Source organism: Nerophis lumbriciformis, linkage group LG03 (genome assembly GCF_033978685.3).
Source record: "Nerophis lumbriciformis linkage group LG03, RoL_Nlum_v2.1, whole genome shotgun sequence".
NCBI lineage: Eukaryota > Metazoa > Chordata > Actinopteri > Syngnathiformes > Syngnathidae > Nerophis > Nerophis lumbriciformis.
In genome coordinates this window covers 70,187,909-70,258,252 of record NC_084550.2, presented here as the reverse complement: position 1 = coordinate 70,258,252, position 70,344 = coordinate 70,187,909, and the positions used below count along the sequence as shown (strand labels likewise).

Below are 70,344 nucleotides of genomic sequence, written 5' to 3'. Positions count from 1 at the left end.
CTATTTTTGTCCAAGCCAAGTAAGTTTTTGTTCCATGTTTATAGTCTTTTTGGTTTCATAGTTTGTTCTCCACCATTGTGCGTGTTTTTTCGTTTGTACTTTTTTGCTATAGTCTTTTGGTTTCATAGTTTATTCTCCGCCACTGTGCGCGCTTTTCGTTTGCACTTTTTTTTGATATATTAAATAAATCATGTACCTTCATTCCCGTCTCGCCCGTGCCAACTTTCCGTTGCATCCCGGAAAAGCAAACACCCCGGACCAAGTCATGACAAGATGTTTCATGTTCACACTGAGAAACTTCTTTTTTTTTTGCAAATAATCATGAACTTAGAATTTAACGGCAGCAACACATTGCAAAAAAGGCATTTTTACCAGTGTGTTACATGGCCTTTCCTTTTAACAACACTCAGTAAAGGTTTGGGAACTGAGGAGGAAGGCCAGTCTAGTATCCGCACTCTTTTACTACGAAGCCACGCTGTTGTAACACGTGCAGAATGTGGCTTGGCATTGTCTTGCTGAAATAAGCAGGGGCGTCCATGAAAAAGACATATGTTGTTTTTCAGCATTAATGGTGCCTTCACAGATGTGTAAGTTACCCATGCCTTGCCACTAATTAAAGTTAAAGTACCAATGATTGTCACACACACACTAGGTGTGGTGAAATTCTCCTCTGCATTTGACCCATCACCCTTGATCACCCCCTGGGAGGTGAGGGGAGCAGTGAGCAGCAGCGGTGGCCGCGCCCGGGAAAGTAATACACCCCCATACCATCACAGATGCTGCCTTTTGAAAAAAAAAATCACGTTTCTCAGTGTGAACATTAAAAATCTTGTCTTTGCGGTCTATTCAATTGAATATAAGTTGAAAAGGATTTGCAAATTATTGTATTCTTGTCATGTCTGTGTAATCATGTTTTGTTTTAAGTCATGTTTTGTTTAGTTATAGGACTCTTTAGTTTCTGTCTTTTCACTCCCTTGTCTTGTTTCCATGATTACCCCTTTAGTTTCACCTGTTCCACGTTTGGACTCATTGTGCACTCTTGATTGTCACCATAGCAACCCATTAGTTTTCACCTCTCACGTCACGCACCTGTTTCACGTCTTGAGTCACGCACCTGTTTTCGTTAATCATGTCTGTAGTATTTAAGTTCAGTGTTTTTCAGTTTGTCTTCCTGACGACCTCACCACATTTATGCTCTGTCCATTCTTTCCATGTCCATTCCTCAAGCAACTATTTTTGTCCAAGCCAAGTAAGTTTTTGTTCCATGTTTATAGTCTTTTTGGTTTCATAGTTTGTTCTCCGCCATTGTGCGTGTTTTTTCGTTTGTACTTTTTTGCTATAGTCTTTTGGTTTCATAGTTTATTCTCCGCCACTGTGCCAACTTTCCGTTGCATCCCGGAAAAGCAAACACCCAAGATCAAGTCATGACAATTCTCTTTTTATTTACAAATTACACAACGTGCCAACTTCACTGCTTTTGGGTTTTGTATCATACCTGCTTCTGAGTTATACCCTGCACATTGAGACTGGCGCATGCGTGATACGAAGGGTCCCCTCCGGCGTGTGCACCCACTCGAGAGATCTGGTTTTCAGCCGCATAATCCCGATGTGTAAGTCCAACTTTACAAATATCGGAGACGATCGGATGAAGGTGCTTGCATGGGTTGTAGGAGGCTTATTCAGAGTCAAACCATTTGAGAAATTGGACCAATTTAGTGCACGGACATGTACTGACTGTATCACGCATTATAACCTACACTCCACACTTTTTTTGCATTGAAAGGGGCCCATACAGGAGTGTACTCAAGTGAGAAAACAGTGGAACCCCTTTGCATGAACTGAAAATGGGCATTCACATGGTCAACCCCCTAGGAAGCAGAAAGGAGGTGTGTGTTGTGCAAAAATTCCTGCTCCCAGGCCCCTTTATGAAGCGGCCCTGCCAGTATTGGTTGCAGAGCCAGGCGGGGATTGTGTATTGCTGACTTGTCAGCTAACAAAGGAAAGAGAATGCAGGCAGTCGGCGCTAATTATTGTTTGTATGCCACCCCTGCGTTTGGTTGGGTCACTGTTAGGGACAAATTGTTTTCATTCCATGCAAGGAGAATTAGGGACCTCTGCCATGAAGGTGGTTGTTTGGGCTATTGTACTCCAGAATTCAAGCCAAAGTCAAAGCACTTCTACAAACCTCGTTTCTATATGAGTTGGGAAATTGTGTTAGATGTAAATATAAACGGAATACAATGATTTGCCAATCCTTTTCAACCCATATTCAGTTGAATATGCTACAAAGACAACATATTTGATGTTTTTTTTGCAAATAATAATTAAATTAGAATTTCATGGCTGCAACAAGTGACAAAGTAGTTGGGAAAGGGCATGTTCACCACTGTGTTACATCACCTTTCCTTTTAACAACACTCAGTAAACGTTTGGGAACTGAGGAAACACATTTTTGAAGTTTCTCAGGTGGAATTCTTTCCCATTCTTGCTTGATGTACAGCTTAAGTTGTTCAACAGTCCGGGGGTCTCCGTTGTGCTATTTTAGGCTTCAAAATGCGCCACACATTTTCAATGGGAGACAGGTCTGGACTACAGGCAGGCCAGTCTAGTACCCGCACTCTTTTACTATGAAGCCACGTTGATGTAACACGTGGCTTGGCATTGTCTTGCTGAAATAAGCAGGGGCGTCCATGGTAACGTTGCTTGGATGGCAACATATGTTGCTCCAAAACCTGTATGTACCCTTCAGCATTAATGGCGCCTTCACAGATGTGTAACTTACCCATGTCTTGGGCATTAATACACCCCCAAACCATCACACATGCTGCCTTTTACACTTTGCTCCTAGAACAATCCAGGTGGTTCGGTCCGGAGGACACGACGTCCACAGTTTCCAAAAACAATTTGAAATGTGGACTCGTCAGACCACAGAACACTTTTTCCACTTTGTATCAGTCCATCTTAGATGAGCTCAGGCCCAGCGAAGCCGACAGCTTTTCTGGGTGTTGTTGATAAACGTTTTTTGCCTTGCATAGGAGAGTTTTAACTTGCACTTACAGATGTAGCGACCAACTGTAGTTACTGACAGTGGGTTTCTGAAGTGTTCCTGAGCCCATGTGGTGATATCCTTTACAAACTGATGTCGCTTGTTGATGCAGTACAGCCTGAGGGATGGAAGGTCACAGGCTTAGCTGCTTACGTGCAGTGATTTCTCCAGATTCTCTGAACCCTTTGATGATATTACGGAGCGTGGATGGTGAAATCCCTAAATTCCTTGCAATAGCTGGTTGAGAAAGGTTTTTCTTAAACTGTTCAACAATTTGCTCACGCATTTGTTGACAAAGTGGTGACCCTCGCCCCATCCTTGTTTGTGAATGACTGAGCATTTCATGGAATCTACTTTTATACCCAATCATGGCACCCACCTGTTCCCAATTAGCCTGCACACCTGTGGGATGTTCCAAATAAGTGTTTGATGAGCATTCCTCATTTTTATCAGTATTTATTGCCACCTTTCCCAACTTCTTTGTCACGTGTTGCTGGCATCAAATTCTAAAGTTAATGATTATTTGCAAAAAAAAAAAAGTTTATGAGTTTGAACATCAAATATGTTGTCTTTGTAGCATATTCAACTGAATATGGGTTGAAAAGGATTTGCAAATCATTGTATTCCGTTTATATTTACATCTAATACAATTTCCCCACTCATATGGAAACGGGGTTTGTATATAAATTAGGACATGTCGGCCTTGGCAGAGGAACTGATTCCAATTCTAGTTCCTCAGCAGTGCCTTAGGAAACCTTCGTCAGTGTGCAGCAGGACAAATGCAAAAGTCATAAGTTCTGTGCGTTATTACTTGAAAAACCGCCTCCATCAAGTCCAGCAAAAAGCCCCCTTTGTTTTTATCTCCCATGATGTCTAATCAGCCCGACCTCTACACCCCCCCCCCCCCCCCCCCCCCCTCAGCCCTGCACCCGGTTGCCATAGCAATCATTGCCAACTGTATTCAACAGAGCTCAGAAAGAGGGGCTGCCCTGCTCAGCAAAGCCAAATTAGGCAAATCCAAAAGTGAGGATATACAAATCCACACCATGAGGGTGTCTATCAGTAATGTGGCATGTAGTTTAAATGAACTAACTTAATGCTACTCTATCTGTAATGTTTTCAGTGCAGGTGTCTTGGAAAAGTGTGCAAATGAACAAAAGAGCACATTCATTATGAGGAATGGCCTTTTTGACTGTTAAAGCAATCGAGGAAGGAGGCATTTCTCTAAATCACCATAGTGACAGACCAAAGCCTTGGAAGGAATCCAAAATAATCACTTTATAACAACTGCGCTCTCATTCTCTCAATGAATGTGTGTGTGGTGGGGACTGGGGGTTTAGTGGTTGAAGGAGCCACCGCCTGACTACACCACACTTTTCCCCCTGGAGGAGTAAGTTCCCAGTAGTAGCATTAGCAATAAGTAGGGATGATGTTCCAAACCGGTTCTCCCGGTTGTTCCATAAGAAAAGAACCGATTCCATGGACTCGAATCCCTTTTTGAGAACCGGGTCCCGTTATCGAGGCCACTATAGTAAAGAAAAAGAGTTGGTTCTTTATTCAAATCCCTGGGAACAAATCCATTTTTTTTTACTAGGAAATGCCCTGTGGCACGTCCCAGGAAATAACGTAGCTCAGTCATTAGGCGGCAGATACAGAAAGCAGCAACAACAATGGACCGGGAAAAACGCCTCATTTTATAAATACAGTCCGTAAGCACACATGATTGTATTTTTTTATTACAAAAAAATATATATACCATACCATGGGTAACAACAGTCTGATTGATTGATTGATTGAGACTTTTATTAGTAGGTTGCACAGTGAAGTACATATTCCGTACAATTGACCACTAAATGGTAACACCCCAATAAGTTTTTACACTTGTTTAAGTCGGGGTCCACTTAAATTGATTCATGATACAGATATATACTCCATCCATCCATCCATTTTCTACCGCTTATTCCCTTTTTGGGGTCGCGGGGGGCGCTGGAGCCTATCTCAGCTACAATCGGACGGAAGGCGGGGTACACCCTGGACAAGTCGCCACCTCATCGCAGGGCCAACACAGATAGACAGACAACATTCACACTCACATCCACACACTAGGGCCAATTTAGTGTTGCCAATCAACCTATCCCCAGGTGCATGTCTTTGGAGGTGGGAGGAAGCCGGAGTACCCGGAGGGAACCCACGCAGTCACGGGGAGAACATGCAAACTCCACACAGAAAGATCCCGAGCCCGGGATTGAACCCAAGACTACTCAGGACCTTCGTATTGTGAGGCAGATGCACTAACCCCTCTGCCACCGTGAAGCCCCCAGATATATACTATCATATATATATACTATCATCATAATACAGTCATCACACAAGATAATCACATTGAATTATGTACATTATTTACAATCCGGGGTGTGGACGGGGGGTGATTAGGTTTGGTTGTTATCATCAGTCATCAACAATTGAGAACAGAGAAATGGATATTGGAACAGATATTGGAACAGTGTAGGTCTGACTTGGTAGGATATGGACAGCAAGTAGTGGGCAGAGAGAGAGAGAGAGAGAGAGAGAGAGAGAGAGAGAGAGAGAGAGAGAGAGAGAGAGAGAGAGAGAGAGAGAGAGAGAGAGAGAGAGAGAGAGAGAGAGAGAGAGAGAGAGAGATCAGAAGGCATAAGAAAAAGTATCTACATTTGATTGTTTACATTTGATTATTAACAATCCAGGGAGGGTGTTAGTTTAGGGTTGTAGCTGCTTGGAGGTGTACTTTTATTGCAGTTTTGAAGGAGGCTAGAGATGCACTTTCTTTTACGCCTGTTGGGAGCGCATTCCATATTGATGTGGCATAGAAAGAGAATGAGTTAAGACCTTTGTTAGATGGGAATCTGGGTTGAACGTGGTTAGTGGAGCTCCCCCTGGTGTTGTAGTTATGGCGGTCATTTACGTTACGGAAGTAGTTTGACATGTACTTTGGTATCAGGGAGGTGTAGCGGATTTTATAGACCAGGCTCAGTGCAAGTTGTTTTACTCTGTCCTCCACCCTGAGCCAGCCCACTTTGGAGAAGTGGGTAGGAGTGAGGTGTGATCTGGGGTGGAGGTCTAGAAGTAATCTGACTAGCTTGTTCTGGGATGTTTGGAGTTTAGATTTGAGGGTTTTGGAGGTGCTAGGGTACCAGGAGGTGCATGCGTAATCGAAAAAGGGTTGAACGAGAGTTCCCGCTAGAATCCTCGTGGTGCTTTTGTTGACCAGAGAGGAGATTCTGTAGAGAAATCTTGTTCGTTGATTGACCTTTTTGATGACCTTGGTTGCCATTTTATCACAGAAAATTAGCCTCTAGAATGGAACCTAGGTAGGTGACCTCATCTTTCCTGGTGATAACAATGTCACCCACTTTTATAGTGAAGTCACTGACTTTCTTAAGGTTGATGTGGGACCCAAACAGGATGGATTCCGTTTTACCCAAGTGTATGGATAGCTTGTTGTCAGCGAGCCAGGTGCAAATTCTACAGAGTTCAGCACTGAGGATTTTCTCCACCTGTTACTTGTCCTTGTCTGATACCAGCAGGGCCGAGTCATCCGCAAACAAGAACAATTCACAGTCGCATGCTGATGACAAGTCGTTTATGTATATTAGGAACAGTAAATGCCCTAATATACTGCCTTGGGGGACTCCACAGCTTACTGAGAGGGGGGGGGGACACGGTGCCGTTCACCTCTACCACCTGTTCCCTCCCCTCCAAGTAAGATTGCATCCAGCTCGATGAGGTTTTGTTAAATACGATTGCTCTGAGCTTATCCAACAGTATAGCGTGGTTAACGGTGTCAAAGGCCTTCTGAAGGTCCAGCATGACCATGCCGCAGTCCACCTCATGTTTGATGTGGTCGGTCAGCTAGAGAAAGCATGTGTCAGTGGAGTGGTTAGTTCTGAAGTCAGATTGGAATTTGTACATGAGTTTATTAGTGGCAAGGTAACTATCGACCTGTTCATAAACTATTTTTTCCATTACTTTCGAAATGGGGCAGCACGGAGGCAGAAGGGTTAGTGCGTCTGCCTCACAATACGAAGGTGCTGAGTAGTCTGTGGTTCAATCCCAGGCTCGGGATCTTTCTGTGTGGAGTTTGCATGTTCTCCCCGTGACTGCGTGGGTTCCCTCCGGGTACTCCGGCTTCCTCCCACCTCCAAAAGACATGCACCTGGGGATAGGTTGATTAGCAACACTAAATTGGCCCTAGTGTGTGAATGTTGTCTGTCTATCTGTGTTGGCCCTGCGATGAGGTGGCGACTTGTCCAGGGTGTACCCCGCCTTCCGCCCGATTGTAGCTGAGATAGGCTCCAGCGCCCCCCGCGACCCCGAAGGGAATAAGCGGTAGAAAATGGATGGATGGATGGACTTTCGAAATGGAACTGAGAATAGAAACAGGTCGGTAGTTGCCAGGTTCCAATTTGCTTCCTTTTTTAAAGAGGGGAGTTACTCTTGCTATCTTAAAATCTTTTGGTACTTGGCCTTGTGTAATTGAGAGGTTTTTTATGTGTGTGATGATCGGGGAAATGCTGGATCGGTTCGCAGCCGAGTGTGAAGCGACTGGGATGAGAATCAGCATCTCCAAGTCCGAGTCCATGGTTCTCGCCCGGAAAAGGGTGGAGTGCCATCTCCGGGTTGGGGAGGAGACCCTGCCCCAAGTGGAGGAGTTCAAGTACCTCAGAGTCTTGTTCACGAGTGAGGGAAGAGTGGATCGTGAGATCGACAGGCGGATCGGTGCGGCGTCTTCAGTAATGCGGACGCTGTATCGATCCGTTGTGGTGAAGAAGGAGCTGAGCCGGAAGGCAAAGCTCTCAATTTACCGGTCGATCTACGTTCCCATCCTCACCTATGGTCATGAGCTTTGGGTAACGACCGAAAGGACAAGATCACGGGTACAAGCGGCCGAAATGAGTTTCCTCCGCCGGGTGGCAGGGCTCTCCCTTAGAGATAGGGTGAGAAGCTCTGTCATCCGGGGGGAGCTCAAAGTAAAGCCGCTGCTCCTCCACATCGAGAGGAGCCAGATGAGGTGGTTCGAGCATCTGGTCAGGATGCCACCCGATCACCTCCCCCGGGAGGTGTTTAGGGCACGTCCGACCGGTAGGAGGCCACGGGGAAGACCCAGGACACGTTGGGAAGACTATGTCTCCCGGCTGGCCTGGGAACGCCTCGGGATCCCCCGGGAAGAGCTGGACGAAGTGGCTGGGGAGAGGGAAGTCTGGGCTTCCCTGCTTAGGCTGCTGCCCCCGCGACCCGACCTCGGATAAGCGGAAGAAGATGGATGGATGATCGGGGCAATGGTGGTGGCAGAGTCCCTGAGGAATCTGGAGGGAATATTATCAAGGCCGGTGGCCTTGTTTGGGTGGAGCGCGCTCAATTTTTTAAGCACCTCATCAGCTGTGACCATTTCTAATTTGAAATCATTGTTGGATACTCCTAGCTTTCTGTAGAAGGCTTTAATGTGTTCGACACCAAAGCGACCAGAGTGGTGGGCACAGCTTGTTGACAAGAGTTGCGGCTATGCTGGTGAAAAAGGCGTTAAGTCTGCTTGCTACCTCCATTTTGTCTGTAATGAGGGAGTCACCCTCCTTGATGCTGATGTTGGTGAGTCAATATTTATTTCCATCCATCCATCCATCTTCTTCCGCTTATCCGAGGTCGGGTCGCGGGGGCAGCAGCCTAAGCAGGGAAGCCCAGACTTCCCTCTCCCCAGCCACTTCGTCCAGCTCTTCCCGTGGAACCCCGAGGCGTTCCCAGGCCAGCCGGGAGACATAGTCTTCCCAACATGTCCTGGGTCTTCCCCGCGGCCTCCTACCGGTCGGACGTGCCCTAAACACCTCCCTAGGGAGGCGCTCGGGTGGCATCCTGACCAGATGCCCGAACCACCTCATCTGGCTCCTCTCCATGTGGAGGAGCAGCGGCTTTACTTTGAGCTCCCCCCGGATGGCAGAGCTTCTCACCCTATCTCTAAGGGAGATCCCTTCCACCCGGCGGAGGAAACTCATTTCGGCCGCCTGTACCCGTGATCTTGTCCTTTCGGTCATAACCCAAAGCTCATGACCATAGGTGAGGATGGGAACGTAGATCGACCGGTAAATTGAGAGCTTTGCCTTCCGGCTCAGCTCCTTCTTCACCACAACGGATCGATACAGCGTCCGCATTACTGAAGACGCCGCACCGATCCGCCTGTCGATCTCACGATCCACTCTTCCCTCACTCGTGAACAAGACTCCGAAGTACTTGAACTCCTCCACTTGGGGCAAGATCTCCTCCCCAACCCGGAGATGGCATTCCACCCTTTTCCGGGCGAGAACCATGGACTTGGACTTGGAGGTGCTGATTCTCATCCCAGTCGCTTCACACTCGGCTGCGAATATTTAAATATTATATTATTTATTTTATATATATATTATATAAATATTATAATGATATAATTATATATATAATATATAATAATATAATATAATATATATATAATTATATAAATATTATATTAAATATTATAAATATAAATATTTTTTTTTTTTATTTTTTTTTTTTAGGGGGGTAACAACAGTCAATATTTATTGTTATTTTATTTTATTTTATTATAAAATAAAAGTGAGCTTTTGTTAAACCAAATATTGTGTTTTTTCCCATATACAACAACCTATCTGGATTCCATAAGAGAATCGATAAGGAATAATTTCAATAAGAGGATTCGATAATGGGCTTGAACTCGATAATTTCTAATCAAACATCATCCCTAGCAATAAGTCAGTAAAAAAAACAGGTTAATTTCGCGATTTAGTAAAAAAGCCAGCTTGTCACTTAGCATCACATCAAGTGTCAATTGCATATGGCTGGTAGCTTCCGGGAGCATCACCCTAACTCAATGACAGCTGCAGCTGACGCCCTCCTCCGTGTACCCTCTCCGCTACAGAAACTATCAAGTAGGAAGACAGTAAATAACATTTACATAATTGACTTTACTTCTCCATAACGCATTGACAATAGAGTCCATTTACCGATAGCCTACGGGAATCAAGACCATGTTGTCTGCATGTTTAGCAGTCACATGCTCTGCTGTTGCCAACCTTATGAAAGTCCTCAAAGTAGTAGTTGGTCCAAACACTAATAATGTTATCCATGCATGGTATGTAAAGGGTACATAGAAATGGCACTTGTATGAATAGAGCAATATTTTATTGACTCATTTACATATTTATACAATATAACATCACATTTTGCCACTTATCAGTCCTTAGCTATAAACCTTCATTATTAGTTGATATTTTATACTGTATAGTATCAAAGAAACATTAAAAAAACAAGGCGGTGTAATGGAATAAACATGACCATAAAGCCTGGTTAATATTTTGGCAGAATTGTGTATCACAAGGAAATGTATCACAAACATTTCTCCAAAAATGTTGTTAAATAATCAAGGGTAAGACTAGTTCTAGTCATAGAATGAGGCAGTACTGCCCACATCTCACATGCCATGATGCATCTAAAGAGTCTTGTGACTGCAGTACTGCCCTTCTACCACCAGATGTTCCTCTTGCTACTTCCCCAGTTAAGGAGGACTCCCCTACCTCAGGGTGCACTTTTCTGTCTGGCACTCTAAACTCCACTGAAACAAATGAAGAAAGGCTTCCGTTCTTATTTGCCCAGGTTTTGGAGGTGTCGATAGTTGGCGACACCCTGAAGCTTTGCTCTTCCAAGCTGCTCGTATCGTTGCTCCTGCTTGTGTCACTGGCGTCCTCTGGGAAAGGGTCTGAATCACTCCCATGGGGCATGGTGAAGTAGCTGCACCTTGGAGGTTGAGGCTTGGCCATTTCTTCCAGCTCTGATGAGGATATAACTGTGAGGGGGGTGTGCTGACTTGCAAGGTGAGTCGAAGAGTCCTCACTTGAGTTCTCTTGAGCTGAGCTGCTGTCCAAATCCTGATACATGCCTTGAGAAACTGGAGGCGAATTCCTTATGAGGTGATTTTCCTTGAGCAGCCATCGACCTTCGTCAATCAAGACGCCGTCATTGAGGTCTTGGTGCTGTTCTGACTCAGTCACTGGGTCACTATCCAATGTTGATGTGTTTACTTTGCTACAATAAGACAGAACCTCTCTGGAGGCTTCAGTGAAGGAGTCACAAGAAGATATACTTCCTCCGCTTTGTACACCTTTTGAATTATTTGCCATGGACACTTTGGAGTTTTTCCCCAGATATGCTCCCTCAGAAGCTTCTTCACTACTCTCCGAAACTATGTCTATAGAGTCCTGACTTTGATATCCACCACTGTCCAAACTTTCTGGTCTGTAGTCAGACAAATCAGAGGTTATTGGGCTCGGAAGGCATGTTGAACCATACAAACAATCCCTTTGGTTCTCAGGAATAAGAGTTTGCTTTGTTTCAGCGATTTGAGCACGATCCGGCTCTATCCTAATGTTGCCACGATCGTCATAGGTAAATATGAGCGAGGAAGACTGCAACGCAGAGTTAACAAAGTCCAGGAGTTCTTGTGATATTTCGACTGGGTGGCTTAGGCTGTTGCTTCTACCTTGATGATGCAGCTGTGCGTGGTTAAAAGAGTCAATTGCATTAGCTGCATCCTCCTCACAGTGCTCATCAGACGAATACTTCAGATATGATTCCTTGCTATTTTCAACTTCCATGTTTGCCTCCATGCTTCCATTCTCGTCTGTCTCACTGGATTGTGGACTTTTTCTAAAGGTTTCATCAGATACACTTCCTGTATTGTCCAACTCTTCATTTGGTTCTTTTCCAAATCCCTCATTTAAATATTCAACATCATCTTCACCATCTGTCCTCTCCACTTGAGTTTGCGTCTGATTAGACATTTCCACTTCCTCGACAGTTATGTTCTTTTCTGCAAATTCGTCCTCTGCCTCCTTATCTTCAACTTGCTTTTCTATCTGTTCTAATACAACAGGATGAATTTCTTCTTCATCTGGTAAAGGTTCATGGGTGTGACTATTATCATGGCTGACCTCCCTAATGAGTTTAGTTTCTACCTCTTCTGTGTTTTCTTTTTGCACATTTTCGTTGTCCACTTTTTCAATCATCTCGACAAGATCTCCCACACGTTCTGTGATGTCTTCAACCTGCTTTTCTACTTCGTATATCTCATATGTGTCTTCTCTGCATTCCTCTTTACTCCCCTCATCATCCTGTGCCACCACATTGTTCCCCTTGTCTTCTTTTTCAGCTTCACACTCATCTGTCTCAACACCACCCTTTCCTGCTTCCTGATGTTCCTTATCTGTTGTTCCATCCTCTGAATCAGCTACATCTGCTTTTTGCTCCTCTTCTTCCTCATCTGATTGTTCTTCTTGTCTTGTGTTTGCTTCACTTTCTTTACTCACTACTTCCTCTTCTGCGTCCCCTTCACTTTGTTTTAGTTTAGTCTCTCTTGTATCATGATCTTTCTCTCCTTGAACCACTGCCTTCTCATTCTCCATCATGTGGTCTTCTTCTCCCTTTACCAGTGCCACATTTTTCTTGTCTACTGAGGATTCATCTGTCTCTATTTGCAATACTTCGGATTCTTCTGCATGTCGCTCTTCTTCAGCCTGAACCATCATCCCCCCAGTGGTATCTTTACCAGTTGGGTTTTCATTATAGCGAGCATTATCAAAACATTGTTTTGATTCAGTGTGACAGTCTAGCACAACCGACTCCACACCTGGGTGGTTTGTTTCATTACACTGTTGTTTCAAAGGTAAAATGGTTCCTTGGCGAATTGCTGAAGAAATATCTGCTCTGAGTTCATATGGCATACTCAGCTCCTTCATTAGCTCATCAAGCCCCAAACCCCAGACTTCAAACGCATCTCTCTCACAAACTGCATCTTTGGCTTCTAGAACTTTGGCAACAAGAGATTCGGTCTCCATATTTTCAGTTAAAGTCTGGTAATCTGTCCAGCACTTAATTAGCTCCGAAGACGCTCCACTGTGCAAATCAGTCAGTCTTGCAAGTTGCTCATTCTGGTCCTCGATGGCAGAGATGTCTTGCAGGGATTTCACAATAAACAAGGCCTCAGGGACGACATTGTCCGCTAAAATGTCTCTCACAGCACTCACTAACAAGAATGACAAGAAGGCATTGAATGAAGAGCCAAACAATGAAGCCACATTTGATGAAAAATCAAGTGGACTGACCAATTTGTGGGTGGACTGAATTGACAAACAAAGTTGCTTCAGGACAGTTGTTATATCTTTATTTGGCCATTTGGGTGACTCATTGTCCGTTGAATGGGTTGTTTTAAAACATTGATTTGACCCTATGCAATTTGTTTGGTGGACGGATTCGAATGTGTCACTTAGTACCGAATCACCTCTCAGCTTCTGTTCATTTGGCCTCTGTGTAATTGTTTGCCCTCTAAGCGAAACCGATAGACAAGGAGACAACTTTGTCAAATCATTACAATGTGACTTATAGTAGTCTTGCGGGTCGTTCTGGGTTTGGTTGTTTTCCTCCATTTCTGAATCACAACCTATCTGAAATAATACCTTTGTTTGTGAGTCAGTCTCAACTGTGGTTGCCTTCTCAATGTACGCCACTGGGTCTGGAGTAACATCCTCTAACCAGTTCTCAACATATTGGTGTATTTCAGAGGGGGTTGGATTAAAAGAAGCCTTTGAAACATTCTGGCTCAACTCTAAGGATGACATCCTTTTGCCATTCGTGGATTTGGTCTTTTTTCTTGAACCAAGTGACTTTTGGAGCTTTAAAAGATCTGAAACGTTCTTTTTCATCACAGGCCTTACCGACGGGGTATTGACATTGTGGCCGTTATCCTTAGCAGCTTTATTGTTGTTGTGTTCCTCGGTTGAAGCTCTAAATGATGATTCGGATTCCTTTTCATGTCTATTTGTCCGGTCTACTTTGCGGTTTAGACCACTTTTAGCCCTTTCTGATGAACTGTTTTTCGCTCCACCAGCATGGCTACTGATCTTGTCAGTTGATAGATTTGTGCCTTGCTTTGTCAGTCTGCCAGAACTGTGATACTTTTTACCAGCTAAACCTGACTGTGAGGCCTTTTTGGTATCTGTATTTTTCTGGAGCTTATTCGGTGGGACATTTTCAGTTTTGTTTTCATTCTTAGACGTAGAAGAAATACTGTTTGCCAGTGGCTCTGACGACAATGATAGCATCTCCTCTTTCTGTCTTTGGAGTGAATCAGCAGTCTGTTGCTGCCTGCTAAAGTCAATTTCATTGCTGGAAGTTGGCCCAGAGGCAGTGGACGGATTGCTTTGTGGTCCTACTGATGAACAATGCCAAGGTTCATCTTCTGCACCAGACCCCTCATTTACAAGGTAATTATTGTAGGAGCCTTGACTCTCATAAATATGCATCACAGTCTCTCTAACATCCAAGCCGGTATTTTCAATCTTAAGAACCTCTGCAACTCCTGTGGACTTGTGGAAAGAGGTGTTGTTGAATGAATGTTTTAGAACAGACTTTGGAACAGTTTGGGTGTTGCTGCCCTGTCTTACTATGCAGTATCCCTCAGCTGTGTGTCCTTCAGCAGTCCTCTTTGTACAGGAATAATGGCCAAATGTGCTCTCTTGCACCCCAGTGTCAGTCACACTCTCAACAGATGCCTGCTTCTGCACACGACAAGGACCTGGAGTAGGAGTTCGTCTATAACATTTTCTTACAACTTTTGATTCCTCGCTGTCATTAAAACTAACATCTTCATTTGTGGAAGGCTGATTTTCCTTTTTTCCCCCATCTTTACATATATTTGAGGGTTCTTTTGCAACATAGATGTTTGAGTCAGGTGAAATGTTGCCTGACTCTGTTACTAAGGTACGAACTGTCCTCCTGGGGCGGCTGATCGTGGTGGTCCAGTGGAGCATTTCCTCCTCCTTGATGGTCAGGCGCACTTTCATCTCCACTGTCATGCTGCCGTCTTGATTCACTCGGAAAGATTTCTCGATGTCGTCGTCCAGAGGTAAAATGCAGGCGTGGTGCTCGTTATCCGCCCTTGTGGTCCCGCACGCCTCCAGGCACGTACTGCTAAATCTAGATCCAGCGCAAAGATTCCGACTGTCCGTACTTCCATTTCGAGATTTGTTTATCTGGTTGATGATATATTGCTCAGATGATAAGGAAAAGTTTCTGGAGCGTCTTCCACCGGAAAGTAATTTGTTGTTGTCTTTATTGGGCAATTGGGTAGTGAAAGATGGGAAAGAAGAAAGGATAGATGGTTATCACTCTGCTGGTAATATCATTATGTTGTAATTAGTTAACATTAGCATAAAGCTGTTAAAGGTTTTAATTTTGCCTATCCTTCACAATCATTATGAGAGACAAAACGACTGATGTATTTTTTTAATGGATTCTAACTTGTAAACAAATGTAAATAAAAGTCCGCCTGCAATGGAGCCGATAGGAGTTCTCTATTCTGCCCCCCCCAAAATTGCTCTTAAAACCATCCAAAAAATGCCGACAATACTCCATTTACATTTCGTGATTTGAATATTAACCAAGTATTAGTGATTGTTATGTTTGTTGTCTTCTCCCTGCCTTCTCTATTGGTTGTTCAGTTTCTTCCCCAGTCTTTTGTCCCCAACGAGGCACACCTGCTGCTAATCACTTCCTGGTAGCATTTAAGCGCGTCTCCACCAGCTGGTCCCTGCCGGTTATTGTTCCTGAACTCCGCTCTGACATGTGCTAACTTGATTCTGCTTCCCTGGTATGTTGCCTTCGCATATTTCTGTAATATTGACCTCGTTGTGTTTTTGTTTTCCTAGCCACCTTGTTTTGAGAGGACTAGTTTTTGCCACGCTGTGTGCGTCCTGACCTTTGCTCCGCCAACCTCTGAAAGAGACTACTTTTGTTATATTTCCCATGGTGTGCACTAGTGATGGGTTGATGAGGCGTCATGAAGCGTTTCGACACATTGCAAAACTGTATTGATACTGTGTCGATACTGTGTCACTAAATACTGACATCTGCTGGACATTAAAAATCCCTACAGGCAACCTATGGACTGACTCAACTGACACTGATTTGATGCCCTAGTACAGGGGTCACCAACCTTTTTGAAACCAAAAACTACTTCTTGGGTACTGATTAATGCGAAGGGCTACCAGTTTGATACACACTTTAATAAATAAATATATTGTCATTTGTAAGTTACACGTAAGTGTGATTTAAACAAGAATAGCTAAATAAATAAATTTATATATATATAAAAAAATGGGTATTTGGGTCATGTCATTCCGTCGTACATTTTTTTTTCCTTTGACGGAAGGTTTTTTGTAGAGAATAAATTATGAAAAAAACACTTAATTGAATGGTTTAAAAGAGGAGAAAACACGAAAAAAATAAAAATTAAATTTTGAAACATAGTTTATCTTCAATTTCGACTCTTTAAAATTCAAAATTCAACCGACAAAAAGAAGAGAAAAACTAGCTAATTTGAATCTTTTTGAAAAAATAAAAAAAATAATTTATGGAACATCATTAGTAATTTTTCCTGGTTACATTTTAGAATTTTGATGACATGTTTTAAATTGGTTAAAATCCAATCTGCACTTTGTTAGAATATTTAACAAATTGGACCAAGCTATATTTCTAACAAAGACAAATCAGTATTTCTTCTAGATTTTCCAGAAGAAAAATTTTAAAAGAAATTCAAAATACTTTGAAATAAGATTTAAATTTGATTCTACAGATTTTCTAGATTTGCCAGAATAATTGTTTTGAATTTTAATCATAGTAAATTTGAAGAAATATTTCACAAATATTCTTCGTCCAAAAAAACAGAAGCTAAAATATTTATTATTCTTTACAATAAAGAAGCAAAGTAAAAAAATAAATGAATTTATTTAAACAAGTGAAGACCCATCCATCCATCCATTTTCTACCGCTTATTCCAAGTGAAGACCAAGTCTTTAAAATATTTTCTTGGATTTTCACATTCTATTTGAGTTTTGTCTCTTTTAGAATTAAAAATGTCGAGCAAAGCGAGACCAGCTTGCTAGTAAATAAATACAATTTAAAAAATAGAGGCAGCTCACTGGTAAGTGCTGCTCTTTGAGCTATTTTTAGAACAGGCCAGCGGGCGACTGATCTGGTCCTTACGGGCTACCTGGTGACCGCGGGCACCGCGTTGGTGACCCCTGCCCTAGTATATACAATAATATAAACCAAGTCATTGTATTTCATTTAGGATTATTTCATATCTTCATTTAAATAAAAATATATTTTTATCTTTTTTAGATACAGTCAATAAATAATGTGAACATGTATCATAACATGGAAATCTAAGAGAACGTGTTGTGGATGATTGTGGACTGGGAATTTTTTTAATTTTATTTTTTTACACATTTTTATAAAAATAAAAATAAAACGTTTTTCCGACGTATTACATTTTAGACGATTTCTCTTCTTAGTTATTATTTCTCCGGCTGTAGAAAAGAGCCGCTCACAGGGCACAGAGGAGGCGTCAGTGCGACACAGTTCGCGTATCGGTCACGTGACCAAAACAGCTCATGATCGGTCACGTGACTTTCTAAAAGCGGTACGCGCACCGACACAGGGTTTTGCTCTATGAGCTCGACGCATGCGCCGATGCATCGGTGTTGCCGGACCCATCACTAGTGTGCACTTTTGCCCCATCACCCTTAGTTACCATTTTGGACTTATTAAATATTTTCATTTTTTATCGCATACCTTGTCTCCATTCTCTGCATCCCGGGGTCCACCCTTGAACTCAATCCTAACAAGTGATGTTGTTTTTATAAGCGCTAACACTGACAGACTATTTTTAGCGGCGACGTGATCAGAGGGAGCTAACCGCTTGTGCTGCTATGTTGACATCATCGGCTGGTGAGCTGCTTTCTCGCCTCGCAGCTGGTGAAAGTTTATTTTAGATCATAAATAATGCCACTCACCCGGATAGTAGAAGGATGACGGCAAAATCTGCCGAGTCGGTCAACTTTGGCATCAAATTTAGACCCAGGAATGGCGAGAAAGACACAAAAAGACGCTCAGTTCCACCCCCCTTTTTTCATCACGAGGATTATGAGTCCTTCTTCATCTAAATGGGAAGTTTATTCTAGATCATAAATCATGCATCTCACCTGGACGGAAGACGTCTGAGTAGGTATTCCGACAAAAAAAATTATTTGTGAGGATTATGAGTCATTTTTTCTGTCTTGACTCTTGGTGAGGGCGGTCGCATTTTTCTCCGCTCCCTCCTTCCCTGCTTGCTTTCTTCGTGTCCTTGTCCTGTCTAAACTTTTTTGAAGCCTCTTTCTTTGCGCTGTCCTCAAATCTAAACATCAAACATGGATATGATCAGCAGGACTCTCGACGCAATTGACAAAGTCTTTTCGACAAGGAAAAGAGTTTCGGGGGGGCCTGGCTGCCCTGATGGAACCATTGCTGCGGGGTACGTGAGAGACTTTCCATCGAGGACATGGAAGACATCTACCTATTTGGGCACCTGCTGATTGGGCTGGGCATTGCTCTGGTGTATTGTGAAATTCGGAAGACGATGGCAGCCACTCAAGGAGCCCAACGGCTGTTCATCGCAATGGAAGGATTGGGTCGGGCTGTGGGAACACAGACTGTGGCGATTTCTGATTTGAATCGCAAAATGGATCTCATCATGGAGAAGCTTGCTGAGAAGGAAGAATTAAATTGAATTTGAGAGAACAGCACGGACACAGAGCAGGAATGTCATTGTTTTGACTGCTCGAAGAAAACAACATCTTAATCTACGATTTGACTCCCTCGAATGGCCTTGACGCTATCAGGAACAGGCTGTTCTGAAAAACTCCCCGAGGACTCCTCAACGATGGAGGCTTTTCACCTTCCTTTTTTTCAATAACACCTGGTGTCGAACTTTGAGATCGGCCCCAGTCTACAAAAACATTTCAACATCTCACCCAAGTTAATTGGACATACCTGCACGCACCCGCCCCTCCCCCAATCGACGCCTTCACCATTGCTTAATTCCTCTTCGGGGTTGTGGACGGCTGAGTAGCGCTTTATAGCGGCAGCCGGCCTCCAGGGCCCTAAACCCCCCCTCTGTTGCGAGTTGTTGTGATTACATGTATCATGTTTATGTGTGCTATGCTATGTGAGGTTTTTTCCTTGGACTCAGTCTGGACCCCTTCCCGTGGGTCCAGCTCTAGACTGATACTTTTTTTTACTCTTCCCCCTTTCCCAATGTCACCTTTTTCCCACCTTTTTTAAGGAGCACTGTAAGTGGCTGATCCATTGGCGGTCCCGTCTTGTCCCCCTTGTAACGTATGTCTGCTCTTAGTGGGACTGTGCCCAAAATGAAATTTCAGTTCTTATGTGTCTTGTACATGTTAAAGAATGGACAATAATAAAGCATCTTGAATTCTTCATCTAAATGGGAATACATGAATATCCTAGCAGTCGGCATCCTAATGACAGCACACATTGTAAAGTAAGTGATGTTTTATTACGTTTGTTGGCTCCCATAAAGTCTGCAGTGAATAGTAATCATTGATGTTGTTGAAAACCGAACGCCGTGATGGATTTTTTAAATGAATGCGCCGCTAAATGCTTAAAATGATCAAAATACGTAAATATTACATGTTATTATGAATTGTGCCTGTTACTACATTAAGTATATACTTATAGTGTGTATATAAAACTTTGATAGAGGTTTTTGGACGTTTATTAGAGCGTTTTCAATCAATCAATCAATCAATGTTTGCTTATATAGCCCTAAATCACAAGTGTCTCAAAGGGCTGCACAAGCCACAACGACATCCTCAGCTCAGACTAGTTTTATAGGCAGAATAGAGCGACTCCGCTAGGCTCCATTGTAAGCGGACTTTTGATCGCATTTATTTACTAGTTAGAACGCATTAAAAAAAAGAAAAACATTTGTGTGCTTGTCTTACATAAGGATTGTGAATGATAGGGAACATTCCAAAAAGAAGAATGGTGGCAATGTCTCCAAAAATAAACTTTCATGGTCTTTTCAAACAGTATTCTTGTTCTCGGACTTTTAGTTTTTTTTTAGTAACTATAATATTTACAAACCCCGTTTCTATATGAGTTGGGAAATTGTGTTGGATGTAAAAATAAACGGAATACAATGATTTGCAAATCCTTTTCAACCCATATTCAGTTGAATATGCTACAAAGACAACATATTTGATGTTCAAACTCATAAACTTTTTTTTTTTTTTGCAAATAATAATTAACTTAGAATTTCATGGCTGCAACACGTGCCAAAGTAGTTGGGAAAGGGCATGTTCACCTCTGTGTTACATGGCCTTTCCTTTTAACAACGTTTGGGAACTGAGGAGACACATTTTTGAAGCTTCTCAGGTGGAATTCTTTCCCATTCTTGCTTGATGTACAGCTTAAGTTGTTCAACAGTCCGGGGGTCTCCGTTGTGCTATTTTAGGCTTCATAATGCGCCACACATTTTCAATGGTCTGGACTACAGGCAGGCCAGTCTAGTACCCGCACTCTTTTACTATGAAGCCACGTTGATGTAACACGTGGCTTGGCTTTGTCATGCTGAAATAAGCAGGGGCGTCCATGGTAACGTTGCTTGGATGGCAACATATGTTGCTCCAAAACCTGTATGTACCTTTCAGCATTAATGGCGCCTTCACAGATGTGTAAGTTACCCATGTCTTGGGCACTAATACACCCCCATACCATCACACATGCTGCCTTTTACACTTTGCGCCTATAACAATCCGGATGGTTCTTTTCCTCTTTGGTCCGTAGGACATGACGTCCACAGTTTCCAAAAACAATTTGAAATGTGGCCTCGTCAGACCACAGAACACTTTTCCACTTTGTATCAGTCCATCTTAGATGAGCTCAGGTCCAGCGAAGCCGACAGCTTTTCTGGGTGTTGTTGATAAACGGTTTTCCGCCTTGCTTAGGAGAGTTTTAACTTGCACTTACAGATGTAGCGACCAACTGTAGTTACTGACAGTGGGTTTCTGAAGTGTTCCTGAGCCCATGTGGTGATATCCTTTACACACTGATGTCGCTTGTTGATGCAGTACTGCCTGAGGGATGGAAGGTCACGGGCTTAGCTGCTTACGTGCAGTGATTTCTCCAGATTCTCCGAACCCTTTGATGATATTACGGAGCGTAGATGGTGAAATCCTTAAATTCCTTGCAATAGCTGCTTGAGAAAGGTTTTTCTTAAACTGTTCAACAATTTGCTCACGCATTTGTTGACAAAGTGGTGACCCTCGCCCCATCCTTGTTTGTGAATGACTGAGCATTTCATGGAATCTACTTTTATACCCAATCATGGCACCCACCTGTTCCCAATTAGCCTGTTCACATGTGGGATGTTCCAAATAAGTGTTTGATGAGCATTCCTCAACTTTATCAGTATTTATTGCCACCTTTCCCAACTTCTTTGTCACGTGTTGCTGGCATCAAATTCTAAAGTTAATGATTATTTGCAAAAAAAAAAAAAATGTTTATGAGTTTGAACATCAAATATGTTGTCTTTGTAGCATATTCAACTGAATATGGGTTGAAAATTATTTGCAAATCATTGTATTGCGTTTATATTTACATCTGACACAATTTCTTGGGGTTTGTACATCATCCAAGCATAATAATGTTGGATATGTTTACGACCCACATGACTGTGACTCGATACTTACGAGCTTGAGGCTGTTGCGTAGATGCTTGCACTGCTCCCATAAACATCGCCTGAACCGTCTGGCTTGTCCCATGAAAGTTGTGATTGCCTATCATGAATGGCTCATTGCCTGCTGCCACGATGAATCCAGAGCACAAGATTAGGGCTGCCAGACCGCCAATCTGGAAGAAAAAAAAAGACAAAATACCTCCTGGGAGTCATCACTGAAGGCTACCTGAGAAATGAAGTGAAATGTCATGAAGATACGCACTCTTCTACCGTCAACAGAGTAGAGTTTCAGCACCGGAAACTGCAAAATCTGGGAGAGGTAGTCCAGCAGAGCGTCAAAGGTCGGCGCCGTGCGTTTCTGCAGCACAATGGTGCGTCTAAGCGTAGGATCCTTGTTCCTGATGACCACCAGCCTCTTTGGAGTTCTCACGGCCACACGTCGTGCCACTTTTGCCGGCCTGTTGCCTGTTCCGTCCCCCTGGGGCCTCCACCGCCCCGCAATGAAGGCTCTCGGGGTGTTCCAGGGTACCTGCCGTCGGCTCACCTCCTCCAGGTTAAGAGGCTTGACCCGCCTCTGGTCGGAACAAAGATAGCAGCCCCCGTCCTGTAAATCATCCAGTCCCTTTACAAAGTGTGTCCCTCGGGGAGTGGTGATGGTCCGCACCCCGAAGGGCAGAGGCACTTTTTTTGATAGGGTGTCAAGGAGGGCGTCGAATGTCTTGAAGGTGCGGCCGTTTATAACCATGCGGTGCCCGCTGAATTTATGATCGCCACTTTTGTAAAAGCATAGCCGCTTAGGGACTGAGGGGTCCGACGTGGGCTGTGCTGATCGGGAGGGTAATGTGTGCCCGCTGGCCGAGGAAACCCTCTGCAGGGACTTGTCCTGTGTGGGCGTGTTGTTCATGTTGAGTGACTGTGGAGACCACACACATTTCTCACATGAATATTGCACTCAGAAATATTGTGTTCAGTACTGTCAACATGAGGTACGTCTGCACAATCCATACTTGCCAACCTTGAGACCTCCGATTTCGGGGGGTGGGTGCATGGTCGGGGGTGGGGCGGGGGTCGTGGTTGGGGGCGTGGTTAAGATTTATATATATATATATATAAGAAATACTTGACTTTCAGTAAATTCTAGCTATATATATATATATATATATATATATATATATATATATATATAAATAAAAGAAATACTTGAATTTCAGTGTTCATTTATTTACACATATACACACACATAACACTCATCTACTCATTGTTGAGTTAAGGGTTGAATTGTCCATCCTTGTTCTATTCTCTGTCACTATTTCAGAACACACACATTATACAAATATACATTATAAAATCAATAAGAAAACGGGAGCTCTAATTTGGGAGTCTGAATTAGGATCAGAAGTTCCTATATACCGTATTTTCCACTCCACCAAGCCGCCCCGTGTTGTAAGCCGCATCTAACTGCGCTAAAGGGAATGTCAAAAAAACAGTCAGATAGGTCAGTCAAACTTTAATAATATATTAAAAACCAGCGTGATGTGGGCGCGCATGGAGTCGTATATCAACATGGACGGAGCTGCGTGAAAAAAGCCACCCGGCCTCTTCGCGTAAACTTACCTTAACCACTCGCTCATCTTTTCCATTAGCATGGCAAGCTAGAACCACAGTGAAGGACGACTTCTCATTCCCTGTGGTGCGAATATTCACCGTACGTGCTCCCGTTGTATCCACAGTGCGGTTCACAGGAATATCAAAAGTCAGTGGAACCTCGTCCATGTTGATAATGTTCTCTGGCCGGATCTTTTTTTCAGCTATCTTGTTTTTACAATATGCACGGAAAGTAGCCAGCTTTTCTTGAAAGTCTTTAGGCAGTTGCTGTGAAATAGTAGTCCGTGTGCGGATGGAGAGATTGCGTCTTTTCATGAACCGGAAACCTGTCGCTTAGTAGGAGCCATTTTGTGGTCTTTACAGATGTAAACACACAAAGGAAATGAAACGTAATATCCGCGCGCTTCTTCTTCTTCTACGGGGGCGGGTGGTTGCTTACAGTAGAAGAAGAAGCGCTTCCTCTTCTATGGGGGCGGGTGCTTACTTTGGCGGTTGCTTGCGTAGAAGAAGAAGCACTTCCTCTTCTACGGGGAAAAAAGATGGCGGCTGTTTACCGTAGTTGCGAGACCGAAACTTTATGAAAATGAATCTTAATATTAATCCATATATAAAGCGCACCGGGTTATAAGCAGCACTGTCAGCTTTTGAGTAAATTTGTGGTTTTTAGGTGCGGCTAATAGTGCGGAAAATACGGTAAACATTGCGCACTCACGTCGCCTTTTTGTATTGATTACTGCAGCTGTGCACTGGATTCATTCACAAATACAAACTACAACTCACAAACACTTTAGAGTTAGGCTCCACCATCAGAATGTGTACTTAAACTTATAAAGATCACATGGATATTATTCAGTGAGTTGATTCACCAAAACTAACCTGTTATACAGGAGGAAAAAGCACACAGGACGTTTCAATTGTTCACAGACTGGTCGCGCTCATCAGAATGACAAGACACTTCCGGTCTGCAGGTGATAGCATTCTATTGGGAAGAAACGCCCTACTGCCCCCTACTGACCAATGTGAATACTGATAAATGTGTAATGACAGCTCCAAAAACGAATTCAAACCACAAAATAAAATAAATAAATCAACACAAAAATGTGACACATTATGGGTGGGTCACATATGCATGTACAGTAGATGGCAGTATTGTCCTGTTTAAAAGTGTCACAACATTGCTGTTTACGGCAGACAAACTGCTTTACGGTAGACGCTGTTGTTGTGTGTTGTCAACACGTCACTCAGGTCCGCATGGAGCTGGAGGGGGCGTGGCCTCCAGCTCCGCCTGAATTTCGGGAGTTTTTCGGGAGGAAATTTGTCCCGGGAGGTTTTCGGGAGAGGCGCTGAATTTCGGGAGTCTCCCGGAAAATCCGGGAGGGTTGGCAAGTATGGCACAATCTAATACAAGAACTCTTTTAAAAAGTGTCTTCACGGCGATAATCATCTTCACTTGATTGACAGAGATGACACTTATATGGGTTAGCAGCACTGATGGCATTGTGGACAAGTGTGATGATAACAATTAGTGTTGTCCCGGTACCAATATGTACCGGTACCAAAATACATTTTGATACTTTTCCATACTTTTCTAAATAAAGGGGGCCACAAAAAATGGCATTATTGGCTTTATTTGATCAAAAAATCTTAGCGTACATGAAACATATGTTCATTATTGCAAGTTTGTCCTGAAATAAAATAGTGAACATACTAGAGTGCCATACTTGCCAACCCTCCCGGATTTTCCGGGAGACTCCCGAAATTCAGCGCCTCTCCCGAAAACCTCCCGGGACAAATTTTCTCCCGAAAATCTCCCGAAATTCAGGCGGACTCAGGTCCTCCACAATATAAAAAACCGTACCTGCCCAATCACGTTATAACTATAGAATGATGGAGGGCGAGTTCTTGGTTTCTTATGTGTGTTTATTGTTAGGCAGTTTCATTAACGTCCTCCCAGCGTGGCAACAACACACAACAACAGCAGTGACTTTTTTGTATACAGTAAAGCAGTTTGTCTGCCGTAAACAGCAATGTTGTGACACTCTTAAACAGGACAATACTGCCATCTAGTGCATTTGATGAAAGCACTTTTGTGCGTGCCACACAGCAATGCATCATCAGAGAGGGTGTTCAGCATGGTTAGAAAAATAGTGACAGAGAATAGAACAAGGATGGACAATTCAACCCTTAACTCAACAATGAGTAGATGAGTGTTATGTGTGTGTACATGTGTAAATAAATGAACACTGAAATTCAAGTATTTATTTTATATATATATATATATATATATATATAATAAAATATATATATATATATATATATAAATAATAAAAGAAATATATATATATATATATATATATATATATATATAGCTAGAATTCACTGAACGTCAAGTATTTCTTGACGTATCAAAATGTATTTCTTCTATATATATATATATATATATATATATATATATATATATATATATGAAATACTTGACTTGGTGAATTGTAGCTGTAAATATACTCCTCCCCTTTTAGCCACGCCCCCAACCACGCCCCCGTCCCACCCCGACCACGCCCACCCCCACCCCCTCTCCCCACCTCCCGAAATCGGAGATCTCAAGGTTGGCAAGTATGTACTAGACAACTTGTCTTTTAGTAGTAAGTAAACAAACAAAGACTCCTAATTAGTCTGCAGTAACATTGTGTCATTTATACACCTATTATTTTCTACACATTATTAAGGACAAGTGGTAGAAAATGAATTATTAACTTACTTGTTCATTTACTGTTAATATCTGCTTACTTTCTCTTTTAACATGTTCTATCTACACTTCTGCTAAAATGTAATAATCACTTATTCTTCTCTTCTTTGATACTTAACATTAGTTTTGGATGATACCACACATTTAGTTATGGATCCGATACCAAGTAGTTAGAGGATCATACATTGGTCATATTCAAAGTCCTCATGTGTCCAGGGACATATTTACTGACTTTATAAACATAATAGACATTTAAAAAAACTAAAAAAGTGATGCAAAAAAATATCGATGTAATTATAGAAGTATCGACTAGATACACTCCTGTACTTGGTATCATTACAGTGGATGTCAGGTGTATATCCACCAATGGCGTTTGTTTACATTGTGACGCCGGTGAGCTACGGTGTGTAGTGAAGCATGTTTAGATTCGTGGTCCTGCAGTGATAATGATACTTGTAAGAAACTTACTTTATTTGTCGCCATGGAGGCGAGAATTAGCTGCTAGCTAGCTAGCCATGTCTTACGGCACCTCTTCCTGAGGGCATTTCAGTGTCATAACTTCACCTTTATCGTTAGTTTTCAAGCCAAAATGCGTCCGTTCTCCCATTTCTGTCTACACACTGTGTCTGCTTGTAAGTACTCTGTTATTGTGCGCTGCCGAACATGCTCGTCTGCTCGTAAAACCAACAATGACACGACGTGACGACGGCAGGGGGGTGGGGGACCGGTGCTTTTTAGAGGCGGTATAGTACCGAATATGATTCATTAGTATCGCGGTACTATACCGTACAACCCTAAAAACCATAAAACCGCAAATATTTTTTATTGCAACCAAGTCTGGCTATTCAGTCTAGTATAAGCAACACAATGAAACATAATTTAACATTGTTTTGATTTGGAAGTCAACCAATTATTTATATGTTTAACTTTGTAGATTCCACTTACCGTATTTTTCGGACTATAAGTCGCAGTTTTTTCCATAGTTTGGCCGGGGGTGCAACTTATACTCAGGAGCGACTTATGTGTGAAATGATGAACACATTATAATATTATTGATCTCATTCACGTAAGAGACTAGACGTATAAGATTTCATGGGATTTAGCGATTAGGAGTGACAGATTGTTTGGTAAACGTATAGCATGTTCTATATGTTATAGTTATTTGAATGACTCTTACCATAATATGTTACGTTAACATACCAGTTGGTTATTTATGCCTCATATAACGTACACTTATTCAGCCTGTTGTTCACTATTCTTCATTTATTTTAAATTGCCTTTCAAATGTCTATTCTTGCTGTTGGCTTTTAAAAAATACATTTCCCCCAAAAATGCGACTTATACTCCAGTCATACTTGCCAACCCTCCCGAATTTTCCGGGACACTCCCGAAATTCAGCGCCTCTCCCGAAAACCTCCCGGGACAAATATTCTCCCGAAAATCTCCCGATTTTCAGCCGGAGCTGGAAGCCACGCCCCCTCCAGCTCCATGCAGACCTGAGTGAGGACAGCCTTTTTTCATGACGGGAGGACAACAGGGTGACAAGAACTAAATCATCCAGACTAGAGATAAATTGTATTATTATGTTTATCTTACCTAAAAATAAATATATTTATTAATTAAAAAAAACAAATAACTAAATACATTTTTACTATATTTTGCTAAAAACATCAAAATTTATTGTATTTCTATATATATTTTTTCGTGACTCCTTATTACAGCCAGCCATAGAATTATACATTAAAATAAACATATTTGAAATAATTGATTTTAAATTATCATAATAATTCACTTAAAATGACCATATTTAATTATTAAAATAATTGCTTGTTTATCAACAACTTTAGCATTTTATTCATTACATTTTGAAACTCTCAGAAGCCAAGTTATGTTATATTCCTTAATATTTATTTATGCAAGTTTGAAGTATCAATTATCTAAACACAGTTTTGTTTGCATATTTTCAGGATGTAGATATATATATATATATATATGTATGAAATACTTGACTTGGTGAATTCTAGCTGTCAATATACTCCTCCCCTCTTAACCACGCCCCCAACCACGCCCCGCCCCACCCCCGACCACGCCCCCACCCCCCACCTCCCGAAATTGGAGGTCTCAAGGTTGGCAAGTATGACTCCAGTGCGACTTATATGTGTTTTTTTCCTTCTTTATTATGCATTCGGCAGGTGCGACTTATACTCCGGTGCGACTTATACTCCAAAAAATGCGGTATTTGCGTTCTTTACAAACACTGTGGTTAAAGACAGCAATCATGTTATATTAACAAATCAGTGGAATTGTTTTCACTATAGCGCTTCTATTCAACCACAAGTAGAATACAAACATTTGAAAATAAGCTCTAATTAATAAAATATCTAGACAAAATGGTGATTGCCTTCCTTGCCTAGAGCAAAACATAAAGCCTCAATATCAACTGGTACAAAGCAAGACATAACCATGGCAATTGAAGCAACTGAATGAAAGCAGACTTCAGGGCGTGTAGGCAATTGGCAAACATAGTATTCTACGTCTCATCTTACCTTATTTCTCACATTGCAGCAAATTGAGAGAAAACACCAAGGTAGTATCCGTCATTGTCCAAGTTGAGGTCAAAGCCTCTCAGCCGTGTCCCAGGGCTATTTTAGGCCGTGTAGCACGGTGGCCAATTTGCTTAATCTTTGTCCGGCATTCCAAAGTAAGGCCAGCATTCAAAAAAACAGCGAAAACATCAACACACTGAATGTGCTGTTTCAGAAATAGATTTGCGTGGAAGAACGGGATTACAACTCTGGTAGACATCACTAACTCATTAGCCACCCGGTTTCCATTTCAAAGAAAAAGCGGAGCTGACTTTTAGGCTTCGAAAGTGGTGCAATGAGGATGGAAGTTAATGGTATCCTCAGTTCAGACGATAACAGGAAGGAATCCTCTCTCCTGCACAGTTGACTTGAACTGCTAGCATCTGCAAGTAGGCTGCATAATCAGATTGGGGATGTCTTGGCCTAATAGGGATTAGTTGGAAGAGTGTGTCAGACTGTGGTAGTGCACAGACCCAAAGGAGACGAGGGAAGCTCGCCATACCATGTAGAACATGAAGTAGTACCAACGTTTTAGCAGACTATGCTCAATGTCGTTAACAGTGGATCACTTCATGGAGTTTAATTCACTTATATGCAGTTGGTCAAAAAAAAGTGCGTTTTGTATCTGTGTACCTTTACCTGGAGCAGAGGTCGGCAACCCAAAACGTTGAAAGAGCCATATTGGATCGAAAATACAAAAAAAAACTAATCTGTTTGGAGCCACAAAAAATGAAAAGCCGTAAATAAGTGTTATAAAGAAGACAACACATGATGTAAGTGTCTATATTAGCTATATTAGCCTACTATCAAAATGACTTTAAAAGTCTTATATAAGTGTTATAATGAAGGCAACACATGATGTAAGTGTCTATATTAGCTATATTAGCCTACTATCAAAATGACTTTAAAAGTCTGGTATAAGTGTTATAATGAAGACAACACATGATGTGAGTATCTATAATAGCCTACTATCAAAATGACTTTAAAAGTCTTATATAAGTGTTATAATGAAGGCAACATATGATGTAAGTGTCTATATTAGCTATAATAGCCTACTATCAAAATGACTTTAAAAGTCTTATATAAGTGTTATAATGAAGACAACACATGATGTAAGTGTCTATATTAGCTATAATAGCCTACTATCAAAATGACTTTAAAAGTCTTATATAAGTGTTATAATGAAGACAACACATGATGTAAGTGTCTATATTAGCTATATTAGCCTACTATCAAAATGACTTTAAAAGTCTTATATAAGTGTTATAATGAAGGCAAAACATGATGTAAGTGTCTATATTAGCCTACTCTCAAAATGACTTTAAAAGTCTTATATAAGTGTTATAATGAAGACAACACATGATGTAAGTGTCTATATTAGCTATAATAGCCTACTATCAAAATGACTTTAAAAGTCTTATATAAGTGTTATAATGAAGACAACACATGATGTAAGTGTCTATATTAGCTATATTAGCCTACTATCAAAATTACTTTAAAAGTCTTATATAAGTGTTATAATGAAGGCAAAACATGATGTAAGTGTCTATATTAGCCTACTATCAAAATGACTTTAAAAGTCTTATATAAGTGTTATAATGAAGGCAACACATGATGTAAGTGTCTATATTAGCTATATAGCCTACTATCAAAATGACTTTAAAAGTCTTATATAAGTGTTATAATGAAGGCAAAACATGATGTAAGTGTCTATATTAGCCTACTATCAAAATGACTTTAAAAGTCTTATATAAGTGTTATAATGAAGACAACACGTGATGTAAGTGTCTATATTAGCTATAATAGCCTACTATCAAAATGACTTTAAAAGTCTTATATAAGTGTTATAATGAAGACAACACATGATGTAAGTGTCTATATTAGCTATATTAGCCTACTATCAAAATGACTTTAAAAGTCTTGTATAAGTGTTATAATGAAGGCAACACATGATGTAAGAGTCTATATTAGCCTACTATCAAAATGACTTTAAAAGTCTTATATAAGTGTTATAATGAAGACAACACATGATGTAAGTGTCTATATTAGCTATATTAGCCTACTATCAAAATGACTTTAAAAGTCTTATATAAGTGTTATAATGAAGGCAAAACATGATGTAAGTGTCTATATTAGCCTACTATCAAAATGACTTTAAAAGTCTTATATAAGTGTTATAATGAAGACAACACATGATGTAAGTGTCTATATTAGCTATAATAGCCTACTATCAAAATGACTTTAAAAGTCTTATATAAGTGTTATAATGAAGACAACACATGATGTAAGTGTCTATATTAGCTATATAGCCTACTATCAAAATGACTTTAAAAGTCTTATATAAGTGTTATAATGAAGGCAAAACATGATGTAAGTGTCTATATTAGCCTACTATCAAAATGACTTTAAAAGTCTTATATAAGTGTTATAATGAAGACAACACATGATGTAAGTGTCTATATTAGCTATATTAGCCTACTATCAAAATGACTTTAAAGTCTTGTATAAGTGTTATAATGAAGGCAACACATGATGTAAGAGTCTATATTAGCCTACTATCAAAATGACTTTAAAAGTCTTATATAAGTGTTGTAATGAAGACAACACATGATGTAAGTGTCTATATTAGTTATATTAGCCTACTATCAAAATGACTTTAAAAGTCTTATATAAGTGTTATAATGAAGGCAAAACATGATGTAAGTGTCTATATTAGCCTACTATCAAAATGACTTTAAAAGTCTTATATAAGTGTTATAATGAAGACAACACATGATGTAAGTGTCTATATTAGCTATAATAGCCTACTATCAAAATGACTTTAAAAGTCTTATATAAGTGTTATAATGAAGACAACACATGATGTAAGTGTCTATATTAGCTATATTAGCCTACTATCAAAATGACTTTAAAAGTCTTATATAAGTGTTATAATGAAGGCAAAACATGATGTAAGTGTCTATATTAGCCTACTATCAAAATGACTTTAAAAGTCTTATATAAGTGTTATAATGAAGACAACACATGATGTAAGTGTCTATATTAGCTATAATAGCCTACTATCAAAATGACTTTAAAAGTCTTATATAAGTGTTATAATGAAGACAACACATGATGTAAGTGTCTATATTAGCTATATTAGCCTACTATCAAAATGACTTTAAAAGTGTTGTATAAGTGTTATAATGAAGGCAACACATGATGTAAGAGTCTATATTAGCCTACTATCAAAATGACTTTAAAAGTCTTATATAAGTGTTATAATGAAGACAACACATGATGTAAGTGTCTATATTAGTTATATTAGCCTACTATCAAAATGACTTTAAAAGTCTTATATAAGTGTTATAATGAAGGCAACACATGATGTAAGTGTCTATATTAGCTATATTAGCCTACTATCAAAATGACTTTAAAAGTCTTATATAAGTGTTATAATGAAGGCAAAACATGATGTAAGTGTCTATATTAGCCTACTATCAAAATGACTTTAAAAGTCTTATATAAGTGTTATAATGAAGACAACACATGATGTAAGTGTCTATATTAGCTATATAGCCTACTATCAAAATGACTTTAAAAGTCTTATATACGTGTTATAATGAAGGCAAAACATGATGTAAGTGTTTATATTAGCCTACTATCAAAATGACTTTAAAAGTCTTATATAAGTGTTATAATGAAGACAACACATGATGTAAGTGTCTATATTAGCTATATTAGCCTACTATCAAAATGACTTTAAAAGTCTTGTATAAGTGTTATAATGAAGGCAACACATGATGTAAGAGTCTATATTAGCCTACTATCAAAATGACTTTAAAAGTCTTATATAAGTGTTGTAATGAAGACAACACATGATGTAAGTGTCTATATTAGTTATATTAGCCTACTATCAAAATGACTTTAAAAGTCTTATATAAGTGTTATAATGAAGGCAAAACATGATGTAAGTGTCTATATTAGCCTACTATCAAAATGACTTTAAAAGTCTTATATAAGTGTTATAATGAAGACAACACATGATGTAAGTGTCTATATTAGCTATATTAGCCTACTATCAGAATGACTTTAAAAGTCTTGTATAAGTGTTATAATGAAGGCAACACATGATGTAAGAGTCTATATTAGCCTACTATCAAAATGACTTTAAAAGTCTTATATAAGTGTTGTAATGAAGACAACACATGATGTAAGTGTCTATATTAGTTATATTAGCCTACTATCAAAATGACTTTAAAAGTCTTATATAAGTGTTATAATGAAGGCAAAACATGATGTAAGTGTCTATATTAGCCTACTATCAAAATGACTTTAAAAGTCTTATATAAGTGTTATAATGAAGGCAACATATGATGTAAGTGTCTATATTAGCTATAATAGCCTACTATCAAAATGACTTTAAAAGTCTTATATAAGTGTTATAATGAAGACAACACATAATGTAAGTGTCTATATTAGCTATATTAGCCTACTATCAAAATGACTTTAAAAGTCTTGTATAAGTGTTATAATGAAGGCAACACATGATGTAAGAGTCTATATTAGCCTACTATCAAAATGACTTTAAAAGTCTTATATAAGTGTTATAATGAAGACAACACATGATGTAAGTGTCTGTATTAGTTATATTAGCCTACTATCAAAATGACTTTAAAAGTCTTGTATAAGTGTTATAATGAAGGCAACACATGATGTAAGAGTCTATATTAGCCTACTATCAAAATGACTTTAAAAGTCTTATATAAGTGTTATAATGAAGACAACACATGATGTACGGTAAGTGTCTGTATTAGCTATATTAGCCTACTATCAAAATGACTTTAAAAGTCTTATATAAGTGTTATAATGAAGGCAACACATGATGTAAGTGTCTATATTAGCTATATAGCCTACTATCAAAATGACTTTAAAAGTCTTATATACGTGTTATAATGAAGGCAAAACATGATGTAAGTGTCTATATTAGCCTACTATCAAAATGACTTTAAAAGTCTTATATAAGTGTTATAATGAAGACAACACATGATGTAAGTGTCTATATTAGCTATATTAGCCTACTATCAAAATGACTTTAAAAGTCTGGTATAAGTGTTATAATGAAGACAACACATGATGTGAGTATCTATAATAGCCTACTATCAAAATGACTTTAAAAGTCTTATATAAGTGTTATAATGAAGGCAACACATGATGTAAGTGTCTATATTAGCTATAATAGCCTACTATCAAAATGACTTTAAAAGTCTTATATAAGTGTTATAATGAAGACAACACATGATGTAAGTGTCTATATTAGCTATATTAGCCTACTATCAAAATGACTTTAAAAGTCTTGTATAAGTGTTATAATGAAGGCAACACATGATGTAAGAGTCTATATTAGCCTACTATCAAAATGACTTTAAAAGTCTTATATAAGTGTTATAATGAAGACAACACATGATGTAAGTGTCTATATTAGCTATAATAGCCTACTATCAAAATGACTTTAAAAGTCTTATATAAGTGTTATAATGAAGACAACACATGATGTAAGTGTCTATATTAGCTATATTAGCCTACTATCAAAATGACTTTAAAAGTCTTATATAAGTGTTATAATGAAGGCAAAACATGATGTAAGTGTCTATATTAGCCTACTATCAAAATGACTTTAAAAGTCTTATATAAGTGTTATAATGAAGACAACACATGATGTAAGTGTCTATATTAGCTATATTAGCCTACTATCAAAATGACTTTAAAAGTCTTGTATAAGTGTTATAATGAAGGCAACACATGATGTAAGAGTCTATATTAGCCTACTATCAAAATGACTTTAAAAGTCTTATATAAGTGTTATAATGAAGACAACACATGATGTAAGTGTCTATATTAGCTATATTAGCCCACTATCAAAATGACTTTAAAAGTCTTATATAAGTGTTATAATGAAGGCAAAACATGATGTAAGTGTCTATATTAGCCTACTATCAAAATGACTTTAAAAGTCTTATATAAGTGTTATAATGAAGACAACACATGATGTAAGTGTCTATATTAGCTATAATAGCCTACTATCAAAATGACTTTAAAAGTCTTATATAAGTGTTATAATGAAGACAACACATGATGTAAGTGTCTATATTAGCTATATTAGCCTACTATCAAAATGACTTTAAAAGTCTTGTATAAGTGTTATAATGAAGGCAAAACATGATGTAAGTGTCTATATTAGCCTACTATCAAAATGACTTTAAAAGTCTTATATAAGTGTTATAATGAAGACAACACATGATGTAAGTGTCTATATTAGCTATATTAGCCTACTATCAAAATGACTTTAAAAGTCTTATATAAGTGTTATAATGAAGGCAAAACATGATGTAAGTGTCTATATTAGCCTACTATCAAAATGACTTTAAAAGTCTTATATAAGTGTTATAATGAAGACAACACATGATGTAAGTGTCTATATTAGCTATATAGCCTACTATCAAAATGACTTTAAAAGTTTTATATACGTGTTATAATGAAGGCAAAACATGATGTAAGTGTTTATATTAGCCTACTATCAAAATGACTTTAAAAGTCTTATATAAGTGTTATAATGAAGACAACACATGATGTAAGTGTCTATATTAGCTATATTAGCCTACTATCAAAATGACTTTAAAAGTCTTGTATAAGTGTTATAATGAAGGCAACACATGATGTAAGAGTCTATATTAGCCTACTATCAAAATGACTTTAAAAGTCTTATATAAGTGTTGTAATGAAGACAACACATGATGTAAGTGTCTATATTAGTTATATTAGCCTACTATCAAAATGACTTTAAAAGTCTTATATAAGTGTTATAATGAAGGCAAAACATGATGTAAGTGTCTATATTAGCCTACTATCAAAATGACTTTAAAAGTCTTATATAAGTGTTATAATGAAGACAACACATGATGTAAGTGTCTATATTAGCTATATTAGCCTACTATCAAAATGACTTTAAAAGTCTTGTATAAGTGTTATAATGAAGGCAACACATGATGTAAGAGTCTATATTAGCCTACTATCAAAATGACTTTAAAAGTCTTATATAAGTGTTGTAATGAAGACAACACATGATGTAAGTGTCTATATTAGTTATATTAGCCTACTATCAAAATGACTTTAAAAGTCTTATATAAGTGTTATAATGAAGGCAAAACATGATGTAAGTGTCTATATTAGCCTACTATCAAAATGACTTTAAAAGTCTTATATAAGTGTTATAATGAAGGCAACATATGATGTAAGTGTCTATATTAGCTATAATAGCCTACTATCAAAATGACTTTAAAAGTCTTATATAAGTGTTATAATGAAGACAACACATAATGTAAGTGTCTATATTAGCTATATTAGCCTACTATCAAAATGACTTTAAAAGTCTTGTATAAGTGTTATAATGAAGGCAACACATGATGTAAGAGTCTATATTAGCCTACTATCAAAATGACTTTAAAAGTCTTATATAAGTGTTGTAATGAAGACAACACATGATGTAAGTGTCTATATTAGTTATATTAGCCTACTATCAAAATGACTTTAAAAGTCTTATATAAGTGTTATAATGAAGGCAAAACATGATGTAAGTGTCTATATTAGCCTACTATCAAAATGACTTTAAAAGTCTTATATAAGTGTTATAATGAAGGCAACATATGATGTAAGTGTCTATATTAGCTATAATAGCCTACTATCAAAATGACTTTAAAAGTCTTATATAAGTGTTATAATGAAGACAACACATAATGTAAGTGTCTATATTAGCTATATTAGCCTACTATCAAAATGACTTTAAAAGTCTTGTATAAGTGTTATAATGAAGGCAACACATGATGTAAGAGTCTATATTAGCCTACTATCAAAATGACTTTAAAAGTCTTATATAAGTGTTATAATGAAGACAACACATGATGTAAGTGTCTGTATTAGTTATATTAGCCTACTATCAAAATGACTTTAAAAGTCTTGTATAAGTGTTATAATGAAGGCAACACATGATGTAAGAGTCTATATTAGCCTACTATCAAAATGACTTTAAAAGTCTTATATAAGTGTTATAATGAAGACAACACATGATGTACGGTAAGTGTCTGTATTAGCTATATTAGCCTACTATCAAAATGACTTTAAAAGTCTTATATAAGTGTTATAATGAAGGCAACACATGATGTAAGTGTCTATATTAGCTATATAGCCTACTATCAAAATGACTTTAAAAGTCTTATATACGTGTTATAATGAAGGCAAAACATGATGTAAGTGTCTATATTAGCCTACTATCAAAATGACTTTAAAAGTCTTATATAAGTGTTATAATGAAGACAACACATGATGTACGGTAAGTGTCTGTATTAGCTATATTAGCCTACTATCAAAATGACTTTAAAAGTCTTATATAAGTGTTATAATGAAGGCAACACATGATGTAAGTGTCTATATTAGCTATATAGCCTACTATCAAAATGACTTTAAAAGTCTTATATACGTGTTAAAATGAAGACAACACATGATGTAAGTGTCTATATTAGCTATATTAGCCTACTATCAAAATGACTTTAAAAGTCTGGTATAAGTGTTATAATGAAGACAACACATGATGTGAGTATCTATAATAGCCTACTATCAAAATGACTTTAAAAGTCTTATATAAGTGTTATAATGAAGGCAACACATGATGTAAGTGTCTATATTAGCTATAATAGCCTACTATCAAAATGACTTTAAAAGTCTTATATAAGTGTTATAATGAAGACAACACATGATGTAAGTGTCTATATTAGCTATATTAGCCTACTATCAAAATGACTTTAAAAGTCTTGTATAAGTGTTATAATGAAGGCAACACATGATGTAAGAGTCTATATTAGCCTACTATCAAAATGACTTTAAAAGTCTTATATAAGTGTTATAATGAAGACAACACATGATGTAAGTGTCTATATTAGCTATAATAGCCTACTATCAAAATGACTTTAAAAGTCTTATATAAGTGTTATAATGAAGACAACACATGATGTAAGTGTCTATATTAGCTATATTAGCCTACTATCAAAATGACTTTAAAAGTCTTATATAAGTGTTATAATGAAGGCAAAACATGATGTAAGTGTCTATATTAGCCTACTATCAAACAGACTTTAAAAGTCTTATATAAGTGTTATAATGAAGACAACACATGATGTAAGTGTCTATTTTAGCTATATTAGCCTACTATCAAAATGACTTTAAAAGTCTTGTATAAGTGTTATAATGAAGGCAACACATGATGTAAGAGTCTATATTAGCCTACTATCAAAATGACTTTAAAAGTCTTATATAAGTGTTATAATGAAGACAACACATGATGTAAGTGTCTATATTAGCTATATTAGCCCACTATCAAAATGACTTTAAAAGTCTTATATAAGTGTTATAATGAAGGCAAAACATGATGTAAGTGTCTATATTAGCCTACTATCAAAATGACTTTAAAAGTCTTATATAAGTGTTATAATGAAGACAACACATGATGTAAGTGTCTATATTAGCTATAATAGCCTACTATCAAAATGACTTTAAAAGTCTTATATAAGTGTTATAATGAAGACAACACATGATGTAAGTGTCTATATTAGCTATATTAGCCTACTATCAAAATGACTTTAAAAGTCTTATATAAGTGTTATAATGAAGGCAAAACATGATGTAAGTGTCTATATTAGCCTACTATCAAAATGACTTTAAAAGTCTTATATAAGTGTTATAATGAAGACAACACATGATGTAAGTGTCTATATTAGCTATATTAGCCTACTATCAAAATGACTTTAAAAGTCTTGTATAAGTGTTATAATGAAGGCAACACATGATGTAAGAGTCTATATTAGCCTACTATCAAAATGACTTTAAAAGTCTTATATAAGTGTTGTAATGAAGACAACACATGATGTAAGTGTCTATATTAGTTATATTAGCCTACTATCAAAATGACTTTAAAAGTCTTATATAAGTGTTATAATGAAGGCAAAACATGATGTAAGTGTCTATATTAGCCTACTATCAAAATGACTTTAAAAGTCTTATATAAGTGTTATAATGAAGGCAACATATGATGTAAGTGTCTATATTAGCTATAATAGCCTACTATCAAAATGACTTTAAAAGTCTTATATAAGTGTTATAATGAAGACAACACATAATGTAAGTGTCTATATTAGCTATATTAGCCTACTATCAAAATGACTTTAAAAGTCTTGTATAAGTGTTATAATGAAGGCAACACATGATGTAAGAGTCTATATTAGCCTACTATCAAAATGACTTTAAAAGTCTTATATAAGTGTTATAATGAAGACAACACATGATGTAAGTGTCTGTATTAGTTATATTAGCCTACTATCAAAATGACTTTAAAAGTCTTATATAAGTGTTATAATGAAGGCAACACATGATGTAAGTGTCTATATTAGCTATATTAGCCTACTATCAAAATGACTTTAAAAGTCTTGTATAAGTGTTATAATGAAGGCAACACATGATGTAAGAGTCTATATTAGCCTACTATCAAAATGACTTTAAAAGTCTTATATAAGTGTTATAATGAAGACAACACATGATGTAAGTGTCTGTATTAGTTATATTAGCCTACTATCAAAATGACTTTAAAAGTCTTATATAAGTGTTATAATGAAGGCAACACATGATGTAAGTGTCTATATTAGCTATATAGCCTACTATCAAAATGACTTTAAAAGTCTGGTGTAAGTGTTATAATGAAGACAACTCATGATGTAAGTGTCTATATTAGTTATATTAGCCTACTATCAAAATGACTTTAAAAGTCTTATATAAGTGTTATAATGAAGGCAACACATGATGTAAGTGTCTATATTAGCTATATAGCCTACTATCAAAATGACTTTAAAAGTCTTATATACGTGTTATAATGAAGGCAAAACATGATGTAAGTGTCTATATTAGCCTACTATCAAAATGACTTTAAAAGTCTTATATAAGTGTTATAATGAAGACAACACATGATGTAAGTGTCTATATTAGCTATATTAGCCTACTATCAAAATGACTTTAAAAGTCTGGTATAAGTGTTATAATGAAGACAACACATGATGTGAGTATCTATAATAGCCTACTATCAAAATGACTTTAAAAGTCTTATATAAGTGTTATAATGAAGACAACACATGATATAAGTGTCTATATTAGCTATAATAGCCTACTATCAAAATGACTTTAAAAGTCTTATATAAGTGTTATAATGAAGACAACACATGATGTAAGTGTCTATATTAGCTATATTAGCCTACTATCAAAATGACTTTAAAAGTGTTGTATAAGTGTTATAATGAAGGCAACACATGATGTAAGAGTCTATATTAGCCTACTATCAAAATGACTTTAAAAGTCTTATATAAGTGTTATAATGAAGACAACACATGATGTAAGTGTCTATATTAGTTATATTAGCCTACTATCAAAATGACTTTAAAAGTCTTATATAAGTGTTATAATGAAGGCAACACATGATGTATGTGTCTATATTAGCTATATTAGCCTACTATCAAAATGACTTTAAAAGTCTTATATAAGTGTTATAATGAAGGCAAAACATGATGTAAGTGTCTATATTAGCCTACTATCAAAATGACTTTAAAAGTCTTATATAAGTGTTATAATGAAGACAACACATGATGTAAGTGTCTATATTAGCTATATAGCCTACTATCAAAATGACTTTAAAAGTCTTATATACGTGTTATAATGAAGGCAAAACATGATGTAAGTGTTTATATTAGCCTACTATCAAAATGACTTTAAAAGTCTTATATAAGTGTTATAATGAAGACAACACATGATGTAAGTGTCTATATTAGCTATATTAGCCTACTATCAAAATGACTTTAAAAGTCTTGTATAAGTGTTATAATGAAGGCAACACATGATGTAAGAGTCTATATTAGCCTACTATCAAAATGACTTTAAAAGTCTTATATAAGTGTTGTAATGAAGACAACACATGATGTAAGTGTCTATATTAGTTATATTAGCCTACTATCAAAATGACTTTAAAAGTCTTATATAAGTGTTATAATGAAGGCAAAACATGATGTAAGTGTCTATATTAGCCTACTATCAAAATGACTTTAAAAGTCTTATATAAGTGTTATAATGAAGGCAAAACATGATGTAAGTGTCTATATTAGCCTACTATCAAAATGACTTTAAAAGTCTTATATAAGTGTTATAATGAAGACAACACATGATGTAAGTGTCTATATTAGCTATATTAGCCTACTATCAAAATGACTTTAAAAGTCTTGTATGAGTGTTATAATGAAGGCAACACATGATGTAAGAGTCTATATTAGCCTACTATCAAAATGACTTTAAAAGTCTTATATAAGTGTTGTAATGAAGACAACACATGATGTAAGTGTCTATATTAGTTATATTAGCCTACTATCAAAATGACTTTAAAAGTCTTATATAAGTGTTATAATGAAGGCAAAACATGATGTAAGTGTCTATATTAGCCTACTATCAAAATGACTTTAAAAGTCTTATATAAGTGTTATAATGAAGGCAAAACATGATGTAAGTGTCTATATTAGCCTACTATCAAAATGACTTTAAAAGTCTTATATAAGTGTTATAATGAAGACAACACATGATGTAAGTGTCTATATTAGCTATATTAGCCTACTATCAAAATGACTTTAAAAGTCTTGTATGAGTGTTATAATGAAGGCAACACATGATGTAAGAGTCTATATTAGCCTACTATCAAAATGACTTTAAAAGTCTTATATAAGTGTTGTAATGAAGACAACACATGATGTAAGTGTCTATATTAGTTATATTAGCCTACTATCAAAATGACTTTAAAAGTCTTATATAAGTGTTATAATGAAGGCAAAACATGATGTAAGTGTCTATATTAGCCTACTATCAAAATGACTTTAAAAGTCTTATATAAGTGTTATAATGAAGGCAACATATGATGTAAGAGTCTATATTAGCCTACTATCAAAATGACTTTAAAAGTCTTATATAAGTGTTATAATGAAGACAACACATGATGTAAGTGTCTGTATTAGTTATATTAGCCTACTATCAAAATGACTTTAAAAGTCTTATATAAGTGTTATAATGAAGGCAACACATGATGTAAGTGTCTATATTAGCTATATAGCCTACTATCAAAATGACTTTAAAAGTCTGGTGTAAGTGTTATAATGAAGACAACTCATGATGTAAGTGTCTATATTAGTTATATTAGCCTACTATCAAAATGACTTTAAAAGTCTTATATAAAACACGATTGCTGCACTGAAAACATGTTTTGAGTGCAGCAATCGTGTTTTCCGTATGGATTAGCTCCCCCTGCAGCCATCTTGCATCGACTAGTCAGGTCTGCTCCAGAGCGGAGGGGTCAGTCGGGATCCGCAGAGCTTTTTCCTCAGACTGGCTCGCTTTCATTTTCTGGATATTTCCCCCCCTTCTCGTCCCTCTAACGCCTCATTGTTGGACTCCCAAGGTCTAGTCGGTCATCATGGGCAAGAACGAGGAAGAGGAGATCATTCGAATCGCTAAGAAAATGGACAAAATGGCGCAGAAGAAAAACGGGGTAATGTGATGATGAGAATGAATGCTCGCGGTCAGTGAGTAAAGTGGCCATTAGCCGGACACCGTCCTCAATATGCTCGTCTGTCGTGATGTTTTATTCTGTTTCAGAGCATTTCCCTCCATGTGTAGTGCTGCTGCTGTCTTTTAACAAGGTCCTCCGGGGGCTAACCTACCTGTTGTTCTGGCCACCCGGCTAGCTAGCAAACACTTAGCTCGCGCGGGCTAGCTGTTAGCCGCTAGCAATAACATGATCTCTAAAACATTGTTTTTCAAGCGCCGGATACAGTCTAGTGTGCCGTGGGAGATGATCTAATTTCACCTATTTGAGTTAAAAATATTTTTTTGCAAACCAGCAATTATAGTCTGAAAATGATGTGTTGTTGTTGAGTGTCGGTGCTGTCTAGAGTGTAATACTCTTCCATATCAGTAGGTGGCAGCAGGTAGCTAATTGCTTTGTAGATGTCGGGAACAGCGGGAGGCAGTGCGCAGGTAAAAAGGTGTCTAATGCTTAAACCAAAAATAAACAAAAGGTGAGTGTCCCTAAGAAAAGGCATTGAAGCTTAGGGAAGGCTATGCAGAACTAAACTACAACTGAACTGGCCACAAAGTAAACAACAGTGTTGGGTTAGTTACTGAAAACCAGTAACTAGTTACAGTTACTACCGTATTTTCCGCACCATAAGGCGCCCTGGGTTATAAGCCGCGCCTTCAATGAACGGCATATTTCAAAACTTTGTCCACCTATAAGCCGCCCCGTGTTGTAAGCCGCATCTAACTGCGCTAAAGGGAATGTCAAAAAAACAGTCAGATAGGTCAGTCAAACTTTAATAATATATTAAAAACCAGCGTTCTAACAACTCTGTTCACTCCCAAAAATGTACGCAAATGTGCAATCACAAACATAGTAAAATTCAAAATAGTGCAGAGCAATAGCAACATAATGTTGCTCGAACGTTAATGTCACAACACACAAAATAAACATAACGCTCACTTTCTGAAGTTATTCTTCATTCATAAATCCCTCGAATTCTTCTCCTTCGGTGTCCGAATTGAAAAGTTGGGCGGATATGGGATCCAAAATGGCCGGCTCCGTCTCGTCGAAGTAATCGGAGTCAGTGTCGCTGTTGTCCAGCAGTTCTGTGAATCCTGCCTTCCGGAAAGCTCGGACCACAGTTGTGACCGAAATATCTGCCCAGGCATTTACGATCCACTGGCAGACGTTGGCGTATGTCGTCCGGCGCTGTCTCCCTGTCTTAGTGAAGGTGTATTCGCCTTCTGTCATCCACTGTTCCCACGCAGTTAGCAGTCTAGCTTCGAATGCCCTGTTGACACCAATATCTAGCGGCTGGAGGTCTTTTGTCAATCCACCCGGAATGACGGCGAGTATTGAATTAAGCGCGTAAGCGTGCCTCTTAATGTGATGTTATGAGCTAGCAAATATAACAACTACACTACCCAGCATGCAACGGTAGTGACGAGCATGCGCGGTAGCCCTGAGAAGCGTTGTTGTATGCTGGCAGTTAGAATGTGGTTATGAGCACGCTGTGAGTAAACGTTGAGAACTCAGTTAACACGCCTCGTCTGCATTATTTATAATTAGACAGACAACACACTTAATAGGAGCCATTTTGGGGTCTTTACATAAACACACAAATGGAAATGAAACGTCACATATCCCAGCATGCACCGCGCGCTTCTTCTTCTTCTACGGGGAAAAAAGATGGCGGCTGTTTACCGTAGTTGCGAGACCGAAACTTTATGAAAATTAATATTAATATTAACCCATATATAAGGCGCACCGGATTATAAGGCGCACTGTCAGCTTTTGAGAAAATTTGTGGTTTTTAGGTGCGCCTTATAGTGCGGAAAATACGGTAGTTGCTTTATTTCAAAAGTAACTCAGTTACTAACTCAGTTACTTACACCAAAAAGTAATGCGAGTTACTTATACCAAAAAGTAATGCGTTACCGTGAAAAGTAACTAGTAGTGATGGGTTGATGAGGCGTCATGAAACGTTTCGACACATTGCAAAACTGTATTGATACTGTGTCAATACTGTGTCACTAAATACTGACATCTGCTGGACATTAAAAATCCCTACAGGCAACCTATGGACCGACTCAACTGACACTGATTTGATGCCCTAGTACAGGGGTCACCAACCTTTTTGAAACCAAAAACTACTTCTTGGGTACTGATTAATGCGAAGGGCTACCAGTTTGATACACACTTAAATAAATAAATATATTGTCATTTTTAAGTTACACGTAAGTGTGATTTAAACAAGAATAGCTAAATAAATAAATTTATATATATATAAAAAATGGGTATTTCTGTCTGTCATTCCGTCGTACATTTTTTTTTCCTTTTACGGAAGGTTTTTTGTAGAGAATAAATGATGAAAAAAACACTTAATTGAACGGTTTAAAAGAGGAGAAAACAAGAAAAAATTGAAAATAAAATTTTGAAACATAGTTTTTCTTCAATTTCGACTCTTTATAATTCAAAATTCAACCGACAAAAAGAAGAGAAAAACTATCTTATTTGAATCTTTTTGAAAAAATTAAAAAAAGAATTTATGGAACATCATAAGTAATTTTTCCTGATTAAGATACATTTTAGAATTTTGATGACATGTTTTAAATTGGTTAAAATCCAATCTGCACTTTGTTAGAATATTTAACAAATTGGACCAAGCTATATTTCTAACAAAGACAAATCAGTATTTCTTCTAGATTTTCCAGAACAAAATTTTTAAAAGAAATTCAAAATACTTTGAAATAAGATTTAAATTTGATTCTACAGATTTTCTAGATTTGCCAGAATAATTTTTTTGAATTTTAATCATAGTAATTTTGAAGAAATATTTCACAAATATTCTTCGTCGAAATTTTTTTATTTTTTATTCTTTACAATAAAAAATAAATAAATTTACTTCAACATTGATTTAAATTGTCAGGAAAGAAGAGGAAGAAATTTAAAAGGTAAAAAGGTATATTTGTTTAAAAATCCTAAAATCATTTTTAAGGTTGTATTTTTTCTCTAAAATTGTATTTCTAAAAGTAATAAGAAGCAAAGTAAAAAATAAATGAATTTATTTAAACAAGTGAAGACCCATCCATCCATCCATTTTCTACCGCTTATTCCAAGTGAAGACCAAGTCTTTAAAATATTTTCTTGGATTTTCAAATTCTATTTGAGTTTTGTCTCTTTTAGAATTAAAAATGTCGAGCAAAGCGAGACCAGCTTGCTAGTAAATAAATAAAAATTAAAAAATAGAGGCAGCTCACTGGTAAGTGCTGCTCTTTGAGCTATTTTTAGAACAGGCCAGCGGGCGACTGATCTGGTCCTTACGGGCTACCTGGTGACCGCGGGCAACGCGTTGGTGACCCCTGCCCTAGTATATACAATAATATAAACCAAGTCATTGTATTTCATTTAGGATTATTTCATATCTTCATTTAAATAAAAATATCTTTTTATCTTTTTTAGATGCAGTCAATAAATAATGTGAACATGTATCATTACATGGAAATCTAAGAGAACGTGTTGTGGATGATTGTGGACTGGGAATTTTTTTAATTTTATTTTTTACACAAAAAAGTTTTTCCGACGTATTACATTTTAGACGATTTCTCTTCTTAGTTATTATTTCTCCGGCTGTAGAAAAGAGCCGCTCACAGGGCACAGAGGAGGCGTCAGTGCGACACAGTTCGCGTATCGGTCACGTGACCAAAACAGCTCATGATCGGTCACGTGACTTTCTAAAAGCGGTACGTGCACCGACACAGGGTTTTGCTCTATGAGCTCGACGCATGCGCCGATGCATCGGTGTTGCCGGACCCATCACTAGTAACTAGTTACTTCTTCTACTTTTTTTTTTTTTTAAAGCTCCCATTAATGCCCTTTTAGCCTTCATTTCAGTACTGTTATTGCACTGGAGAATAATACAATGTGTTGACCAACTTGACATGCATTTGCATCACTGAACTCTCAATCAATCAATGTTTATTCATATAGCCCTAAATCACAAGTGTCTCAAAGGGCTGCACAAGCCACAACGACATCCTCGGTACAAAGCCCACATAAGGGCAAGGAAAAACTCACCCCAGTGGGACGTCGATGTGAATGACTATGAGAAACCTTGGAGAGGACCGCATATGTGGGTAACCCCCCCCCCCCCCCCCCCCCTCCCTCTAGGGGAGACCGAATGCAATGAATGTCGAGTGGGTCTGACATAATATTGTGAGAGTCCAGTCCATAGTGGATCCAACATAATAGTAAGAGTCCAGTCCATAGTGGGGCCAGCAGGACACCATCCCGAGCGGAGACGGGTCAGCAGCGCAGAGATGTTCCCAGCCGGTCCACCCCGGGTCCCGACTCTGGACAGCCAGCACTTCATCCATGGCCACCGGACCTGTGCCCCCCGCCCTCCACAAGGAAGAGGGGAGCAGAGGAGAAAAGAAAAGAAACGGCAGATCAACTGGTCTAACAGGGGGGTCTATTTAAAGGCTAGAGTATACAAATGAGTTTTAAGATGGGACTTAAATGCTTCTACTGAGGTAGCATCTCTAATTGTTACCGGGAGGGCATTCCATAGTACTGGAGCCCCAATAGAAAACGCTTTATAGCCCGCAGACTTTTTTTGGGCTGTGGGAATCACTAATAAGCCGGAGTTCTTTGAACGCAGATTTCTTGCCGGGACATATGGTACAATACAATCAACAAGATAGGACGGAGCTAGACTGTGTAGTATTTTATACGTAAGTAGTAAAACCTTAAAGTCACATCTTAAGTGCACAGGAAGCCAGTGCAGGTGAGCCAGTATAGGCGTAATATGATCAAACTTTCTTGTTCTTGTCAAAAGTCTAGCAGCCGCATTTTGTACCAATTGTAATCTTTTAATGCTAGACATAGGGAGACCCGAACTCTGCTAAGCAATGTGCTCTACATACAACACACAAAGACAAAGATATGTTTCAAAGGGACAATTTGTTTCAGGCCAGAACAAATGAACAAAACTATTTTAAATAGCTGCAACATAAGTAACAAACGACATAATAACAACATAGCTGTAAAACTGGCTTCACCTAAGGAAGGCACACGTGACATACACAAAGCCTAACCAGGCAGATTTGAATTGTTGTTTTGGGCAGTAGACAGGATCTTTGATCCAAGACACAACTTATATTTAACTAAAATGTTCTTTTCTTTGTGCTCAAGAAAAGAAGTGAGAATATTTCATACTGGCCAACCTTCCCGAATTTCAGTGCCTCTCCCCAGGACAACCATTCTCCCAAATTTCTCCCGATTTCCAGCCGGACTTAAGGCACGCCCCCTCCAGGTCCGTGCGGACCTGAGTGAGGACAGCCTGTCGTCACGTCCGCTTGGCCAACCAAAAAGTAACCACGGAACACTATACCGTGTAGTGTTCTGTGGTTACTTTTTGGTTGGCCAACGGTTTACGTTGTATTGCGCACCCCCCTCCCCTTCCCACACCCACACCCAGACACACACAGAGCGCGCCTCTTGTGACACAAGAGATTCAGAAGGACGACACTGCAGCGCTGCAATAAAACACACTCAGATCTTCTGTTTCTAGCCGATACTACATAAAAAATAACGTAAAATAACGCAGTAACGCATCATGTAGTAACGGTAACTGAGTTATTGAATATAAAAAATAACGCGTTAGATTACTAGTTACCGCCGAAACTAACAGCGTTACTTTGTAACGCGTTAGTCCCAACACTGTTAAACAAAAACAGAATGCTGGACGACAGCAAAGACTTACTGTGGAGCAAAGGCGGCGTCCACAATGTACATCTGAACCTGACATGACAATCAACAATGTCCCCACAAAGAAGGATAAAAACAACTGAAATAGTCTTGATCGCTAAAACAAAGTACCGTATTTTTCGGACTATGAGTCGCAGTTTTTTTCATAGTTTGGCCGGTGGTGCGACTTATACTCAGGAGCGACTTATGTGTGAAATTATTAACACATTACCGTAAAATATAAAATAATATTATTTAGCTCATTCACGTAAGAGACTACACCAGTGGTTCTTAACGTGGGTTCGATCGAACCCTAGGGGTTCGGTGAGTCGGCCTCAGGGGTTCGGCAGAGCCTCTGCCACAGAGGTCAAGACACACCCAATTCATCGTGAAAATAAAAACTTCTCCTTATCGGAATATTATGGATACCCCCAAACAATGTTCCCTCTAATTTCCATCTGATTTGCAGGTGTGTAATTTGTTGTAAGATCATGCACTGTGTTGGTTTTGTTCTTTGAACAAGGTGATGCTCATGCACGATTCATTTTGTGCACCAGTAAAAAACATATATTGAAAATTTTTTATTTTTTTTTCCACTAAAGAAGGGTTCGGTGAATGCACATATGAAACTGGTGGGGTTCGGTACCTCCAAAAGTTAAGAACCACTGGACTAGACGTATAAGATTTCATGGGATTTAGCGATTAGGAGTGACAGATTGTTTGGTAAACGTATAGCATGTTCTATATGTTATAGTTATTTGAATGACTCTTACCATAATATGTTACGTTAACATACCAGTTGGTTATTTATGCCTCATATAACGTACACTTATTCAGCCTGTTGTTCACTATTCTTTATTTATTTTAAATTGCCTTTCAAATGTCTATTCTTGCTGTTGGCTTTTATCAAATACATTTCCCCAAAAAATGCAACTTATACTCCAGTGCGACTTATATGTTTTTTTCCTTTTTTATTATGCATTTTCGGCTGGTGCGACTTATACTCAGAAAAATACGGTAGATGTGGGAAATATTGCTCAAAGGAAGACATGAAACTGCTGGGGCGGCATAGCTTGATTGGTAGAGTGGCCGTGCCAGCAACTTGAGGGTTCCAGGTTTGATTCCCGCTTCCGCCATCCTAGTCACTGCCGTTGTGTCCTTGGGCAAGACACTTTACCCACCTGCTCACAGTGCCACCCACACTGGTTTAAATGTAACTTAATTATTGGGTTTCACTATGTAAAGCGCTTTGAGTCACTAGAGAAAAGCGCGATATATATATAATTCATTTCACTTCACTGCTACAGGAAAATAGCAAAAAAAAGAGAAAAAGCCACCAAAATTGGAGCGCAAGACAAGAAGTAAAACACTACACACAGGAAAACAGCAAAAAAGTCCAAATAAGTCATGTCGTGATGTGACAGGTGGTGACTGTACACCTACTTTGAGACAAGAGCTATATTGATGCATGCTTGGTTATGCTTTAAAGTCATAGTCAATGACTTTTTACTGTCAACTGTGTTTAGTTTTTTTAATGATTTCTGCTGGTGGTGCAAAAAATGTGCCTTGGCTCAAAAAAGGTTGAAAAACACTGCTCTAAAATATAAGCATAGAATGACGTAACCAGCCTGATCACCCCATTCCCACACAATCATTTAACTGAATGGCAGGAAGCTAGTGACCTCATATTATAGTCCACATGGCGGGTTTTAATGCAGTGATTATATCCCTCTTTAGTCTGGGGCTTTGGACCTGCTAAAGGAGCTGCGCAGCGTCCCCATGACTCTGGAGCTGCTTCAGGTACATGGAAAAAAAAAAGGTCACACTTCATGTTTCAATCAAACTTCCAGTGATGTTTAATGCTGATCGTGTATGTCCGCAGTCCACCAGAATTGGGATGTCTGTCAACGCCATCCGCAAGCAGAGCACAGATGAGGAGGTGACATCACTAGCCAAGTCTTTGATCAAGTCATGGAAGAAGCTTTTGGGTAAGTAAAAACTCTTTAAATCAATGCATACTTAAATGTTCTAGCTGGGAAATGACTGCATATAGCACAGACAAAGTGCAAACTAGATAAGAACCAATTAGTAAAAGTTAATAAAAACTAAACATGGGAACACGATTGTTGCTCAACTAGCCACAATTTTGTTTGTTTTTTGAAAGTGACAAATGCAGGTATACATTTCAAAGTGTCAGGTAGAGAGTTCCATAATTGTGCTCCTTTTATTGAAAAGGCAGTCTGGGCAAAAAGATGTTCCACGGAATGGAACGCAACAGTTGCCTTTTGACGTTGCTCGGGTGGTATATCTGGTATCACTTTGCAGTCGGGTGATTGCCTTGCAGAGCAATTGGGGAGCAGAGTGATTTAAGCATTTAAAAAACAGTTTGACTGTTGGTAAAACTTAAAATATTGTATTTGGTCAAATTTGGCAATGATGATATGGTATACTCTTCTTGTCTAGGACTTTCAAGGCGTGGTTATAAAGACACTCAATGGTCTTGATTGATGGCTGGTGTGCCTGGGACCATGTAGTTAAGCCATAAGATATGTGTGAAAGAATCATTGGATTCATAAAAGTAAAAGCACAGCTGAGAGTTAAGCAGTTTCTTATAATCTTAAAACAGCTTAGGTTTGCCTTCAGGGTTTTACACATTTTCTTAATGTGACTTTTAAAATTCAGCTGATAGTCTATGATTATGCCCAAATATTTTACTTTAGGTATTTGTTCAATGAGCTCCTCATATTCAGAAGGTGCAGTAGCATGACAGCCTATGGCCCCGTTTACACTAAGCCGGATAAGGTTATCCAGGGTAAATCCCAACTAACCTTATCCGTGTCTACACACAACAATGCCACCGTTTAAGACCCCCTCCGTCCGCCAGCGCAACACGACCTAATACGCATGCGCGGAAAATGCGCATGTCATAGTTGCTTTGTGTGCAAGTTCTTAAATATAACTTATCTGAACAATATCCAGTGTTGTGGTATTTCAATTAACTGGAATCCATTGTGTTGTGGGGCCCTGTTGTAGTGAATCACACCTGAGCCATCATAAATTAATCAAATTGTTAATAAACACGTGAAAGTACACATAATGACAAAGAACATTATACAACATTTAATGTAGGGATCTAGATATCTGGTCAGGATACTCCTCACTCTTTTTCCTTCACCTTCATTGTCCATTCCTTTTTGGTGACTTTATATACTCTGGACCGAGACGTTGAGTCCGCGACGTACATGGCGGACAATAACTGACACAGTCTGCTTTGCCAGTCCAAAAGCATTCGCCATTTTCTGTAGTCTTCCCTCGACGGCCAGGTAATACAAAGCACGCGCTACCTATTTTATCACATCCACGGGAGCCCGCATTCTCGTTGTTTCTCCTTCGATTAAATGGACAAAGTTTTTCGGTAAGTAGAATCACAGCTGACCTCCTAATTCTAAAGTTCTCTTGCCGTCTGAAAAGTGTTGTATCCCAAATAGCTGCAATCGTTTACTCTTAAGGTATTCATGTGTGATTTCCACAGGCGTCTGTACATGTAGAAGGCAAGGCAAGGCAAGGCAGCTTTATTTGTATAGCGCTTTTCATACACAAGGCAGACTCAAAGTGCTTCACAGACAACAAAGTGAAATGAAATAAAATAAAAGCAAAATTAAAATGCAGACAATAAAAATAAAAACAGTGCGGACGTTAAAAGTTCAAAGATTAAAAGATTTAGCTGAAAGCTAAGGTGAACATAAAAGTTTTCAGTCTAGTTTTAAAAGTAGTCAGAGTTGGGGAAAGTCTGACATCTTCAGGAAGTTTATTCAAGCTATTTGTTGCATAGTGACTGAATGATGCTCTCCCTTGATTTGAGTTTACTCTGGGAACCGCTAACAGATTGCTCTCAGAAGATCTTAGTGATCTAGAGGGCTTATATAGTGGGAGCATATACTTGGGCCCTAGACCATGTAGTGATTTATATGTGAGCTGGAGGATTTTGAAATCAATTCTCTGATGTACAGGGAGCCTATGTAAGGATTTAAGAATTGGTGTAATGTGCTCACATTTTTTGGTCTTTGTTAGAACTCTAGCAGCAGCGTAGAAGAAGGAGAAACACGGGCATGTCTGGATGACTCGCCTCCATTTTTCCAGTGGTTAGCTTCGGTTGTTATGAAGCTGTCTGTGGCGCGTTCTTTCTGACGTCACTTCCTGACTTCACTTCCTCTCCGAACTCAGTTTGTAAACGATCAATGAGTCCATACAAAGCTGAGAGCCGGAGATTCAAGAAACACACGGCACACTTACCCGTGTGAAAACTTATCCAAGGAGGGGTACCTTAAACAATGGGTTAGTGTGGCTGAAACGGGGCTTAGGCTAAACAATTATTCATTTAAGGGGTTATCTGGCTTAGTGTAGACATAGCCTAAAAGTCTGGAGAGCTGGGTTCTAACCTATGTTGGAACATCTCTATGTGGATTTTGCATGTTCTCTGTGCTTGTGTGTTTTCCCTGAGTACTGCGGCTTCCTCCGCATCCCAAAAACATGCATGTTGCGTTAGCTGTGGGCTGTGGCCCCAAGGACTTTCCAGGCTCAAAATCCCTCGTTTTTTTTCTGGGGATCGGAAATAAATTTTGCCGGGCAGAACAATATTTTAATGTGGAACCAACCCAAACTAATTTTAAGGAGGCACGTAAATAAGACCGCCCAATAAACAGCCCATCCTGAAGAGATGGTCAGAAAGTGACTTGAAGATGATCTATAAAACATCATCGATGCAACATTTTGACCAAATAACCACCATTACATGTTATGTAGATCACAAGGATATGTTTTAAATGTAGGATAAACACAATATAACCCCTTTAAGAGGATGGTGTATTACTAGTGAGAAAATTGCAAAGTGGGAAAAGCTAAATATCGACACAAGAGTTACAAGTCATTTATTAGCAGTCGGTTATAAGTTCTGTCAGTTTTTATCATTTTTCCATTAATCGCCCATCTCTCTATTGGTGGTTATTTAACTGTGTACACATTGTTATTGTTTGATGTCCAATATTAAGCCTATCTATTTAAATTATTGGACTTTTTTATTTTACAAAAATTATACAAAAGGCTTATAGTGGGCATATTATTATATATTTTTTCTAATTTGAAAACACTTCCTTGTGGTCTACATAACATGTAATGGTGGTTCTTTGCTCAAAATGTTGCATAGATGATGTTTTACGCATCATCTTCAAGCCGCTTTCTGACAGTCTCTTCAGGATGCACCGTTTTGTGGGCGGTCTTATTTATGTGGCTCACTTTCGGCAGAGCCTTTTCTCTGTCATCTTTGTCGTACCGTTGTAGCGTGCAAGGACGCAAGTGGAAGAAGTGTCAAAAGATGGAGCTAACTGTTTTAATGACACTCAGACTTTTTACTTCAATCAATAACGGAGCAGCATCTCCTCATCCGTGGCTCACTAGTGCAACAACAACACCGGAAAAGTGTCCGGTGAAAAACCGTTCCACCGGAACTGTCTAATAACTAAAGTTCCTTGGGTGAATAATGTAAAGTCACTACACCGGTATGTTTTAGTGCTTTCATGGTGAGTTTACTGACAGATATAAGTAAGAACTTTACACTACTTTATTAGAAATGGCAACAGCGGAGGATGAATGTCCCATAACAAGAATATAGACAAAAAGAAGAAGTCCTTTGACTACGGCACGGACTACAAAGGTGGACGTGTGCACATTTTCAGGACTTATGCAGATCCCAAATACAGATCAGCAGGTACCAGAAGGTAAGAAAAGTTGCATTTGCATAATATTGCAAAACAAAACGCCAGATAATGTCTTACCTTATACACACACCGTAATAATACTCTATGTTGAAGCACAGTACAATCCACCAAGCGATGCGGCTTCATAGCTTACCAAAGTCGTACTTAAACATTTTGATAGATCTTTGAGCACTATGTGTAATGTTCTATATTTTCAATGGAACATACACAATTTTAGTGTTGTTTACTCGAGTCATATTGCAGTCTACACGTATCTCTTATGTGTGACGGCCATCTACTGGTCACACCTATCATTTCACCATATACCAAACAAAATAACTTTGAGGTCGGTAAGCACAACCAAAAATATTCCGTACAATTGGCGCACCGAGTTATAAGGCGCATTGTCGAGTTTTGAGAATAAGAAAGGATTTTAAGTGGGCCTTATAGTCCTAAAAATATGGTAATTGTGGCGGAAATGACTGGAGATAAATGCTTTTTGTTGGTCTGCAGACGGCCCTGCGAGTGGAGACAAATCCTCAGACGAGAAGAGGAAAGAGCAAGGCGCCCCTGTTTCGCCCTCGCAGGGAAGCCCGGAACCAAAAGAAGAAAGGTAACAAGAAGAGTTTTGTAGTTGTTGGCGTGTAAGTTTGTGTCTGTTATGTGTCTGTGTTGTATTGATTTGCTAGCAGCTCCAGCAGTAATTCCAGCAGCAAGAGCGAGCACGCTGACGTCTCAGCCAACACGCTAATCAACACTTTCCCTCGTGCTCCCACCACCTCGGACTCCATAAGGATCAAGTGTAGAGAGTTGCTGGCCAATGCCCTTCAGACCGGAGGTATTATTTTGATCATGAAAACTAGAATTAGGGCTGCACGATTCATCGATTTTAAATCGTAATCCAATCATCATTCATGACACTGTTAAGATTAAAAAATCGTTAAATCGACATTTTTAAAATGGTGTCGCTATATTTAGTTAGGAGAGGTATAAATTAAAAGTGAAAGGAGTGTGTCTTGCCTCGTGCATTTATCAGGTAATCAAATACAAGCGGTCATAAAAGGGGAAGTGTTCACCGCATGAGCAAAAATCTGCCTTTTGTTTAGTTTTTTGAAAGTTATTTATACAAAGTTTAATGTATGTATGTTCTAAAAAGAACTACCGTATTTTCCGCACCATAAGGCGCCCTGGGTTATAAGCCGCGCCTTCAATGAACGGCATATTTCAAAACTTTGTCCACCTATAAGCCGCCCCGTGTTATAAGCCGCATCTAACTGCGCTAAAGGAATGTCAAAAAAAACAGTCAGATAGGTCAGTCAAACTTTAATAATATATTAAAAACCAGCGTGATGTGGGCGCGCATGGAGTCGTATATCAACATGGACGGAGCTGCGTGAAAAAAGCCACCCGGCCTCTTCGCGTAAACTTACCTTAACCACTCGCTCATCTTTTCTTCATCCATCCATCCCTTCGAGTTAGCTTTTATGATGACGCCGGCTGGAAAGGTCTCTTTTGGCAAGGTCTTCCTTTTGAATATCACCATGGGTGGAAGTTTCTGGCCATTAGCATGGCAAGCTAGAACCACAGTGAAGGATGACTTCTCATTCCCTGTGGTGCGAATATTCACCGTACGTGCTCCCGTTGTATCCACAGTGCGGTTCACAGGAATATCAAAAGTCAGTGGAACCTCGTCCATGTTGATAATGTTCTCTGGCCGGATCTTTTTTTCAGCTATCTTGTTTTTACAATATGCACGGAAAGTAGCCAGCTTTTCTTGAAAGTCTTTAGGCAGTTGCTGTGAAATAGTAGTCCGTGTGCGGATGGAGAGATTGCGTCTTGGAAACCTGTCGCTTAGTAGGAGCCATTTTGTGGTCTTTACAGATGTAAACACACAAAGGAAATGAAACGTAATATCCGCGCGCTTCTTCTTCTTCTACGCGGGCAGGTGGTTGCTTACAGTAGAAGAAGAAGCGCTTCCTGTTCTATGGGGGCGGGTGCTTACCTTGGCGGTTGCTTGCGTAGAAGAAGAAGCACTTCCTCTTCTACGGGGAAAAAAGATGGCGGCTGTTTACCGTAGTTGCGAGACCGAAACTTTATGAAAATGAATCTTAATATTAATCCATATATAAAGCGCACCGGGTTATAAGCCGCACTGTCAGCTTTTGAGTAAATTTGTGGTTTTTAGGTGCGGCTAATAGTGCGGAAAATACGGTAGCCTTTTTTTTAAGCTTATTTCATTACAAATAACATGATGATGTTAGCAACCCCACTGCTCTGTTGTCTTTTGTAGTTTTGTTTTTTTCACAAAATTTCATTTTTAGGCCATATCACCTGATATGATATGATAGATATAGCCTTTTTTGTTTTAGCTTATTTCATTACGAATAACATGATGACCTTTGCAACCCCACCGCTCTGTTGTCTTTAATCAAAGAATCGTAATTGTTGAAAAGTTTTCAGAGAAAAAAAATCTGGATTATATTTTTGGCCAAAATCGTGCAGCCCATCATTATTATTATTATTACTATGTTAACAACTATTGTCAATATAACTTAAGTGGGTAGTTCTTCACTTGATGTCTGTTTGCAGAGGATTATATCGCCATCGGTGCGGATTGTGATGAACTTGGCGCTCAAATTGAGGAATATATCCTTTTTCTGCTCATCCATCCATCCATTTTCTACTGCTTGTCCCTTTCGGAGTAGCGGGGGGTGCTGAAGCCTATCTCTTGTCAAGCGATAATATTTATTTTGGTGAATAGCCTGAAGGACATAGTTTTGTAGTCCTCAAGCAGATCTTAAGCTCCTTGACGAAGGATTACGCATATTCCAAGAGTTTAAGAACACAGACATGAAGTACAAGAACCGCGTGCGGAGCCGAATTTCCAACCTGAAGGACATGAAGAATCCCAACTTGAGGAGGACAGTGCTGTGTGGGAGCGTCACCCCCGAGCAAATGGCCAAGATGCCCGCTGAGGTATGTTTACTGACCACCCAAAGCATCTCATATAGTGTTTATTGTTACTTAACTGCAGGAATTACCAGGCGGGGAGGTCATCATGTCTATACATGCATTTTTACAAAAAAGATCAACTATGTTTTGTAGGCATGGGAATCTTACAACAACTCATGATTTTATTTGATTCCGATTTTTGGAGTGCCGATTCAATTCAGATTCGATTCTCAATTCAAACTAGTTCTCGTAATACCGTATGTTATTTTGTAAACAATTACGATAAAACCTTTACAAAACAGGTTACAAAAGCTCATCTTGGTTGCTGACGTATGAGATATATGTGGAGATGCACTAAAAACATATTTTTAAATATTGAGTTTGAGTTTGAGTTTATTTCGAACATGCAAGTATACAACATGATACATCACAATCTCCAGTTTCTCTTTTCAACATGTTCGAAAAGGAGTAGGAAGAAGCAGAGCTTATTTAATCCTACACCTTTTCTTTTACATAACAGTTGCTAAAACTTTTGTTCACTTCCTGTTCTCAATTTATTCACAATATACTCCATAAGTAATCACAATAAAATAAGTAAATAAATAATAATTGGTGAAGTAAGTTACATTTCATATGTTGAGATAAGTAAGATTATTTTGTGAGTGAAAGAATGAAAGAATGGATGAGTTAAATAAATTCAGAATGTTTATCATGGTTCTTCTTCTTTGTACTTTGTAAACACTTTAAGTTTGAAGAGTTTCTTGAAGTGGATCATATTAGTACATTGTTTGATTGCTTTGCTTAATCCATTCCATAATTTAATTCCACATACTGATATACTGAGGGTCTTAAGTGTTGTACGTGCATACAAATGTTTTAAATTACATTTCTCCCTAAGATTATATTTCTCCTCTTTTTTTGAGAAGAATTGTTGTATATTCTTGGGTAGCAGGTTATAGTTTGCTTTGTGTATAATTTTAGCTGTTTGCAAATTCACTACGTCGTAGAATTTCAGTATTTTTGATTCAATAAATAAAGGATTTGTGTGTTCTCTATATCCAACATTATGTATTATTATAACTGATCTTTTTTGTAACACCGTTAATGAATGAAGTGTACTTTTGTAATTATTTCCCCATATTTCTGCACAATAACTCAGATATGGTAACACTAGTGAGCAGTAGAGAATATGAAGTGATTTTTTGTCTAGAACATGTTTTGCTTTATTCATTATTGACGTGTTTCTTGCTACTTTATGTTGTATATTTTTTTACGTGAGATTTCCAGTTCAACTTATCATCAATCATTATACCTAGACATTTGGTTTCATTTACTCTTTCAATTTCTATTCCGTCTATTTGTATTTGTGTTTGACTTTCTCTTCTACTGTTACCAAATAGCATTATTTTAGTTTTACTGAGATTCAACGATAGTCTGTTTTTGTCAAACCATCTTTTTAATTTGTTAATTTCTTCTGTTATTATTTGTAGTATCTTCTGTGTGTTCTCTCCTGAACAAAACGTTGTTGTATCATCCGCAAATAATACTAACTTTAAATCTTTTGTAACTTTACAAATGTCATTTATATATAGATTGAATAATTTAGGTCCTAGTATTGATCCCTGAGGTACACCACAGGATATATTTAACGTTGTAGAGGTGTGTTCGCCTAGCTTCACGTATTGTTTCCTGTTCATTAGATAACTTCTTATCCAGTTTAAGACTAATCCTCTGATGCCATATCGTTCTAGTTTTTTTATTAAAATATTGTGATTAATTGTGTCAAATGCTTTAGTTAGATCCATAAAAACTGCTGCCGCACATTTTTTATTATCTATAGCATTGGTAATTTCTTCTGTAATTTCAATTAAAGCCATCGAAGTTGAAACATTAGCTCTGTATCCATATTGATTTTCTTCGAGTATTCTATTTTTATTTATGAAACTCTCTAATCTGTTATTGAACAGTTTTTCAATGATTTTAGAAAATTGTGGAAGTAAGGAAACAGGTCTATAGTTTGTAAATTGATGTTTGTCGCCAGTCTTGTAAATTGGTGCAACTTTAGCTATTTTCATTTTGTTTGGAAATGTACCTGTTTGAAATGATAGGTTACTAATATACATTAATGGTCCTGAGATCTCTTCAATAACCTTTTTTATCGTTTCCATATCAATTTCATTACAATCAGTTGATTCTTTAAAAAAAAATTTAGAATTTTGAAAATTATTGATTTAGAATCAGAATAAAACAAAATGTGAATTCCAATTTGAATACATTATTCTAGTCACCCCTAATATTTTGATAAGGGTGTAACGATACGCCATAACCACTAAAGGTGGGGGAAATAATCGATTTTTTGATGCGTTGAAATTCGGATATGAATGATTCTAAAATCGATGAATAAAAGTCAATAATAAATGTTTTTATTGTAAATAAAGTAATGCGGACAGTTCTAAAATTTGGCTGACTGCAGCTAGCCACCTCCCTGAGAGATCCAACCAGCTCCTTCATCATAGGGCACTTATGTTACAGTTTTGCACACATTTCTATTAATTTAATAAATGTAATGGGAATTTCTTATTAAAAGTGCTCTGTTTTTAAAAGTTGCAGGTGATAAACGTGTATTTGGTGAGACGAAAGGAAATATAAAACTGAGTTAATATACTTAAATTAAAGATGCATCAATAATTGATAGTCGAATTGTAGCTCCTGAATCGTAATCTTTAATCAAACCGAATATTCCCACATCTAATAACCACGGCTCAGTGCCTACCACAGTTTTAAAAGGGAACTACACTTTTTTGGAATTTTTCCTATTGTTCACAATTATTACGAGATATGACTTTTTTTTTTTTGCATTCTAAATCAATGCGATCAAAAGTTTGCTTACAATGGAGCCTATGGGAGCCACGCAATTCCGCCAATGAAGCCCTTAAAAACATCCAAACACCTCCATTTAGGTTTTATATACATGATGTAAGTATATATGTAACGTAGCAAAGGGCACATTTATAATAACATTTAATATTTCCATATTTTGAATATTTTAAGAATATAATTATTTTAAGAATACTCGGCGCATTAATTTAAAAAACGCATTACGACTTTATGAGAGCCAACAAACATAATAAAAATCACTCACCAGTATTGTGCAACATCTGCTGTCATTAGGATGCCGACTGTTTGGCTGTTCATATATTCCCATCTAGATGAAGAATGACTCATAATCCTCACAAAGAAAATTTTTTGTCGGAATACCTACTCAGACGTCTTCTGTCCAGGTGAGAAGCATGATTTGTGATCTAGAATAAACTTACAGGGAGCAAGGAAGCAGCTGATCACTCGATGATGTAAACATAGGGACACACCAAAGTGATCACGGCGTCGCTATATAGTTTGTCAGCTTTAGCGCTTATAATAATAATATCACTAATACTTAGTTAATAGTCAAGTCACAAAATTTAAATGGAGTATTGTTGGCGGTTTTTGAATGGTTATTTATTGGATTTTAAGCGCGGAATAGAGGAGCTCCCATTGGCTACGCTGTAAGCAGACTTTTATTTACAAGTTAGAATGCATACAAAAAAAATCCACCCGTCATGTCTTTCATAATGATTGTGAACGATAGGCTACATTTTTAAAAAAGCGCAATTCCTTTTTAAGGCCGCGGTTTGGCTCAATTTTACAAAACGTTAAACTGCTTTGCTTTGCTCTAAAGGCAGTCTGTGTTGTAGTAAAGGCATGATAGCATCAGTCATTGGAACCACCTGTGTTATCTTTTTGATTGTTTAAGATTAATCTTTGTCACTTTTCTTCTTTCTGCAGGAAATGGCCAGCGACGAGCTGAAAGAAATGAGGAAAAATCTGACCAAAGAGGCCGTGCGGGACCACCAAATGGCCACCACGGGTGGCACCCAGACAGATCTGTTCACCTGTGGCAAGTGCAAGGGAAAGTGCTGCACCTACACACAGGTACATCCTTTGGACTCATTTCATTGGTCTAACTCAGGTTGTCACCATAGCAGAATTTCATTACTCAATACCGATACCTGTGAATTTACCCGATTTTTGATCTTTATTCAATACCAGGATAAAAACAAAAAATAACTGAATCTGCAACTTTTAAATTTGCTACTTTATTGAAAAATGTCAAGTATTTAAGATCACTGTGCTTCAACATCTTTTCGCACATAATTTAAATTGCAGTATCAGCTGCCAAGAGGTTACATACCTGCCAACTACTCCGGTTTTCCCGTAATTAGTACGGTTTTCATCAACCTATTCCGGGTAACGGTTGCAGTGATAAAAAATACGGTTTTTCATTCATTAAAAAAAAATGTTTTTTTTAAAGTTTTATTCACGAAATCGCGTAACAACAATCACAATCGACACTGCTTCCCGTAACTTCCTATCGAGCCATTCCGAATGCCATGCGCGAGGCTATTTATAGCACCGCTGCCAAGCACGAGGCACCTGTTGCCATTGTTTCCAAACGAGCGAACGATCATGGAATCAGCCGGAGAAAAATCGCAAACGAGTCTTAAACCGAAAAGAAAACTGCAGTCATTCCGTGAAGAATATTCAAAAGCCTATCCGGGAATAATTATCCGTTCCAAAAAGGGTGAAAACTACGCGAATTGCACCTTGTGCAGACAAGATTTTTCGATCGGACACGGAGGAATTAGCGATGTAAAAGACCACGTTGGGACAAAAAAACACAAGTCTAATGCCGTTGCCGTTGGATTTTAGCCACAAAAAGGTAATGACACCAATGTTATCTATTGGAATTGTTTAGTACTGTTATACTGTTAAAAGTGTTTATACTATTTATGCTTTCAAGTCCAAGTTGAAGAAATCTTGTTAAATGTTGACAGCATAACTACCAAAATACAGAAGTATGTCCTTAATATTTTTGCAGTGCTATTTCTGCTGAAAAGTTAAAATGATTACATTAGAGATGTGATGTGCCACTTTTCAAGTGTCTGATGGCTTCAATTAATTTTCATGAATTTTTCATATTTTGAATTCTTTTGAAAGGCTTACCAAAAAACTACATTTGAATTGTAATTCCATGCTATTGACAGGACTATTAATTTTAATGAAGTTAGCTTACCATGTTTACAGTATGATAATTGTGATAGAAATGTGAATTTTAGGCACAGAATATTTTTTACAATTGAACAAGGCAGTAGATTATACAAGCTTGGACAGAAAGTTAATAATGACACCAATTTTTTTTTTAATGGAATTGTTTAGTACTGTTTTACCATTTGTTTACTGTAAAAAGTGTTTATACTGTTTATACTTTCAATTAACAAATTTAAGTATTGTGAAAGGTTGACAGGATAACTGGCATTAACTGTCAAAATAATTTCAAACTATTGAAGTTAGCTTACAGAATAAACATGTCAATCAACCCATATGATGTTTGCTGTAATATTTTTGTTTTGAAAAGTCACTGTGACTGATAGAAAAGTGATGGTTTTAGCAACATTTTAACCTGTCTGAATGCAATCAATCATTTTGCGTCGGGGGGGCGAACCTGAACCCCCCACCAGGACTTTGTCCTGGACCTACCGGGGCCTGCGGCCCCTGGACCCTGGCTACTAGGTTTTTCTGATTTCAAAAGTTGGCAGGTATGAGGTTACTATACATTTATATATACACTATAGTATACATACAAAAGAACAGCAATGTTCTATAACCTCCAAATATATGAAAACCAACAATGTTGTGCTTATAAATAATATTCTCAATGTTCTTTCGATATGGTGGTAGTGTGACATCATCAAATATTTGTTTATATTTGTTGTTAGTATCAAGTAAGTGTTGCCAAAAGACGGAAGAGTGTCTCTAAGCTGCGTCTTAGCACTTACAGAAGTAGTAAAGGTTTCGTCGTGAGATTCTATAGGTTTTCTGCACGCTGGCTGTGTTAATGCACACTTCCTAGGAAAAGTCTGTTGGAAGATACCGCATTAGTAAACTGTAGGCAAGCAGTAGTGCTTGGTATAATCTTAGATGGAATCGAATCCGCCTTTATTGACTGTTAATGTGTGTGTTTGTGTCGTGTTTGTGTGAATGTGTTTGACTGTGTCGGTGTGTGTGCGCGCGACCATTCCTGTCCAGCGTCGCGACAGTCAGGCTCGTCATGATGTAATAATGTCCAATCAGCGTTGTGCCTCTTCAAAATAGAACAAAGATAAAGAAAAAGTTGAACACGAGCAGAAACCAATACAGATTTAGAGCTAACTTTTCAACATCAATGGCATTCATCAAAAATACTAGAAGAAATGACCAACGCAATAGATGGTATACAGTGTGCAGCTCTAGTATTTATGGATTTAACCAAAGCCTTTGACACAATCAATCATAATATCTTAATTAATTAATTACAACGGTATGGAATCAGAGGACTAGAATTGAATTGGATAAGAAGCTTTTTAACCAACAAGAAGCAATACATGAAGCTAGGCGAACACACATCTACTATGCTAAATATATCTTACGGCGTACTCCAGGGGTCAATACTCGGACCAAACAACATTTGTAAAGTTACAGAAGACTTAGTTAGTTTTATTTGCAGATGACACAACTGCATTTTGTTCAGGAAAGAACACACAGAAGCTAATGCAAATAATAACAGGAAATGAACAGATTGAGGAGATGATTTGACAAAAACAGATTATCTTTGAAACTCAGTAAAACTAAAATAATGCTTTTTCAATAATGAATAGAGCAAAATACTTTCTGGACCAAAAATCACTCCATATAATTTACTGCTTGCTTGTGTTACCATATTAAGTTAAAGTTAAAGTGCCAATGATTGTCACACACACACGAGGTGTGGCGAAATTATCCTCTGCATTTGACCCATCACCCTTGATCACCCCCTGGGAGGTGAGGGGAGCAGTGAGCAGCAGCTGTGGCCGCGCCCGGGAATCATTTTTGGTGATTTAACCCCCAATTCCAACCCTTGATGCTGAGTGCCAAGCAGGGAGGTAATGGCTCCCATTTTTATAGTCTTTGGTATATCTGAGTTATTGTGTAAAAAATAAATAAATAAAATAAAGTTTGATGTAGAGAACATACAAATCCTTTATTTATGGAATCTTAATGACTAAAATTCAATGATTTGGTGCAGCTGCATACAGCAAAAATTATGTACAAAGTAAATTATAACCTGCTACCCAAGAATGTAAAGCAATTTTTCTCAACAAAAGAGGAGAAATATAACCTTAGTGGAAAATCAAATTTAAAACATATGTATGCACGTACAACACTTAAGACTTGTAGCATATCAGTATGTGGAATTAAATTATGGAATCAATTAAGCAAAGAAATACAACAATGTACTAATATGATTCACTTCAAGAGGTTGTTCAAACTAAAAGTGTTTACTACAAAGTAGAAAAATGTTGATTAATATCTTGGACTTTATTTAAAATTGTATATAACTCATCTCATTATGAGAATCAGAATTGATTTGAAGACTTATAAAGACAACTGCTGTATTTGGAAATTCCATACAGAATGTAAACTGTGTTACAAGATGAGAACAGGAAGTGAACATATATGTTAGAAATTGATATGAAGTAGAAAAGGGGTAGGATTATATAAGCCGTGCTTCTTCCTACTCCTTTTCGGACATGTTGTAAGGTGAATAAATAAATATAAACAAAAATAAAATAACCATACCATGACCATACCATAAATGCATAGACACAAATCACACTTTCACTTGTAATGCGTACCTCTACTCGCGACCTCGGTAATTGGCACACATTCCCCTTCTTCTACATCTTGTTCCAACATATTGAATTTGAATCTCATAAAAGATCTTAAACACAAATTTGAAAGGTCTTAAAAATCTATTTACCGTATTTTTCGGAGTATAAGTCGCTCCGGTCGAAAATGCATAATAAATAAGGAAAAAAAACATGTATAAGTCGCACTGGAGTATAAGTCGCATTTTTTGGGGGAATGTATTTGATAAAAGCCAACACCAAGAATAGACATTTGAAAGGCAATTTAAAATAAATAAAGAATAGTGAACAACAGGCTGAATAAGTGTACGTTATATGAGGCATAAATAACCAACTGGTATGTTAACGTAACATATTATGGTAAGAGTCATTCAAATAACTATAACATATAGAACATGCTATACGTTTACCAAACAATCTGTCACTCCTAATCGCTAAATCCCATGAAATCTTATACGTCTAGTCTCTTACGTGAATGAGATCAATAATATTATAATGTGTTCATCATTTCACACATAAGTCGCTCCTGAGTATAAGTCGCACACCCGGCCAAACTATGGAAAAAAACTGCGACTTATAGTCTGAAAAATACGGTATACACTTTATTTCAATCTGCCGGAAAACAATTACTTAAGTAAAAATATCACAGATTACATTACAAAACATGATCGTAATGTACCGTATTTTCCGCACTATAAGGCGCACCTAAAAACCACAATTTTTCTCAAAAGCTGACAGTGCGCCTTATAACCCGGTGCGCTTTATTACGATTCATTTTCATAAAGTTTCGGTCTCGCAACTTCGGTAAACAGCCGCCATCTTTTTTCCCGGTAGAACAGGAAGCGCTTCTTCTTCTACGCAAGCAACCGCCAAGGAAAGCACCCGCCCCCATAGAACAGGAAGCGCTTCACCCGCCCCCATAGAACAGGAAGCGCTTCACCCGCCCCCGGAAGAAGAAGAAAAAACGCGCGGATATCACCGTACGTTTCATTTCCTGTTTACATCTGTAAAGACCACAAAATGGCTCCTACTAAACGATCCGGGTCATAAAAAGACGCAATCTCTCCATCCGCACACGGATTACTACCGTATTTCACAGCAACTGAACCGCACTGTGGAACGGGAGCACGTACGGTGAATATTCGCTCCACAGGGAATGAGAAGTCATCCTTCACTGTGGTTCTAGCTTGCCATGCTAACTTCCACTCATGGTGATATTCAAAAGGAAGACCTTGCCAAAAGAGACCTTTCCAGCCGGCGTCATCATAAAAGCTAACTCGAAGGGATGGATGGATGAAGAAAAGATGAGCGAGTGGTTAAGGGAAGTTTACGCGAAGAGGCCGGGTGGCTTTTTTCACACAGCTCCGAAGGCGAACACACCTTCACTAAGACGGGCAGACAGCCTCGGACGACATACGCCAACATCTGCCAGTGGATCGTAAATGCTTGGGCAGATATTTCGGTCACAACTGTGGTCCGAGCTTTCCGGAAGGCAGGATTCACAGAACAACAGCGACACTGACTCCCGATGACTTCTACGAGACGGAACCGGCCATTTTGGATCCCACGCTAGCGCAACTTTTCAATTCGGACACCGAAGACGAAGAATTCGAAGGATTTACGAATGAAGAATAACTTCAGAAGGTGAGCGCTATGTTTATTTTGTGTGTTGTGACATTAACGTTCGAGCAACATTACCGGTATGTTGCTATTGCTCTACACCATTTTGAATTTTACTATGTTTGTGATTGCACATTTGTACATTTTGGGACAGAGTTGTTAGAACGCTGGTTTTCAATATATTATTAAAGTTTGACTGAACTATCTGACTGTTTTTTTGACATTCACTTTAGCGCAGCGTTTTTTTGACATTCACTTTAGCGCAGCGTAGGCGCGGCTTTTAGTCCGGGGCGGCTTATTGGTGGACAAAATTATGAAATATGTAATTCATAGAAGGTGCGGCTAATAATCCGGTGCGCCTTATAGTGCGGAAAATACGGTAAGAGGATTTTTTTAATCTGCTGTTGGACCAGATGTGACGCATAGCACTATTATTGTAAAGCCAGAAGTGGGTAATTGGTATGAGAAGAGGTGTCTTGACATGTTATGACGAAAGTCTCCAATTAAAAAGTGACTCTGGACTTCCTGTCTACTGTCTGTTTTTCTGCTGAGCTTTAATTCCATTTTACTAAAGCAATTACTGTAACAATCTACATTTTATGTTGTCAATGCACTCAACTGTATTGTAAACACGGTTGTAAAGCTCCACCTCTCTACAAGTGGCAAAGCGCTCCAGGCGTTCACTCCAATGATTTTTATTTGATTTTATTGTTAATTAAAGATTGATATTAGTACGGACCATTCTAAAAAAGTGCAATTTGGTATGGAAGTATTTTGACAACCCTTGGTCTAACTAGCATACCTGCCAACTACTCCGGTTTTCCCGTAATTAGTACGGTTTTCATCAACCCATTCCGGGTTACGGTTGCGGTGATAAAAAATACAATTTTTCATTAATTAAAAAAAAAAATTTTTTTTAAGTTTTATTCACGAAATCGCGTAACAACAATGACAATCGACACTGCTTCCCGTAACTTCCTATCGAGCCATTCCGAATGCCATGCGCGAGGCTATTTATAGCACCGCTGCCAAGCACGAGGCACCAGTTGCCATTGTTTCCAAACGAGCGAACGATCATGGAATCAGCCGGAGAAAAATCGCAAACGAGTCTTAAACCGAAAAGAAAACTGCAGTCATTCCGTGAAGAATATTCAAAAGCCTATCCGGGAATAATTATCCGTTCCAAAAAGGGTGAAAACTACGCGAATTGCTCCTTGTGCAGACAAGATTTTTCGATCGGACACGGAGGAATTAGCGATGTAAAAGACCACGTTGGGACAAAAAAACTCAAGTCTAATGCCGTTGCTAGCGATACAAGTGGAAAACTTTCAATGTTTTTCGTCGCCCAAACAGATTCTTTGGATGTGATAAATGCCGAAGTTTTATTTACGGAGGCAATAATTGAGCATGGACTTCCAATCGCACTGGCTGATCACATGGGACAGTTATTTCGGAAAATGTTTCCCGACAAAATTTGGATTTTAGCCACAAAAAGGTAATGACACCAATGTTATCTATTGGAATTGTTTAGTACTGTTATACTGTTAAAAGTGTTTATACTATTTATGCTTTCAAGTCCAAGTTGAAGAAATCTTGTTAAATGTTGACAGCATAACTACCAAAATACAGAAGTATGTCCTTAATATTTTTGCAGTGCTATTTCTGTTGAAAAGTTCAAATGATTACATTAGAGATGTGATGTGCCACTTTTCAAGTGTCTGATGGCTTCAATTAATTTTCATTAATTTTTCATATTTTGAATTCTTTTGAAAGGCTTACAAAAAAACTACATTTGAATTGTAATTCCATGCTATTGACAGGACTATTAATTTTAATGAAGTTAGCTTACCATGTTTACAGTATGATAATTGTGATAGAAATGTGAAATTTAGGCACAGAATATGTTTTACAATTGAACAAGGCAGTAGATTATACAAGCTTGGACAGAAAGTTAATAATGACACCAATTTTTTTTTTAATGGAATTGTTTAGTACTGTTTTACCATTTGTTTCCTGTAAAAAGTGTTTATACTGTTTATACTTTCAATTAACAAATTTAAATATTGTGAAAGGTTGACAGGATAACTGGCATTAACTGTCAAAATAATTTCAAACTATTGAAGTTATCTTACAGAATAAACATGTCAATCAACCCATATGATTTTTGCTGTAATATTTTTGTTTTGAAAAGTCACTGTGACTGATAGAAAAGTGATGGTTTTAGCAACATTTTAACCTGTCTGAATGCTAATAATCATTTTGCGTCGGGGGGACCCTGGACCCTGGCTACTAGGTTTTTCTGATTTCAAAAGTTGGCAGGTATGAACTAGGCATCAGAAAGGGATTTTTCAGTGTTATATTTTTGTTTTTTGCAGGTCCAAACTCGCAGTGCTGATGAGCCCATGACCACGTTTGTCTTCTGCAATGAGTGCGGAAATAGGTGGAAGGTATGTTGCTTTTTGAATATTTTATGGATCCCTGCTTAGACTTTTACTAATTATTACTTGCGGTCAGAAACAGTTTCAACATCTACTGTATATTTAAGGATGCACTGTCCTTTTTGAAGAACGGTGGCTCGTTAAAAAGGCTGCCTTTGGTTATGTATTGTTCACATGTATTGTATTCTGTATTGTATGATATATTTAAATAAGCAAATAATGTCATGTTCCAGTCAGTATGTATGTCGATTTCCTCATTTACATTTTTTTACATTTTGCTGTGTTAAGCATTTAATATACTCATTCACTTGCTTCTATCATTCAGGCCACTGGTTTTTATTGCATATGTTTTATGTGGATATTGTTGATTTGGCTTTTTTTCTTTGTGTGTGTCTTAGTTCTGCTGAGTCTGCAGGCTTCTTCCTTGGCGCTTGGACAAGTAGCAAAAACTCTGGACCAGATTGGAGCTTTTTATCATGTGGTAGATAAGCATTGTGCACCAAACACGGTGTAAGGATGCCACTACAATTGGACTAAACACCTTGTTGATAGTTTGAGCTAATTGTAAAAGCCTTGACAAGCTCCAAGCCCCTTACTTTCTCATGCAATCTTATATTGTCAATAGTTGTTTCCCCTTTATTAGATGTATGCAATCAAGCTTGACTCATTCTTTTTATCAGCGTTTTTATACGTAGTTTTAACACAGTGGACAGTGTTGTTCTGCTTTCCCTACACAACAACACAATATTGTTTTATTTAATTTCCCAATAAAGTGTATTCAATTTGATTACAAAAACAAAAACCATTGCAGTTGATGGACACAGGTAAAAGACAAAGGCAAGAGAAAGCAGTGTTTACTTATGGTGGCTTTCTTTGTCCACATGCAGTACAGTATAACAGATAAAGGTGACCTATTATGTAAAACTGAGTTTTAATGATGTTTACGAGCACCAAAAGTGAGACAAATCCATCATTTGTCTGCTTTACTTGTCACCTTTGAAGTTCTGTGTTCATCACGTCAAGGAAAAACCTTTCTCATGGCCATGGGACCGACTCCAATCTCGATGATAGCACACCGTGTTTACGTCTACCACTTCACAGTGCGCAGCTTTGTGAAAAGAAAGAAGGTGGGTCTCGCCACACATCTGAATATGAAGTTTGGAGTTCTTCCAACTTACCGCCAGTCAGGATTTGAACGTTTGATCATCTTGCTTTTTCCTAGTGAGAAAGTTAACCTAGAACAGGGTTCCCCAAACTTTTTGACTCAGGGGCCACATTTGGTTACATTTTTAAATGTTTTATTAATTTAAGTATTATATATATATATATATATATATATATACTGTATATATATACACACACACATGTATTGACAAATGCTTTGGTATTTGGCATTTCCTTTTAACAACACTCTGTAAACGTTTGGGAACTGAGGAGACACATTTTTCAAGCTTCTCAGGTGGAATTCTTTCCCATTCTTGCTTGATGTACAGCTTAAGTTGTTCAACAGTCCGGGGGTCTCCGTTGTGCTATTTTAGGCTTCATAATGCGCCACACATTTTCAATGGGAGACAGGTCTGGACTACAGGCAGGCCAGTCTAGTACCCGCACTCTTTTACTGTGAAGCTACGTTGATGTAACAGGTGGCTTGGCATTGTCTTGCTGAAATAAGCAGGGGCGTCCATGGTAACGTTGCTTAGATGGCAACATATGTTGCTCCAAAACCTGTATGTACCCTTCAGCATTAATGGC

The 70,344-nt window shown here is 38.0% G+C and overlaps 2 protein-coding genes across 3 annotated transcripts; one reads left to right on the top strand and one right to left on the bottom strand.

Moving 5' to 3' along the window:
* Positions 1-10,246: 10,246 nt before the first annotated feature.
* On the bottom strand, positions 10,247-22,605 carry LOC133576593 (uncharacterized). The gene is made up of 3 exons (XM_061929933.2): positions 21,964-22,605; positions 21,715-21,874; positions 10,247-15,227 (listed from the first exon to the last, which is right to left on the bottom strand). Exons 1-3 carry the CDS (start codon positions 22,603-22,605, stop codon positions 10,510-10,512), a joined length of 5,520 nt encoding a protein of 1,839 aa, XP_061785917.2. The 3' UTR covers positions 10,247-10,509.
* A 19,437-nt stretch (positions 22,606-42,042) lies between these two features.
* Positions 42,043-69,394, top strand: tcea1 (transcription elongation factor A (SII), 1). Of its 2 annotated transcripts, none has more exons than XM_061941904.2 (10): positions 42,043-42,288; positions 49,804-49,866; positions 49,949-50,054; positions 54,333-54,432; positions 54,512-54,657; positions 56,409-56,465; positions 56,641-56,795; positions 60,597-60,743; positions 68,530-68,601; positions 68,991-69,394. In XM_061941904.2, exons 1-10 carry the CDS (start codon positions 42,214-42,216, stop codon positions 68,997-68,999), a joined length of 930 nt encoding a protein of 309 aa, XP_061797888.1. In that variant the 5' UTR covers positions 42,043-42,213; the 3' UTR covers positions 69,000-69,394. The 2 variants fall into 2 exon arrangements, with proteins under 2 accessions (XP_061797888.1, XP_061797886.1); XM_061941902.2 differs by having other exon boundaries at positions 42,044-42,288; positions 54,509-54,657.
* The last annotated feature ends 950 nt before the right edge of the window (positions 69,395-70,344 follow it).

Bases quoted from the DNA above. Each gene is read 5' to 3' on its own strand.
- tcea1 (XM_061941902.2), top strand. From the start codon at position 42,214: ATGGGCAAGAACGAGGAAGAGGAGATCATTCGAATCGCTAAGAAAATG. The intron at 50,055-54,332 runs GTAAGTAAAAAC...GTTGGTCTGCAG, and splicing joins GTCATGGAAGAAGCTTTTGG to ACGGCCCTGCGAGTGGAGAC. The intron at 54,433-54,508 runs GTAACAAGAAGA...TTGATTTGCTAG, and splicing joins CCGGAACCAAAAGAAGAAAG to CAGCTCCAGCAGTAATTCCA.
- LOC133576593 (XM_061929933.2), bottom strand. From the start codon at position 22,605: ATGAACAACACGCCCACACAGGACAAGTCCCTGCAGAGGGTTTCCTCG. The intron at 21,875-21,963 runs GTGCGTATCTTC...TTTTTCTTCCAG, and splicing joins ACTCTGTTGACGGTAGAAGA to ATTGGCGGTCTGGCAGCCCT. The intron at 15,228-21,714 runs GTAAGTATCGAG...TGCCCAATAAAG, and splicing joins TACGCAACAGCCTCAAGCTC to ACAACAACAAATTACTTTCC.